Source organism: Xenopus laevis, chromosome 1L (genome assembly GCF_017654675.1).
Source record: "Xenopus laevis strain J_2021 chromosome 1L, Xenopus_laevis_v10.1, whole genome shotgun sequence".
In the NCBI taxonomy this organism is placed as follows: domain Eukaryota; kingdom Metazoa; phylum Chordata; class Amphibia; order Anura; family Pipidae; genus Xenopus; species Xenopus laevis.
Genome location: NC_054371.1, coordinates 18,093,378 through 18,165,466, shown reverse-complemented (window position 1 = coordinate 18,165,466; position 72,089 = coordinate 18,093,378). Strand labels below are relative to the sequence as shown.

Genomic DNA, 72,089 nt, shown 5'->3' with positions numbered 1-72,089 from the left:
TTGATGAAAAAAATAATAATAATAATCTCATGCCTCTATAATAAAGTCTGCGCTACCTACCTTGGAGCTCTAGGGGGAGCCAATGGGAAAGTTTTATTGAAAGCTGCACAAACTGCCAATCTGGTAATAGTTTAGGCTTCAGTGACCTCTGCTGGACAATTATGAAATTACATTGTCTTTAAAAAGTGTTAAAAATCAGTGGAGTATATGTGGTGTATCATGAAAGAAGCATCAACTGGAATATCTGAGATGCTGCTAATCTACCCATAAAGGCGGGGCAATATGTTTAAATACATGTTAATAATGTGACAGAATGTATGTAAGTGTCATGCCATTCATTGTATAGACTGGAAACTCCAATACGTAGTGTCACAGTCTACCGCTCTCTATAACCATATTGAAAAAAGTGCCCAAGTTCAACACAAGTGTTTCCAACTCAGCTTGTTATAAGACTCCATTATTCTCATACTTTCTGGCCCCATCCTCCAGCCGGACAATAAAAACGCTGTCCACCTAGTTTGTTAGCCACCACCCCAGTAATTATAGTCGCTAACCTTAGACCAGGTTAGTTGGTGGGCAACACAAACATTTTTTCATGTTTGTGTTGCTCCCCAACTTTTTTACATTTGAATATGGCTCATAGGTGAAAAAGTGGATTTGGCATTATGTAGAAATTAGAGCTGTGATTGGCTATTTAATAGCCCCTATATGGACTGACAGCCTACAGGGGACTCTGTTTAACAGTACATCTGGTTTTTATACAACTAAAACTTGCCTCCAAGCCTGGAATTCAAAAATAAGCACCTGCTTTGAGGCCACTGGGAGCAACATCCAAGGGGCTGGTGATGGTGATCAACATTTTGCCCACTGGTTGGGGATCACTATCTTGGACTCTGGACCAGCACTTCTGTTCTCTGAAAGACACACATGGCCCATGTACCTTATGTTGTGAGCACCGCACCCCAGACTTTCAATCTCCCAGAAATTAGAAGGACTTTGCATCTCACTAAGATTGGTGCATCTGAATTAGTGGTCTGGGACTGGTGCATGTTCAGAAATTTAAAACAGTTATGGGTTATCCAGAATGCTTGGGACCTGGGGTCTTCCGGATAAGGGATCTTTCTTAATTTGGATCTTCATGCCTTAAGTCTACTAGAAAATCATGTAAACATTAAATAAACCCAATAGGCTGGTTTTGCTTCCAATAAGGATTAATTATATCTTAGTTGGGATCAAGTATAGGGATGTAGCGAACTGTTCGCCGGCGAACTAGTTCGCGCGAACTTCGACTGTTCGCGTCCGCCGAATGTTTGCGAACGTCGCGCGACGTTCGCCAATAGGCGTTCGCGTCAAAAATCGTTCGACCATTCGATTCCTTCAACCGCTAAAATCGAAGGATTTTCGTTCGAATCGAACGATCGAAGCCATTGGATTGAATGAAATCATTCGATCGAATGGCTTCGATCGTTCGATTCGAACGAAAATCCTTCGATCGAACGATTAAAATCCTTCGATCGTTCGAATCGAACGATTTTCGGATGTTCGAAGTTCGCAAACTGTTCGCATTTTTTGCCGGTGTTCGCGAACGGCGTTCGCGAACACATAAACGGCAGTTCGCTACATCCCTAATCAAGTACAAGCTACTGTTTTATTATTACAGAGAAAAGGGAACTCATTTTTAAAAATTTGGATAAAATGGGAGACGGCCTTTCAGAACTTTTTGGATTAAGGGTTTCCAGATAAAGGATTCTATACCTGTACCACAAAAAAGTCCTCAGAGACTGGATTGGTCCTGGAATACTGCAGGGAAGACTGTAATGTGGTGCTCACATAGGAGGCAGCCCAGGTTGGAGTGTTTTTTCAGAGAACAAGAGTGTCAGTTCAGATATTAAGATTAGCAACTACATTTATTGGGTGTTCCCTAACAATTTGAACCCCGACCCCAATTACATTTTCCTTGTTTTTTAAATCAGATAACCATCCAGTATACAGTGACCCCCTCTTCATAATAAACAAGCAAGGGGGAGTCTTCTAAGAGAGTCAAATACAGTCAAAGATGAAAGCAATGGAGAATTCTGGACAAAGAACTTGCTACTAGCCTGTAGTAGGTAGAGGTATAGGATCTATTATCTAGAATGTTTGGGGCCTGGTGTTTTTGGGATAAGGGATGTTTCTGTAATTGAGATTACCTTAAGTCTGCTAAAAATCATTTAAACATTAAAAAGACCCAATAGGATTGTTGCATCACCATTTTGGAATAATGCAGCTCAGCTACCATCAGGTTCAAGATACTGTTTTATTATTGCAGAGAAAAATTCAATTTTTTTTTTAAATTAGAATTATTTGCTTACAACGACTCAATGACAGATGGACTTTCCATAATTTGGGGTTTTCTGGATAACAGGTTTCCGGATAAAGGATGCCATACCTGTACTATTATAGTATGCCAGCATTATGAATATTGAGGCTTAAAGGGGCCATATTCATTTTAAGGGTTTAGTTCTCCTTTAACCCCCCTCTAGCCCCCAACCTCATTCCACCCCTTTCGCCAAGGATCCTCTTCCCTTACACCTGCCCTTCCTTTCCTAGTTCTGCACATCACCTTGTGTTATTGTGTTACAGAATGTCAAACTATTTGAGATGTGCTGCTATTGGATGTACACTTAGTGCTTACCCCCTATTGTGTTACCTTTAAAAATGATAATTGAAAAATAAAACCACAAAACAATATATGATGTCTTTTGTAGTTTCACTGGTAGCTAGGGTACGAGGACCCCTAGCAACTGGAGAGCTACATAGCAAAATGCTCATTAATGTAAAATCACAAAGAATAAAAATACTGCCTGGGGGGGACACAGCAGATAGTTATACTAAATAAAGAATATTAGATACTGAGACGATTGAGAACAAATGGATAATTTTTCTTTGTCCCGACTACTGCACTTTGCGTTGGCTGATACTTTCGATGGTTTGCCGCAATACCTTCTCCCAATCATCCTCTTTGGTCAAGTGATGAGACCGTGTCTTCTTCTTCTCTAAGTCTTTGATCTCTTGGGGGATATCAGGGGTGAGGTTGGCTTTTATAATGACATCCTGGAATTTGGCTGCTGATGCTGGTGCCAAGCAACATCGGGGGCTACAAAAAAAGAACCAAAGCAAAATGGCATCAGTGCCAGCTTTATTGTCAATTGGCCTGTTACTAGCAATAATCATGGAGCCATCTTGCTGAGGGGACTGTAAGACCATGTTCTTTAAAGATTATTCTATATTCTCAGATTCCTGATGACTTGTGCTCAGTTCAGGGGAACTATGACTATGACCAAACCACAAGGGTGGTTCCTGCTGAACTGCACTCAGTACAGAGGCATAATATATAAGAAAGCCTAGGGAGCTTTACCTTCTATAGAAAATGTCCTTGTTCCGACCCCAATTATGTTTGATCCTCATAAACAATAATGGCAAGCTGGGTTGGTTTCTGGAGATTGCAGGTTAAGGTCGGGAGTTGGCAATATTTTCTTCTTTGCCTTTTTACACAACAGTCCTGGATAAGAATCCTTCTTACCTTTTATCATTGCTGTCCATTTGCTGGTAATGGTAATAGACAGCCACTGCAGAATGAGGGCACAGGAGATAATGGTTTTCTTCCCAGCAGCGCCCAATGGTACCAAGTATATTTTCATCTGTTACCACACAAGATGTCATTGCACCTGCAATCTGTATGTAAAAGGCGATTGTTAGCTCTGCCTACATTACCCAGTACAATATATGTAGCTACTGCCCTCACATGTTTATCCCTTGGGAGACAGGACCTTATTGTTAAAGGGATTCTGTCATGATGTAGTTTTTATTTCTAAATGACACTGTTTACACTGCAAATAATTTACTCTACAATATAAAATGTCATTCCTGAACCAGCAAGTGTATTTAGTTGTAATATTGGTGTGTAGGTGCATCTCAGGTCATTTTGCCTGGTCATGTGATTTCAGAAAGAGCCAGCACTTTAGGATGGAACTGCTTTCTGGCAGGCTGTTGTTTCTCCTACTCAATGTGTCTCAGTGGGACCTGAATTTTACTATTAGATCTACCAGGCAACTGTTATCTTGTGGTAGGGAGCTGCTATCTGGTTACCTTCCCATTGTTCTGTTGTTTGGCTGCAGGTGGGGAGGGGGTGATAGAGTCCTGCGCGGAACCAATTTGTTAAACCCAAACCCGACCCGCAACCCGCATACTTATCCGTTTGGACCCACTACCCGACCCGCAAGTACCTTATCCGCAACCCGCTGACCATCTAGAAACAGGAAGTGCCGTCATTGTAAACTGGAAGTGACATCATTAGAAGTAGGCATGATCAGAAAAAAAGGAGTAAAACATACTACTGAAAAGACCCGCGACCCGCAAACCCAGAGAACCGTCGACCCACATCTATAGCCGCTCCTGAAACTTCTATCTGCAACCCGCAGGGTACCGAAGGTTTTTGCGGGTAACCCGCAGGTACCTGACCCGCTGCAGGACTCTAGGGGGTGATATCACTCCAACTTGCAGTACAGCAGTAAAGAGCGACTGATGTTTATCAGAGCACAAGTCACATGACTGGGGGCAGCTGGGAAAATGACAATATGTCTAGTCCCATGTCAGATTTCAAAATGAAATATAAAAAAACCTATTTGCTCTTTTGAGAAACGGATTTCAGTGCAGAATTCTGCTGGAGCACTAATATAATTTTTTCCCGTGACAGTATCCCTTTAACTACGAACTTCTTCATATATAGTATAAAGTAATATCATTCTAAGACTACCTTGTCCACCACCCCTGTGGCAGTCACCCCTGAAAATGTTGAGTTGGCACAAGGTTGATGCCCTTTCCCAAACAAATGCACATTATCTCTCTTTGTTACTACCTGTGCAGGTTCTCCTGTCTCTTTTTGGCTGCAATAGCGCTGGATCTCCAGGGCTGGATACCGAAATAAAAATGTGTATTATTCATTATTACCTTTTTGTGAAGTTGTTCTGGTAACTTCACCCTCTTCTTCTCCTGAAACTCTTTCATCATCTCTTTAATGTGACTTTTTTCAGAACCCGCCAGCAGCCATAGGATTCTCTCCATGTTGTACGGCTCCTAAGTAATATGTGTAGACGGTTACATACATTGGTGAGAAGAATGGGTATGCCAGAAATTATTGAAGACATAACTATAATTCATCTTTCACAGCTTCACCAGCTTGCCTTATATCTAGTTTAACTCTATCTCTTCTTCTATTCCTACACACATCTTCTACACCACAGGGCCCCGCTATGTGGCTATAGGCAAATGCTCCTCATTGGACCCAATTAAAATGGGATCAGATGGGTCACTGAGAATGTGCTTTATTGTCCAAGTAAACAGCTTGGGGAGACACGATCTTTGAGATAACAGGACCAATTAAGTAACATGGGTGCAAAACTGCGCTAGGACAGTTTCTCTTAGATACCAATCAGATCTTTGATTTAAAGGGAAACTATCACAAAAATTAAAATTAAATATAAGCTTCAGCATATTGAAATAAGACGTTTTCTAAATATAATCAATTAAAAACTCTGTATTGTTTCTGAAACAATCAAGTTTATGTTCACTATTCCTCTCTCAGCATCTGTTTCTCTTCATTCACTCTTCATGCGGCAGTTGTATGTCAGATATTCATTGACAGTTAGTCCAGTTAGTTCAATATATCTTATATGGGACTCCTTTTGCCTAGAGGATGTATTAGAGCTCACTCTATTAAAATCACCAGACATCACGTCTCTCTACATGCAGAATTTGTGCAAAAGGCAGTTATTTTGTTAGATTTTGTTTGTACTGGAATCAGTTATTTGAGTGAGCTCTAATTCATCTGCTAGGAAAGGAGCCCCTCTATAAGATATATTGGATCATTCATCTGACACCCAACTGCTGCATGAAGAGAGAATGAAGAGAAACAGATGCTGAGAGAGGGATAGTGAATATAAACTTGATTATTAAAGAAACAATGTAGAATATTTAATTGAATGTGTTTACAAAGTTTCTTATTTCAGTATGAGGAAGTTTATATTAAATTTTCATTTTCGCGACAGTTCCCCTTTAATTTTCTAACTTGTGGTAACTGCTTATTGGCTACTACTGGCAGTTGTTCTGGTGTACTTTAACACCTATATTTGTAAATCGTTTCTGCCCTCTAATTAACCCACATTGAACATATTATCATTTTTAAAGCATTGACATTTGTGCGACACTCTGCAGCCTGTAAGTGCCAAAGAGATACCGACAGATAGGAGCGATCAAAGGTCCTTCCCGAGAAGAAGACAGATTAATGTAAAAGACGAGATATGGGGTCGTGTTCAGACTGTCGTATTACCTGTATATCCATGGCAGAAGCCAGTGTGGCCTTGGTGTCACCCAATGAGAAATCTCCATATTGCACAGTGCGATGAACAATGTCATTTCTGTTCACAACAGCCACAAGGTGGATTGGTAAACCCATTGCTTGTGCTATGCACCCCGCTGAAAACACAAGGGAACTTTATTAGCACTGACATACGCATACAATTCTTACAGAAATCCAGTCACAATCACCAATTTATTTAGCTCAGAAACCCTTACATAGGTCTTATGTTTCCCATTAAATCATAATAATCTTATCATAATAAAGAACAGACAGACAGCGACTCAGGTTTTGTTATAACCCTGCTTTAGGCAAAGTGTGACCAAACTCAATGGCATTGCATTACATTAATTCATTTTAATTCTTAGCATTCATCTGTGGTCCTGATAACTGTGATCGATATAGTTTATTATTCTTCATGTTGGGGTTCCCCTTGCCCTAGCAACAGCCCTGGCCTGAGATGCCCAGATGCCCAGATTAAAGCTCTATCATTCATCCAATCATGGATTGCCATCTGCAAACGGAGATGAGCGACCATGGGGCCAATGTCATGCTCCATGTCTAGTAACCCCTGAAAGCTAATACAACATTTTGCTACTGTATGTTTCCATACCCATCCAAATTCAGGTTCCCTATAATATCAAATTCAAGGCAAATTTGTGTATCAGTAAATGTTTGCAATACATGTGTTTGTTATGTATAACATGATGTTATGTATAATATGATGTCCAAATTAATGATCTGCTCAATGGATCAGTGGCCCAGACTAGCAGATAATTGCAATGTCATTGTGAAGGAGGGCTTACTTGTTGGACAAATAGGTGGTCCAATAATCCAACTGTAAAGGTGGCCGTGCACGATAAGATCCGCTTGTTTGGTGAGGTTGCCAAATGAGTGGATCTTTCCCCGATATGCCCACCAACAGCAGGGTAATATTGGGTTAATCGGAACAATCAGCTAAAACAAAGAGAAAGGCCGTGGACAGGTCATAGGATCCATCAACGAGCCGATGCGGTCCTCGATCAAAGGAAAAATCAAAACTGCTGATCGATATCAGGCTGATTTTTGGCCTGATATCGGAAGCCCCCACACGCATGGGCAGATAAGCTGCAGAATTGGTCTTTAGGACCAATATCGGCAGCTTTAATCTGCCTGTGTAGGGCCACCTTAAAGGCGGACTCCACACAAACATAACTTTAGTTTTATGAAAAATAAACATCATTTCAAGCAACTTTGCAATATACATCAATTAAAAAATATGCAGACTTTTCATGATTTTTAATGGTTTCTGACAGTTCTATAAGCCTAGCCCCCTGCTCTTGTGCTAATCTTTCTGACTACTTTGCTGAGCTGGCTGACTACTGTTACTTTGTATCACCAGCCATCTGTCCTGCATCCTCCAAACCCCACAATTCCCTGCACACGTGATTTCAATAAGGAAAGGAACATCCCAGTGCAATGCATTGTGGGTTATGTAGTTCCTGCATGCTGTCTGTAAGCTGTGGAGTAGTTGTTACAATTTGTAACATCAGTGTTTAGTCCCTCCTTCCCTGCCAGGATTTCAAATGATGCAGAAAGAGAAGAACTGTTAAACAGCTGAATTTCAGCATAGAAAATTGCATTTATTCAGACTTTTTGAAGAAACAGGTAACTGTGATTGGTATATTGGGGGTTTCTGTGTTATGTGGGCCCCATAACAAATTTTGGTTTGGAAGCCGGAGTTCCCCTTTAATGCTCTATATTTGGTATGTATGGACACCTCTAACTGTGTTAAAGCTGGATCATCTATTCTGTTCTTAGAAAAACAAAGGCACATTTAGGCTAAACTACACCAGTGCCATAACATAAGAATGCCAGGGTTGTGCAACAATTATCTGAAAGTAAATTTCTCCATCTGATTCAGATACAAAGTGTGACTGGCACGTGTTCAGAAGGGCGGCTTTAAAGGCACCACTGCAGCATGATCTCAGGGTACAAAGGTTGAGCTTTATCACTTGTAAGGTGCTCTTTAAAGGTTTATCAGAGAGGTTGTTCAATCAGAGCTGCCTTTAATGCTAGTAAAAATAGGGGTTATGGGTCTTTGCTTTATACAATGTGGGCCAGGCCTGGACTGGCAAATAGACAGTCACTATTTAGTGGGCTGACAGGGGGCTGTTTGGGCCTCTTTGTATTTGGAATGCCAGGGCCTAATGACTCCCAGTCCAGACATGATGTGAGCCTCTCTAGGGAAAAGTAGGCAGTTTAGTAACTTCTGCACTTCAGGGCAATGAGACACGGGGCAATTTGTCACCCACATTATAAATTTGCTACCATGGGCAACAAATCTCCCATGAAAATGCCTTGCCATTTACTAACCTTGTAATCACTGCAAGTAAATTCTATTACTCACAGCAATTCAGCTTAAAGGGCATGTAAAGGCAAAAAATAAAAACCCATTTTTACTTTCTTCAATGAAAAATAAACCTATCTCCAATATACTTTATAAAAAAAAATGTGTGCCGTTTTTATAAGAAACCTGACTGTATGCAGTGAAATTCTCCCTTCATTTACTGCTGTGGATAGGAATTGTCAGACAGTCCCTAACTAGTCCCTAACTAGCGTGAAATTCGCGAAACGGCGAAAAATTTGCGAAATTTTTCGACGCCTGCGCCCGTCGACGCCTGCGCCCGTTTTTGACGCCGGCGTCCGTATTTCGAAAAAAATGTTGACGCCGGCGAATTTTTGCCGCGAATTATCGCGGGCGTTTCACGAATTTATTCGCGGGCGTTTTGCAAATTTATTCGCGGGCGTTTTGCGAATTTATTCGCAGGCGGCGAATCGCGCAAATTCGCCGCGAATTCGCGCCTGGCGAATAAATTCGCTCATAACTATCCCTAACTGCTCTGCAGGTAAACAATCATACTTATGAACAGCAGGGGGAGCCCCCGCCTTACTTCCCAGCCGTGCAGAACTCAAGCAGCTTTGTTTGTTTCCCTGTAGAGCAATCGACGACTGTGTAGATATTTGTATTGGATTTTATTTTTGCCTTTATATCCCCTTTACCGTTTCCAACTGCAGCTGCAGGGACCGTTTCCATCCTGTGTGTTGTAGGAAATTCATTGATGGTTTGGGAAGTCTTACTCTCCCTTTATTAAAGTTATCTATTAGTATGTTATAGAATGGCTGATTCTATGCAACTTTTCAATTGCCCTTCATTTTTTCGTTTTTATCGTTTTTTTTAAATCATTTGTCTTCTTCTTTTGACTCTTTCCAGCTTTCAGATGGGGCCAAAAACCCCATCTAGAAAACAAATGGTCTGTAAGGCTACAAGTTCAATGTTATACTTTTCTTTACTTGTCTTCCATCTCCTATTCATATTACAGTCTCTTATTTAAATCAATGCATGGTTGCTAGGGGAATTTGAACCGTAACTACCAGATTGCTAAAAATTGCAAACTGGAGAGCTGCTGAATAAAAAGCGAAATAACTCAAAAACCACAAATAATATAATTTGACATTGTCTCAGAATATCTCGTCATAATAAAAGTTAATTTAAAGATGAACAATCCCTTTTAAATCTGCCTATGGTCTGACAAGTGACCTGGGAAAATTTGAATAAATTCTTATCAATGGGATATATTTTATATTGTAGTGTGTGTGTGTGCACAAAGGTGTTTTATCCGCTGAACAAAATAGGGAAAGAAATGACTGTGCTTTATACTGATAAAAGGGCCTGAGTCATTCTACTGATTATATATTATATATATATATTAGTCTGATTATTAGTCTAACGATACTGATAATAAATGTGTCAGATTGCTAAACACGGCCTGTGTTATCTACCAGTGGTTAATGTGTGTGCGGCTGATACACAAGGGATTTGTGGATATAACAGCTGGAACTACACTTCTGAACCTGTAGGTGGCGCTCTCCTATGGGCTGCCATGTTGCACAACCAACCCTGTCTCCCACATCATTTCTAACTTTCAGTCTCACCTGTGATATTTCCTGCTCCACCCGTTGGAACGATGATTTCCACTGGTGTTAGTTCTGTGAGTGGGGAACACTGCAAGTAGCCGTAGAAGAAATGGGCGATCTGTACCAGGATCCTCGCCCAGTTGACCGAATTAGTGCTCATTATATTGTGTTTCTTCACAAAGTCGCTGTCGGCAAATAGCCTTTTGATTGGATAATCCAGCTCATCCGACGTTCCATCAACTGCCAAAGGGATTCAAAGTTTTATATAAGGGATACGACCGTCACAAATATGGCATTTGCATTTGTGTCTGAGAACACTAACTCCAGGATTCCCCTGCATCTAAACTTCGCTCAATTCAGAACAGGAGACTGGATTCGCTGGGGCAAATTCACTAAAGGGAGAATTTTCGCGTGCAAATGCTTTGTCACACTTTGCGCAACGTTGTCGCTACCACTACACTAATTCACTAAGTTGCTGGCGAAGTTTCACTAGAGTAAATTCGTCTTTCGCATTTCATAGCGAACTTTCGCTAACATTCATTTCTGCCTAGCAAATATAAATGTCATATAAATGTTTTTTTTTAGAAACAACTTTACCCGCTGTTAGCGCTGACTGACATATCCAGGGGAGACGCAGGTGTTAATATCAATGCGGCTTTTATTTGGACATATTTGACAAAACGAACGCGTTTTGTGCCTCTTCTCACGAGTTCCTGAACCCGTTAGTTTTAGCACACCCACTGCTGAATTAATGTCACATATTATGTCCAAATAAACGCTGCATTGATATTAATACCTGCGTCTCCCGTGGATATGTCACTCAGCGCTAACAACGGGAAAAATGTTTCCAAGAATCTGAGTCTTCGGTGGAAGTTGCCGGGAATCCCGTGAGAGCTGCAGCTGACGAGGAGAGACTTGGTTGAGCTCCGCCATTATCGCTTCTCTATATTTGTTTATTATTATTATTACAAATGTCCAAGAAAGCAAAATGAAAACAAAAGAGATATAACAAAAAAAAGTTGCTAAAAATATCGGACCTTTGTTCCATAGAGAAGCGCATATCAGACACATTTTGTTATTGCCCTAGAAACGTATGGCAGGAATTGTCCCTATAAAAGGTCCAACCTGAGAATACATGGACATTGTCTTCAATCACTGTCGTCATCTGCAGCTCCTGGATCTTCGTGCAGCGCCCATGAGGCAACAGAACTATGATGTCCATATTCTCTCTTCTTCGCACACTTTCGATGGCGGAGCTGCCCGTATCCCCCGAGGTGGCTGCAAATTGGGAATAAAAACCAGGGAACGATAGTGGTTAATCGGGTAACAACAAAATCATGGGTGGTGGAACATGAGGTTGAGTGAATAATATATTAATCCAACCAGTATAGCGCTGCTGTATTCAGGGCCTGCCTGATAATAAAAAGACCACTAATGTTTTATGGTTATTAGTTGGACCTGTAATATAAAATAGTTCACACGCGACTTACCAACCAGGATGGTGACATGTTTGTTCTTTCTCTTTAAGAAGTAATCCAGTAACTCTCCCACGCAGGACATGGCAAGATCTTTGAAGGCGTGAGTCACCCCGTGCCACATCTCCATGACGTTTAACCCAGATTTCAGCCTGGTGATAGGAACGATATCCCTGTGCCTAAAGCGAATGAAGGCTCTGTCAATCAGACCTGGGGGTGTAAAATAAAAGAGAAAGATATGTTTTGGTAATAGCCCACCGCTGAGTAACATACATCAAAATGAGAATGTATTGATAACCTAAATAGAAAGTCAGGAGCTAAGCTAGGCCACAATCCCTGCTGCTATTATAGACACCATCTCTCCCTACTATACTTGCTATCCCACAGTCACACTACCTTCCCAGAGACTATTATCCCACTGTTACTATAGACACCATCTCTCCCTACTATACCTGCTATCCCACAGTCACACTCCCTTCCCAGAGACTATTATCCACTGTTACTATAGGCACCATCTCTCCCTACTATACCTGCTATCCCACAGTCACACTCCCTTCCCAGAGACTATTATCCACTGTTACTATAGACACCATCTCTCCCTACTATACCTGCTATCCCACAGTCACACTCCCTTCCCAGAGACTATTATCCCACTGTTACTATAGGCACCATCTCTCCCTACTATACCTGCTATCCCACAGTCACACTCCCTTCCCAGAGACTATTATCCCACTGTTACTATAGGCACCATCTCTCCCTACTATACCTGCTATCCCACAGTCACACTCCCTTCCCAGAGACTATTATCCCACTGTTACTATAGGCACCATCTCTCCCTACTATACCTGCTATCCCACAGTCACACTCCCTCCCCAGAGACTATTATCCCACTGTTACTATAGACACCATCTCTCCCTACTATACCTGCTATCCCACAGTCACACTCCCTTCCCAGAGACTATTATCCACTGTTACTATAGACACCATCTCTCCCTACTATACCTGCTATCCCACAGTCACACTCCCTTCCCAGAGACTATTATCCATTGTTACTATAGGCACCATCTCTCCCTACTATACCTGCTATCCCACAGTCACACTCCCTTCCCAGAGACTATTATCCACTGTTACTATAGGCACCATCTCTCCCTACTATACCTGCTATCCCCACAGTCACACTCCCTTCCCAGAGACTATTATCCACTGTTACTATAGACACCATCTCTCCCTACTATACCTGCTATCCCACAGTCACACTCCCTTCCCAGAGACTATTATCCACTGTTACTATAGGCACCATCTCTCCCTACTATACCTGTTATCCCACAGTCACACTCCCTTCCCAGAGACTATTATCCACTGTTACTATAGGCACTATCTCTCCCTACTATACCTGCTATCCCACAGTCACACTCCCTTCCCAGAGACTATTATCCACTGTTACTATAGACATCATCTCTCCCTACTATACCTGTTATCCCACAGTCACACTCCCTTCCCCTCACAGGTACAATCTAGTAAAAATGTATGGTGATAGGTGAATGAATAAAAGCTCATACTATACCTTCAAGATCTGCCCTTGGTATAGACTCTGGAGAAATGAAAAGTGAACATATTTCTTTCACCAGCTGGATATAGGAATAGGAGCTCCAGGTTTGCAGGATTCTCTTATCCACTTTTGGGATATCCTCTGGCATAAAAAGTCCACCATCTGGGGCAAAACCGGAAAACAACACCCCTTCGAAATCGACTCCAGTGAGCCCACCACGTGTGCTGGTGTATTTCATCTTTTCTCAGTGATCTAGAGAAGTGCAAGTACAAACTGAGTGTAAGTGATCATGCAAAGCTCCAGTACAAATATAAATCCAGTATTTTTGCATTCATTCTTTTTCCTTCTTGAAAAACATTTTATTTGGTCACGTGGTATGATCAGGTCATTCAACTCAATCTTTGAAAGATCTGATTTTTGACCAACAGGCCATGAATTTAGAAGCCAAAACTGTCTCTCAGGCCCAAGGACTGATGACTAAATAAATCTGGACAATGAGATTCTCCGTGTATTACATACAGTTACCATAATAGATACATGTTAAACTCACAATGTATATGGTTGTGCTACATATTGGGATTGACACTGATACAACAATAAATTTCTTGTGGTCAATAAATAAATCTCATAATTAGTAAACACCAACGGTGTTGCTAAAGTCTCTGGGCTAAATGAGCTAAATTCCCACTCATGACATTTCGTATTCTGATTGTGGCTTCTAGATACCACAACTTTCCCATTCTGTGTGCCATATCAATTATTATAAATAGAATGACATATGGCAAGTAGCTGCTATGAAGGTTCCTTACTGCAAAAGATCCACATTTCCTCTTGAACTGCATATGCCTTGTCTGTGCCTTTATAGCGTAATTATATTATTATTCCGTAATTGTCTTAATTCTGTATGCACCCTAATAGCTATGGATCTCAGACACCCAGCTTTACTGTGAGGTCAGATTTTTATTTCTTGTTATCATTTAAAACTTTCTATCTTTGTTCCGACCCGTATCTATTCCTTTTTCATGGTGCCATTAGCAGTGCCAGGTCAAGCCGGCCGGATGCCCTTGGCAACCTCGGAAGAACAGGTACTTGACTGGCACCCAGTGGCGTGACTAGATATTATTGGACCCCACAGCAAACTATTTTTCAGGCCGCCAAAATGTTTAAAGGATAAGTAAACCTTAAAAATAAGTGAATGTAAAATTGATGAGGGGGCTATTCGAAGCACTTTTGCAATGTACATTCGTTATTTATTTCTTTTTTATTCCAATATATTGAAGGATTCATGTACTGTTAATATGAATGAATTTTGTTACAACAGCGCCACCTGCTGGTCATTTTCTGACCACCAAGTAGTCAAGGAAGAAGTTGTCAGGAGAAAGAAAGAGGCTGCTCTGATGTTCTTCTGCTTAGGAAAGATTTGAGAATGGTTTCTAATTTTTTTCCTAAGCAGAAGAACATCAGAGCAGCCTCTTTCTTTCTCCTGACAATTTCTTCCTTGACTACTTGCTGGTCAGAAAATGACCAGCAGGTGGCGCTGATAATATGAAAAAAAATTCATTCATATTAACAGTACAAGTATCCTTTAATATCTTGGAATAAATAATAAATAAATAATGAATGTACATTGCAAAAGTGCTTAGAATAGCCCCCTCATCAGTTTTACATTCATTTATTTTTTTGGGTTTACTTATCCTTTAAAGTTTGACCTATTTTACCAATATTTATTGAAATTGTATATGAATTAGGGCCTCATGGGGCCCCTATATCTCCTGGGCCCCCCTGCCCTGCTGGCCCCCCTGCCCTGCTGGCACCCCTACACCTTTCAGCCTAACCCTAGTTCTGGCCCTGGCCATTTGGATGCTGGACCCTGGTTGCTATGGCCAGCAACTCTAGAGATCAGACAGCATTGTAAATTACAAAATCATGAGATGGGAGAGCAAAAAAGAACAGCAGAAAACAAAACAAAGTTCAACTTAATATTGCATGTCACTGTATATTTCATGCTAAAAGATAATTTTAAGATGAAATGTACCCTTTAAAGATAAAAAAAAATTATGTTTCAATCACCCCGGAAGCCTGTTATCTTCTTAGCCAGTATTTCACAATCTAGTAGTGTCTGTGATACTCACACACTATTTATCCATCTCTGACACAGCTGTATTGCTTTCTCTTGTTCTTTCTCATTGAATAGGGCACGTGCACAATAAAGCACGGCAGCCAATCAGATATAGGTTCTTATTATTTTAATAGCAGCTTACTGGTCAAAGCTTACTGCCGATTGGTCAATATGGATTACTGTTAATCTGTTTTCTGACAGTGTAAAAAGCTGAGTGTGACTGAGTGAGTCCAATGTGTGATGAGTAATGTCTGCATGAAGCAAAGCAAGCGAGACCACAGCATGGCAGAATAATATAAACACAGGTTAAACAGGGGCTATAATCTTAAGTACAGTATAACCATATATAATCTACAGTCTGGTCATTTCCCTATGGGACCAGACTGTAAATTATATCCCTATAAACGGCGCGTTCTGGCGTCAGAACGCGCCGTTTATAAGCTTAAAGTGACAGCACTTGCAGCTGCTGCTCTCTCCCTGCAGCGTTCTCTCCACTCGTAACCCCCTCCTACCTGTCTTCCACACATAACTCTCTTACTTTACAGGCGCGCTGCTTCTGTCTCTCTCAACTATCGTTGCTCTTACTTTACTTTCAGGTCTCTCTCTCTCTCCCAGCTCCTCCGTCTCCGGTTTCCTCTTTAGCTCCGCCCATTCATAATGCCTCTCCTACGGAATGCATTTTAGGTCATGCTGCGCACCCATTGCTACAGCACATTTAAAGCGATCTACGTTCTTTCAAAAGGGCAAATGTAGCTCCGCACCTAAGCAGCGTTACCCGGTATGTATTTCAGCAGAACACTCCAGGGAGCAGCAGGTGTACAGCAGCCCAACACTAGCGCCTGTACGGAACGCATTTTAGGACATGCTGCGCACAAATACCTTTGCTGCATGCGTTGTCCTATGCCTATAGCTCATTCTCCTCCTCACAGTCTCTTGCTCCCCCTCCCACCATGGCAAAATCTCTCTCTCCCTCTCATGTTCAGCTGCCCCTCCCATCCTCCGTGTCCACAGTCTCACTCCTGTTGCTTTTCCTCATGCTCCGTTTAAGGCAGAGCTGATCATCTCACCCAAGGCAGGTAAAACAAAAAAAAAGCTAAACAAAATCAAATGGAATACAAATAAAAGGAACAAACAAGGGAGTACAGGCAAGCACAAAAAAAACAACATTAAATAAGGTGAACACACACGGGAAACAAACAGGGTTAATAGACACAAAACACAGTGTAGCATTTATAGACCATACATGAAAGCCAGGATGTAAGACATGCAAAAACTGTAGATTATAATGCATAATGTACCCCCTACTTAAATTTATAAAGATATCAGAAGTCACCTCGGAGTTATGTGACCTGTATAAAAGCACTCGGCCTGCGGCCTCGTGCTTTTATATGGTCACATAACTCCTCGGTGACTTATAATATCTTTATAAACTACAGTAGGGGGTACATTATCCACTATATTAAAGAAATGGCAATTGGCTTGTAGTCCCCATGGAGAATGCTCCAGGCAGAGGATTGAAGTTGTGACTGTGAGATCAATAATATTTATTTCTATCATGATCTCCTGCTGCACATTCCCAGTCTCCCCACCAGTACCTTGTGTTGCTCAGAGGTTTACGAGAGAGAGAGGGACAGAGTGAGACCGGGATTTAACAACTGTCAGGCAGGAGAGTCAGCTGCACGGGTGCCTTCATGGACAGAGTATTAATGCTGAGCGGCTGGATTTGGTTCCACTGTGATCCCACAGAGACTGCTCCTTCCCCTGCCCTCTGCTCCCAACATGTCACATGACAAGGAGTCTCACTTAAAGGGCCAGAGAGCCCAAAGCTCAGACAGAAAGCAATGCAATAAACTTCTGCTGTGCAGGGGATACTGCAAGTTATTTTGCGACATTGTCTATAAGTCACAACAAGATCAGTTATACAAGGGTTTTTGTGCTTGTTTAATGAATCAACAACCTAAATGTCGGCAGGTTTAAAAAGATGTACAGAAAAGCAAAGTGCAATAAAGAAGTGCAGTCTGCGACGTGTTTGCTCTTTGCACCCTGTGCTGCTCGCTAATTGGTACATTGTTATAAATATAACAAACCTGCATACAGAAGCATACCTTATGGACTGGCAGGTAACTTGCTCCTCACTCACGTAGGATTGCCTTTAAAACCGAACACATATGGATTTAGTTGCATGCTGCAGACTGAACTGGTTTAGGGCCCTTACACACAGGCGTTTTTTGCTGCACTCCCCTGCGTTCCGATTTCTTACGTTCAGCCGCAGGGGATCACAGGATTAAACGCACTCAATTATTATCAAAGGGCTGTACTCACGCAGACACATTTAAGCGCCAAATACAAGTGGGACGCAGCATGTTGCATTCCACCTGCGTTTGGCACTTACATGCATCTGTACAGCCCCCTTAACAATTATTGAGTGTGTTTACTCCTGTGCTCCACTGCAGCTGAACGGAAGAAAGCGGAACAGAGGGATGCGCAGGAAAAAACTACCTGTATAAGAGCCCTTATGTGCAGCCATGCATCATGCATCTAAATGAATTGCTAATTAGCCATATGGGCTGTGTATTCCATATGTAGATGTGGTTGGTTTTAAAGTCGTGAGGTGGCAACCCTATACGTGCAAACAATTGCTCAAAGCAGGCAGCGCTGTATTAACTATGTGAATTTAAGTCTCTGCACTCTGAAATGTAACGCAAGTACCAGCAGCCATTCTACTATCTGCAGGCAGGGAGCAAAGTGCAAAAGAAGTGGCAGATTGCTCTAGTTTTTACACTTTGCACCCTGTCCTGAAGTTATTAAATGACCCCTATATTGATTTCTGGGCAATTAATAGTTTGATGTGTGGGCCACCAAATGTCTTAAAATTGCTCCTAATTCTGCACATAATAAGATGATCACCTTGTAAATATGTGTCAATGCAGCTTCCCTATTACCTGCCATCCCTGCATTGAATTTGCACATTAGACCAACTGAACATATAGGAGAGTATTTAATTCTAGTCTTATCCATCTGATATGGCCACTATCTAATGTCAGCAATTGGCTAGCCTGATACAGGGAGACTTTGAGCATTATTACTCCTTTCTTCTTTACTAAAAAGCAAAGTAAGGGCTCTTACTGACGAGCGGTTGTAGCTGCACTCCCCTGCGTTCCGTTTTTCTGCGTTCAGCCGCAGGGGGGCGCAGGATTAGACGCATTACGTTTTTTCCAATGGGGCTGTACTCACACAGGCGCGTGTAGGCGCTGAACGCAGGTTGAGACACAACATGCTGCATTTTTCCTGCGTTCGTACAGCCCCATTAGAAAAAACGTAATGCGTCTATTCCTGCGCTCCCCTTCGCTCCCCTTCGGCTGAACGCAGAAAAACGGAACACAGAGGAGCGCAGCTACAACTGCTCGTCAGTAAGAGCCCTAAAGAACACATTCAGATCATGTGGAGGTAAATGGTGTTAATGGAAATTGTAGATGGTTTTAGGTTTTAAGGGAGGAACTCCGCGGGCAATTTCGGCGCGATTCAACGCGCTGCGCAAAAACACAGGCGTCAAGTCGGATGCAATGGAAATAAGGTAAGGGAGGAACTCCACAGACGATTTTGGCGCGATCCAACGAGCTGCGCAAATACGCAGGCGTCAAGTTGGATGCAACGGAAATAAGGTAAGAGATGGAAATGTCGGATGAAGTTGCAGCGTTCATCCGACGCGACTGTCGGATGCAGACGCAGTGTCTGCATCCGACAGTTGTGCCGCTTCGGATGAATGCTGCGACACCATCCGATGTTCCTATTGCTTACCTAATTGCCATCGCATCCGACTTGACACCTGCATTATTGTGCAGCGTGTCGTATCGTGCCGAAATCACCCGTGGAGTTCCTCCCTTAGAGATGGAAATGTCGGATGAAGTTGCAGCGTTCATCCGACGCGATATGACTGTCGGATGCAGACACAGCGTGCAGCGTCTGCATCCAACAGTCGTGTCACATTGGATGAATGCTACGACTTCATCCGACATTTCCATCTCTTACCTTATTTCCATTGCATCCGTCTTGACGCCTTCATTATTGCGCAGCGCTTCGGAATGCACAAAACTTGTCTAGCTCTTATCACCTGGTGCTCTTTATACCCACAATCCTCTACTGCTGCCAATAGGCATATAGTAAATAAGGGCTCTCCTATACCCTATGGACCATGCAAGTCCCAAGCCTGCACATCTAAATTAACCCATATTTTACCCACCACCGGACACCTCTGAATGCAGCACAGGCGGAAATGCATTCGTAGCAATGGGGCAAACTGTGGGTCTTTTCTATGCACTTGTTCTCTTAGCAATGCACCAGGTAAAAGTAGGAAAAGTTGGCAAATGAAATATGGCACTAATAACTTGTGCTTCTCTTACATCATATAGCATAAAGGAAATCTGGAGAGTCTTCGAAAGTATGAAAAAATTTTGTTTTTATTACTGCACTACATGTTTCGGACCCAACTGGTCTTTCCTCTGGTGAATGTAGAGGAAGGACCAATTGGGTCCGAAACATGTAGTGCGATAATAAAAACTGCATTTTTTCATACTTTCGAAGACTCTCCAGATTTCCTTTATGCTATATGATACCATTGTGGAGATGGCTACTCCATGGGGCAAATTCACTAAAGGACGAAGCGCCTAACGCTAGCGTTAATTCGCTAGCGTAGCGCATTTTCGTTAATTCGCTGATTCACTAATGGACACTGGCGTAAATTTGCTAGTGTTACTTCGCACCCTTACGCCTGGTGAATATACGCAATGGAAGTAACTGCGCAAATTCACTGACGCGCGCATTTTTCTGAACGTTACCTTTTACGCTAGACTTCCTTCGCAATAGAGTAGATAGGGATTGCTTCAAAAAAAGTTGAAATTTTTTCAAAGTCCCAAAAAACGCTGGCGTTTTTTCTTTTTTTATGGGTGATAGGCTGAAAAAGATCGAATTTTTTTTGGGGGCTCCCCTCCTTCCCCCCTACATTTCCTAACTCATGGCACCTTAACTATACAGTGGGCACATGTGTAGGGCAAAATAAAAATGTTATTTGATGTTTTGAAGGTTTCCCGGGCATTTGTAGTTCTGCTACGTATACTTCCATTGTAACTTCAATTTGGCGCCGTATGCAAATTGAGCATCGCCAGCGTAACTTCGCTTTGCCTGTCGAATTAACGATAGCGCAACTTTGCAACCATTCGTTTCCCCTGAGCGCAACTTCGGATTTTAGTGAATTTGCGTAGCGCTGGCGAAAATTCGCTTGGCGAAGTGCCGCGAAGCAGACGCTGGCGCAACTACGAATCTTAGTGAATTTGCCCCCATGTGTCTGTTGAAGAGTCTGACTAACCAGGTCAATTGGTGGATTACTGAGGAATAATTTCCAGTTTTCATAGTACTTCTTTTACATAAATCTATGGGCGAGGTCACCTGATCGGAGCAGATAAAAAGGCTCCAGCACAGAATAATCTGTGCCAGTATTTTTGGGTTAACATTGATAGGCAAATACATTGAATATGGGTGCATGCCTATTTTTTTTTAACTATTTTAGGACCTTGAACTTTAGTGGCAATAAGGTGAGGAACTAGGCTGGTTACATGCAAGGACTGAACAGCAGTAGGTAAAGCAGCAGGAGGAACCATCAAAGCCTTAAAGGAGAAGGAAACCCTAAAATTTAATATGGCTAAAATGTCATATTTTATATAGTGAACTTATTGCACGAGGCTAAAGTTTCAGCTTGTCAATAGCAGCAATGATCCAGGACTTCAAACTTGTCACAGGGGGTCACCATCTTGGAAAGTGTCTGTGACACTCACATGCTCAGTGGGCTCTGATTGGCTGTTGAGAAGCTAAGCTTAGGGCTCGTCACTAATTATCCAACAGAAAATGAGCTTCCCTGGCTGTAATATAAGCTGATGCTACAGGTTTGCTGATTATTAAATTCTGATGCTAATTGCACTGGTTTCTGTGCTGCCATGTAGTAATTATCTGTATTAATTACTAATCAGCCTTATATTGTGACATTTCTATTCTATGGGTACTGTATATTGTGAGTGGGTCCCTAAGCTCAGTAAGTGACAGCAGCACAGAGCATGTGCAGTGAATCAGCAGAAAAGAAGATGGGGAGCTACTGGGGCATCTTTGGAGACACAGATCTTTACTGCTAAAGGGATGTGGTTGCCTTGGGCTGGTACAGAAGCACAAAACATGATGTACAACATTTCTACCTACTTCTTTAGTTAAGCTTTACTTCTCCTTTAAGTGTCAAGGGCAGAGTCACTTGCCATGTGCCAGTAGTGAGTCCTTGATAAATGACCTTCAGAGTCTTTCATTGAATCTTTATAACAATCGCTGGGCTAATTAGAAATCTCTTCTATTGCCAGTCAGGCTGTAAAGATGATAAGAAATCATGCCAAGCTGCCTTCTAAGATCAAAGTTACACACACGCAAGCAGAACGATGCCCTCTCATTGATATCAGCCCAAGGAATTAAAGTGCATCCAGGCAATTCATACTTTAGGGGCCGGGTAAAAGTCAGAACATCTTAACTGGAGAAAACATAAAGCCATATAGATTGTATATTATTTTCCAGTGTCTGTCCTGTTTCTACAAATCAGTGTAGAGGGATTGATAGCTCTCACATTTCTATCAATATTCCTTTCCACCTTTGGAGCCGGGTCAGGATGGTGGAACACAGTAGCCATCACCATTTATACAGTGTAAATGTAAATACATCAATATGTCGGGTCTGTCTGGGAGATTTTAACTTTACTGGCTGTCTAATCGATGGGTAGAGGCTCATGCACCTTCTCAGCAATTATATGTGTCATCATAAATCTGGAAATAAGAGGGGCTGAGCCAGAGACCTATTTATCTTCTCTACATCCCAGTGACCTTCAGAGTTTAATGAGATCAATGGATCCTCTGAGTGATGAAGATCTGCCCCAAGGTTAGTTAAGAAGGTCATGGACATGAGCCCCAAATGTTGTGGTTTAGATGCAGATATTTGCAGTTGCACATGCACAATCCTACTGCATGCAGGGACAAAAATACACAAGCGCTTTAAAGGGGTAGTTCTTCTTTAAATAAACTTTTAGTATAATGTAGACAGTGATATTCTGAGATAGTTTTACAATTGCTCCTAATTTTTTATGGTTTTTCAGTTGTTGAGCTTTTAGCTTAGCAGCTATCTGTTTGCTTGCGTTTTGTTTTCCCGAGCAACCAGCATAGAAGAGGGACTGAATGGGAAGATAAGCAATAAAAAGTAACAATAACTAAAAATTGTAGCCTTGCAGAATAACAGTTTATTGCTTACGGAGTAGAGGAAGGCAAATAACTCAACTATAAAGATTGATTCTTGAAGATCAAATGCAAAGTTACTAGGAATAGGACATTCTGTAACATACTAAAAGTTAATTTAAAGGTGAATCATCCCTTCTAGGACTCCGACCTTTACACTCCTTCACAGGAGCCTTACTCTTTATTTTGCACATCAGGCAATTTTTTACAGGCGGCAGAGCACAGAATCCTTTCTATCTGCAGTGCAAAGTTAATGTGCAAGTCAGCTTTTTTTTTGGACTTTTTTTTTTTATAATTCTTATACTATACAGCAGTGATCCCCAACCAGTCGCTTGTGAGTAACATGTTGCTCTCCAACCCCTTGGATGTTGCTCCCAGTGACTTTAAAGCAGGAGCTTATTTTTGAATTCCAGGCTTGGAGGCAAGTTTTGGTTGTATAAAAACAGAGCCTCAATGTCGGTTGACAATCCACATAGGGGCTACTAAATGGCCAATCACAGCCCTTATTTGGCACCCCAAGAACATTGTTCATGCTTGTGTTGCTCCCCAACTCCTTTTACTTCTGAACGTTGCTCACGAGTTCTAAAGGTTGGGGATCCCTGATATAGAGGATCTGTTCTTGCACAGTAAAGAGTTGTCCCCTTCCAGCTTTGTTTGTAACTAGTGATGGGCGAATTTATTCGCCAGACGTGAATTTGCACGAATCGCCACCAGCAAAAAAATTCGCTAAAAACCAAAAGTCCAAAAAACGGACGCCTGCATCAAAAACGGATGCTGGCGTCAAAAACGAGACGCTGGCGACGTTTTGCGGATTTTTCGCCGTTGCACGATATTCGCTAATTTTTCGGCGCAAATTCGCCCATCACTATTTGTAACTGTCCCCTGCTAGACATCAGGATTACCTGAAAAAAAATATATTGTTAGACAATATATAACTATAGGTATGGGATCCGTTATCCGTAAACCCATTATCCAGAAAGCTCTGAATTATGGAAAGGTCATCTCCCATAGACTCCATTTTATCCAAATAATCTACAGTCCCTTGTATTTGATCCCAACTAAGATATAATTAATCCTTATTGGAAGCAAAACCAGCCTATTGGGTTTATTTAATGTTTACATGATTTTCTAGTAGACTTAAGGTACGAAGATCCAAAATACAGAAAGATCTATTATCAGGAAAGCCTCAGGTTTTTAGAATACCTGTATAATATATACCAGACCACAAATAGAGTCAATTTAATATAATTTTCAGCATCACCTGTTATTATGGAGGAACACAATGCAGCCAAATGATATGTATTACTGTTGGCAGTTTATTGTACGGTGTATATACAGATATCTATCGGGCAGGATCGAAAATTCTATTGGGTCTCCATGAGCTCCATAAGTGGATCTGCCCGATGCATCTTGCTATTTATGCCCGGTTTAATGGTGCTGCTAATTGGTTGAGATCTCCTCCTGTCAGTAGACTTCAATCACAACAACTAAACCCTTAAAACCCATAGATGCAACCATATAATAGGTCCAGGCATTAGTATGCACTTTTCTTAATGACCACTAAAAGTTGAAAAAGAGGAGAGCACTCATACGCAGATTAACCGCCTTTAATACAGGCAGATAGACAATTTGGCCATCTATTTACTGAGCAGCCTCGTTTTTGTTACAAAAGAGGTCGTAGTCTCAAAGATATACTTTGCCCATCGGACACACGCCAAAAGAAGTCACTTTTCCAAGGCAGGAAAAAGAAAGGTACCTATCCCTGTCTGAGCTGCAATTGTTGCTCGTCTATAATAAAAGGCTCTAAGATTAATCACCCTAGTAAGGGGTATGAAATTAACCTAAACGTGTACGCAACATGTAAATCTACTCACGTGGTTTACTTGTTGAAATGCCCTTGCGGTTTAGGGTATGTAGGCCAAACCTCAAGGGAAGTAAAAATGAGAATTCAAGAGCATAAAAGGAACATTAAAAATTACAAGGAAAACACACAGACAGATACTTCTATTTCCAAACATTTTTTTATTTGCAAACACAATTCGATGCAACTGCGTTGGTGTGTCCTTGATGAAGCAGCTGTAGATAAACGGGGAGACAATAGAATTAACAGATTGTTACAAACTGAAGGGAGATGGATCAAAAAATTAGGTACACTCCACCCAGACGGTTTAAATGATTTTTGGAGTTTAAAACCGTTTTTGTAAATTTGCTTAATGGAATCTTTTACTTTGCAGACCTTGAAACTAGAAAATTTAAAGGGAACAAAATACTACATTAACGGCAGAAGTAGGGTAAGAATCTAATGTTCTAAGTAACTTGTTATAGTCTCAAGTGGTTTTCTATTAGATTTTAAAGTTTTTAAAGGTAATAAATTACAATGGAGAATATTATCAGTTGTTTTGATACTATGTATCTGTATTTCTAACAGGTGTTGTTTTCGTGTGGATTGTATCATATTATGTATTTATTGAATGACATATGCACAATGGACACTTTGAAACTGAATTTTTGCACAGCTGATACTAATTGTATCATTCTTTGGCAACATTGCACAGAACAGCACTTATGAATAAGATTGGACATTAACCCACAAGTAAAAGACATGGAGAAAAGTATCTTTTATAAGTTTTTTATGGAAAATGTTTTTTAGATTTTTACCTTTAATTGTATCTAATTATCCAAGATTGGATGTTGAAGATCACATGGGTGTGAGGGGTGTGTTTATAAGGTTCACTGTGTACCTGTATGTTTACACTTGAGAAAGGGCAACACCTGCCCGAAACATGTCGTGTAAAGCAGCATGAATAATAAATAATAACAAGCGGTTAATCTGCGTATGAGTGCTCTCCTCTTTTTCAACTTTTAGTGGATATCCTGGGATGATTGGTACATCTCTGTGAGAGGATTGATGCATACAACTGAGAAGGAAGTAAGGCAGAGCGCAAATCTACACAGTTTCTACTTTTCTTAATGACATGCAAGTTGGGGGGGAGTAGGAGGCAGGATAGGGGATGCTTCTGGGACATGCCACTCTGCTGAATGCAGACAGTACAGTAATTATTGGCAAAGCCTTGGTCCATGTGTTAAATTCAGGTGCACAGAGACTGGAGCCCAAAAAAAACTAGGGTGCAAAGTGCAAAAAACATGGCATCTTGCACGTGCTTCTTTACACTTTGTACCCTGCCTAGACGATTGTCAGTGACCCCCTATTAGCTTTTTGTTGGTTATATAATCCATGTCAATTATTATCATTCACCATTGGGAAATAAATAAAATGCTTTGCAGGCAACCTTTGCATCATATGCTCTGATCACACCACAGTGTTACCGAAGAGAGATCAGATAATTAAAGCTTAATTGGGCTGATGATTACCGTATTATATGAGTCTTTATGGCAATTGTTGCTCTTAGACGAGTCATTAGAGCAGCTGGAGTCCATAAATCTTTTGCTACATTTCTATTGTTTTTATTGCATTGTTGTAAGTATACTTACATGGCATCCGTCAATACTTGCATGGCATCTAGCAATGAAATAATAAAGTTTTATTTGATGGATGGTTGTTACCTCAACATCATTTGAATACTTATAAATAGAAGTCCACCATATTTACCTTTTGTACAGGTGCCAAGACCCCATGGTATGTGTATATAGACCTAGTAGCCTGTGGGCATGCGCCAACCCAAACTTGTTACTCATCTCATAACTCATCCAGCCTCTTCTGATGAATGTGCATAACTTTGCCTATTGATGCTTCTGTTATTCTGTACCTGGCAGTTCCCACAGGAATAGCTGTGTGTATGGAAGTGATTCAACCCTCACTCTGTAAATGCTAGATGCTCCCAATTTGCTTCAAAACCCAATGCAATTGTTGCCATTTTGACACAATGGATACAACTGCAGCAGACGTAACTCAGAGCAGAGCCACAACTATGCTGGAATTATGTGGAAAAAAATATGGTAAACAAAATCCATCCAATTTAGAAATTGTATTTGTATTTACCCCTTGTAACATGAACTACTTCTCTACAACGTGGGAAATTACATTTACTTTATGGTATAATTTGCTGGCACCAGGGTTGGACTGGTAGGACACAGGGTGAAATGCCAGTGGGCTCCAATGCCTCCGCCTGCTCATTTCCCAGGCCTTGGACAGGGAGACTGGTGGGGTGCTTGGGGGGGGGACGTGAAAAGGGTGGAAGCCCCCTGGCTGGGGTGGTTGGACTTTGGATGATGACCCCTGTCGAGCCCTAAACACCCCAGTGCACACTGGCTAGCATCAATTGGTTTAAGGATACACAGAAAGGGGTGAGGGTTTAAGGAACAGTTACTTGGATATCGTTGTCTCGCTGTGTATGTTTCTTTCTCTGCAGAAGAGATGACAATTAATTGGACTTGACTTCACTTAAGCTTAAAGGGATACTGTCATGGGAAAAAAATGAATCAGTTAATAGTGCTGCCACAGCAGAATTCTGCACTGAAATCCATTTCTCAAAAGAGCAAACAGATTTTTGTATATTCAATTTTAAAATCTGACATGGGGCTAGACATATTGTCAATTTCCCAGCTGCCCCAAGTCATGTGACTTGTGCTCTGATAAACTTCAATCACTCTTTACTGCTGTACTGCAAGTTGGAGTGATATCACCCCCTCCCTTTCCCCCCAGCAGCCAAACAAAAGAACAATGGGAAGGTAACCAGATAACAGCTCCCTAACACAAGATAACAGCTGCCTGGTAGATCTAAGAACAGCACTCAATAGTAAAAACCCATGTCCCACTGAGACACCTTCAGTTACATTGAGAAGGGAAAACAGCAGCCTGCCAGAAAGCATTTCTCTCCTAAAGTGCAGGCACAAGTCACATGACTGGGTCAGCTGGGAAATTGACAAAATGTCTAGCCCCATTTCAGATTTCAAAATCGAATATAAAAAAATCTGTTTGCTCTTATGAGAAATGGATTTCAGTGCAGAATTCTGCTGGAGCAGCACTATTAACTGATTCATTTTGAAAAAAAAATTTTTCCCATGACAGTATCCCTTTAAGGCTAATACCACTCGATTCTCGGTTCTGTTGCTGCACCCAGAGCCACTGCATCAGGACCGGTGGAGACCTACATACTGCAGATGCATACTTGTGTGTTTTACTGCTGAAATCCACTCCATGGTTCAAAAGAGGGCAAAAGAGACCACTAGCGCATTTCGTGCCCTATCGCCAGGTGAATTTTTGCTCAGACAAATGATTGTTACTAAAGTGCGAATTTTACAGAATGTTACCTCTTTCGCCAGAGTTTCCTTCGCCAGCTTAGACCTGGCTAACTGATAAGATGAAGCGACATTCTCCTCAATCTGTGACATCATATCTTGTATGCCGGAAACTCATAAAAATTATAAAGAAACTGAGTTTTTTCATATTTTAAAGTGGGATTGTATCTGTTAAAACATTTTATTATAACTTTTTTTTCACCATTTGAGGGGCATGCCACATTTGTTTCAGGGTGGGCTCATGTCTAGGACATTAGAGGATCTCTTTTGTCTTTATTTTGCTTCCTTGGACATTTGTAATAATAATAAATAGTCACTTCAAGCATTTGCACCAACGTCTCTAATAAAGACATATAAACGACCTGTATGTACCCGCCCTATTCAAATTGACCTAAGCATAAGAGTACTAACCAAAGTTTAGCTAGGAAGAAACGAACGTTAGCGAAAGGTCACGGATGAAATGCTCGCAATGACAAATTAACGCTAGCGAAACTTTGCCAGCAGAGATGCAACTTCGCATTTAGTGAATTAGTGTACGTCGTACCTGATGAAGTGGTGTGGAGTGTGGTGAGGTGAAAATTCAACATTTAGTGAATTTGCCCCTATGTGTCTGCACCTGTGCCAACTCAGTGGCTCTGGAAGGAAATATGAGTGGAGTAATCACTCAGAAATGTCTCTTTCTCAATTACCTGCATGTAAAACACATTCTAATGAATGGGAAGGAGTAAGTATAATTAAAAATGATGTGCTAAACACAAGAAGACCAACAAGAACTCCTAGTGAGCTCTTACCAACTGTGTCCCGTAACGATGTGCCAGGACACGTATAATAATAATAATAATAATAGCTGCTCAATACTGTGCCTTTAAACTAAAACAGCAAATCAATGACTTGTGCAATTATTGATTTATCAGCCAAGGAAACACACCATCAAATGGAGTCATTCTACTCATATCTGCAGCTTGGCCTGGGTCCAGTTGATTAATCCTTAGGTCATGCTGATTCCACTAACCACTGCTCAGTTTGTATGTTAATATTTGAGCAGAGCTGTAAAAAAAGAACTTGCATTACCTCTCCTCCCAGCAGATATAAAGATAAGGGGAACTAGTTAAATTCAGCAGCTGCCGAAATTCAGCTTCACTCTTCTGCTGTCTCTGCCTGCAGGTAACACCTCCGCCATGTCCTTTGCTGGGAAGTACGAGCTGGTCCATCAGGAGAACTTTGAGACTTTTATGAAAGCCATCGGTAAGCTGGGCTGATAAATGCTGGATATTGCTAGTGTGTGGGGCACAAATTAGAATTTCAGAATTCGGTGATTTGTATCAGTGGTTTATCCCATGTACAATGGCCAGCACATTTATTTCCTGAATATATTGATTAAAAGTTTAGGAAATTGATGCTACAATGGCTTTGTAGGTGGATATAGGGAGATATATGAGTCTGGCAACCCAGATTTGGATGGAGGGAAAGTGGAAATTATTTGTTGGAAGAACAACCAGATAAGCGTTGCCATAGTATGGGGGAAGTCATTAGTCAGTGACAAAGGGCCTTCCATGGCTTCTAGTTGGGTAAAAGCACCTCAAACCCTGCTTCATGTAAATGAACCATTTTTATAATAATATACTTTTTTATTAGTATGTGCCATTGGGAAATCGTAAATAGAAAACTAATTTTCTCTTCTGTTGCTCAAGTATTAATTTTGGGGGTATAGTTTCCCTTTAATGCTGTTCAAGTATAGATCACCAGTAGAGCCAAGCCACTTCAGAACTCTGTACTTATGACTTGCTAATACAATTGTGCAAATGTGCATGTGCTTAGTATAATGGACTGGAGAACTACAATCTGTTGATCCCTTCTAAAAGGCAAACGTTGAAATGGATTTTGTTCCCCTTTGAGGTCTCTCTGATGAGCTGATCCAAAAAGGCAAGGACGTTAAGAGTGTCACCGAGATTGAACAGAATGGCAAACACTTCATTGTCACTGTGACCACTGGCTCCAAAGTCTTACGCAATGAGTTCACCATTGGGCAGGAAGCAGAGCTAGAAACACCAACAGGGGAGAAGGTCAAGGTAAGAACTACTTTAAAGGGAAAATATACCCATCTTATAAATGTTCTCTTGCATGTATTCTGCCTTAAAAGGACAAGAAAAGATTAAAACTAAGTAAGCTTTATCAGAAAGGTCTGTATAAATTTACCAGTAAACCCTCAAAATAATGTTGCTCTGAGTCCTCTGTCTAAAGAAACACAGCATTTCTTTCCTTCTATTGTGTACTCATGGGATTCTGTATCAGACTTCCTGTTCATAAACATCTAGGGCTAGGACTTGAGCATGCTCAGTTTGCTCCTCACTCCCTCTCCCCTTCCCCCCTGCTGTAATCTGAGCCCAGAGCTATGAGTGAGCAGGAAGAGACTCAGGCAGGAAGCGATGTCACACCAAGCTAATATGGCAGCTGCTATCATAAACAAACAGAGCGAGCTTTAGAGCTGTTTCCTCGGTATGACAAAGCATTCTACAGAATAAAGATATTGTTATAGCTTGCACTATTGTTGCTAATCTATTGGCAATAGACTTTCTCTGTAGCATTTCTAGACTTTCCCCTAACTAATAAAAACTGGTGATATGAGTGAGTAAGTGAGTGCTGCCATAGATTTAGAACAGCAGTTACTATATGGAACCAGTGGTGGGTTATGTTTTATTATTGTTCTTAAACAAACATTAATATGTAACATGTATCCTTTTCTTTATACCTTGTAGTCCGTCGTTAACATGGAGGGTGACAATAAGCTAGTGGTACAACTGAAGGCGATTACATCCACCACTGAACTCTCCGGAGACACCATCACCCATGTAAGATTTACTTACCTAATCTCTTTTCTTTTAAGTACATTTGCTTGAAAGTGAACAGCCATTAGGGCACTTAATACTGAAACAATTCTGAAGATAAACAATTATGTGGCTTCTGAACCTTGAGTCTGTATTATTTGCTGTGGCCTCCACAAGGGTATAAAATCCTTCACTGAAGATCTGTCTCGATATATAGAGTCAACCTGTAAACCTATGGCTCAGTTGCACAGTCTCATAGAGACCACTGATAGACTCAGAAGCTACATACATCAAGTGACCAACATTTTGGTTCCACAAGGTAATAACTTTCCCAAGGGAAGTAACAGGAGCTACATTAGGATCTTGCTGAGGGGGTCGAGGGTTACAAAAACCTCAATGAAAGTCCTGGCTGATAAACCATTGCAATAATTCTACATTTAAATAAGAACATCTTCAGATTGGTTGGATGAGGGGGAACTAAAACAATTTTGTAGTCATGCCATACAATATGAATGTCTACAATATAGACCTCAACAATTAGACTGACATTGCTACACCGATGGACTGCCCCTTTATTCTTTTTATAATTTGCTATATCTAAATGAGACTCAGCGTCTAACGGTCAGTAATCAAATGTTTACAGGAGAGGGATCCTCTTTTAGAAAAGTTATCGAATCAATGCCTTTGCCCAAAAAAATGCATTATTAAAGTGACCGGATAAATAAAGCTTGGTGTATTCAAATAAACAACACTTTTCTACAACAATTTCTTATTAAAGGGATGGTTTACCTTTAAAGGGATACTGTCATGGGGAAAAAAAAATTTTTCAAAATGAATCGGTTAATAGTGCTGCTCCAGCAGAATTCTGCGCTGAAATCCATTTCTCAAAAGAGCAAACAGATTTTTTTATATTCAATTTTGAAATCTGACATGGGGCTAGACATTTTGTCAATTTCCCAGCTGCCCCAAGTCAGCAACCAATAACATGTTTGCTTTTAAACCAGTAATTTGGTCGCTATGAGTTACTGCTCTTGGGCAAACTTTGTGCCTGTTATTACATAATCCTCATAATAAACAAAAGTTCCACATTTCAGCCTAAATAAAAACCCCCATCTAAATTCTCTCCTTCCCGACCTCAAGATGGAAATTGGAGCAGGTCCTGGACATATAAAGCTGCGGAGTAGTGATAGGAGAAATTGGGGCGTTTGGCGAAAGATTTGCGAAACAGCGCAGGCGTCTCGTGTTTGATGCCGGCATTCGTTTTTTGGCGAAATCGTCCAAAAAAACAGACGCCGGTGTCTTTTTTTTATGCCGGCAAATTTTCGCTGCGGTTTCGCAAATTTATTCACCGCAAATTCCCGCCTGGCGAATAAATTCGCCCATCACTACTGCGGAGGGGTTGGGTGAAGATATACAGTATAACAACAACTCCATGGTTTAAACATTACTTGAATAAATTAGCACAATGCAGGTTAGAGCAAAGTAAAAATAATCTGCTTTAATCTTGCTTTTGTTTTTCATTCTAGGTTTTGACCCTGAAAGACCTTGTCTTTAAAAGAGTCAGCAAGAGAGTCTGAGCCAAACTTTTACTATGTAAAAAGACTCAATGAAAGGCATTTGTACAATATAAAAACACATCTTACTGTGTAAACATGTGAAATAAAATTGTTTATTAAAAAAATGAAGCTTTCTTTCACTTTAATGCGCCTTTGGGCAATAGGTATGGCCTTTTACTGGGAAATGCAAAAATAAGAAGAATTTTAAAGGAACAGTAACACCAAAAAATGAAAGTGTTTTAAAGTAATGAAAATATCATACAGTGTTGCCCTGCACTAGTAAAACTGATGTGTTTGCTTCAGAAACACTACTATAGTTTATATAAACAAACTGCTGTGTAGCAATGGGGGAAATTGAAAAACGGCTGTATGGTACAGGTTAAATAGTGGATAAAAGATAACACCATTAGACAGACAGAGCTTATTTGCTATCTGCTGTGTACCTTGAGTTTATGATCTAAGATCCATATCACATACACACACATACACACGCATGCACACACATTATAGTCAGTTTTATCAGGAGCCAATGAATCTGCCTGCGTGTTTTTGGATTGTAGGAGGAAATCACAGTACAGTCCTTCTTCACACTTTTTAAAATGTTTCACACATTTTAGATCCTTTAATAACTAGGAATTTCAAGAAACTTTAAGCTAAAAGAAGCTACAGATTTCCTCAAATGTTTTGAAACAGTGGGGATGTCAGCAATCTTGGCCCCTGTGCTACCCCAAGCAGTTTTTCCCTATGCCACCACCCTTGTCACCCCCATGCTTAGTGGGTGAGGAGGGGCCACATCACTCTCTCCATTAAATGAGCCAAAAATTCTGATTTAAAATTCATAACACACTTGTAAGGATGTGAAATACAATTTTATTTTATATATATATATATATATATATATATATATATATATATATATATATATATATATATATATATATATATATATATATGTCCTCAGAGTCAGGCCAGAGGGGAGGCTGTAGCTTGTTAGGGCTAGAAGGTGAGTTAGGAGTTTGGTACCAGCTCCTCCTGGAGTGAGTGATAACCAGGTTAGCTAGCAAGGACAGTCTGTTGTCCCAAAGATGGGTGAGTATTTTTGGGGTAGAGCCCCACTTGATTGTGCACCATTTAGGGAATGAAGATTTTAGAAGTAGGCTATTGAGAACCTGCTGGAGCTGTAGTGAGACAGCTTGGGAAAATGTCACACACTGTATGCTGGACCCATGCTGTATGCTGGGGGAAGGCATTATTGGGAGGGCCCCCTCAGTGATTAATGGCACTAGCTAGTTCATTTCCACATATCGGTGGAGGCTTCTGGAGGAGGAATGTGTTTGAGTGAGGGTGTAACAGAATCCTCTTTGTAGTGCTTATTTATATAATTAATATACTCAGAGAATCGACAAACAGTGCTTCAGTCTGTCTCTACTATAGTGGTGGAACTACCAGGGGTGTAGTGGGTGCAGTAGCACCAGGGACCATGTGCCTGCACCCCTGTTGGGGGCCCGCATCCCAGCATAGAAATTGTGTCCGGACCAGATTGCTGGGTTATCCACGGCACGCTGCACGTGACGTTCCCAGCGGCATGCTGCACTCCAAGCACGACCTAGGAAGGAACGAATTTAGTGGGCTTCCCCGTCGCCACTAGACCAATGAGTGAACATTGAATGGTACAAACTGCAGCTTTCCTTTTGCTGTTGCAAGGAGTTGTAGCCTAGGTTAATGTTGGGTGGGTTGGAATAGTATGTGCTGGCTCCGTAACCTCTACAAACCAAATGAACGCCAGGATGAGAGGTTTTGTTTTTCTTTTTTGCAGAAATATACAAATACTTATTGATCTGGTGGTGAAGAAACCCAAGAGCTTTTCTGGGTAATTCAAAATTCAGTTGTAAATTTACGTACCAGGGCCCTTAGGGGTCTAGTTACGCCACTGCTCTACTACACCTGTGAGAACCTGCCCAATAACGTCTGCCTTGATTCATTGTGTTACCTTGTGATGTGCCTACTTCTTACACCAAAGGCCTTCCCAATCCTCTATACACACTGAACCCATTTATTTTTAACAAAATTTCATCTTTTGCCAGGCTCTAATGTCCCATTTTGGGGTTTCTTAAAAAAAAAAACTTCTCTGCCCATATACTTCTATCTGCTAAATTATCTCTGTCAATATTCTTGTGAGGAGCATTCCCAGATCTGCCAACTCCCCCCTCTCATGTCTCCAAAAAACCCCAAACACTTGGACACTACAGATTCACTATCATTGAGTATTCTTCCCACTCACTCCATTTCCACTGCCACTCACTCCATGGGGCATCCACACTCATTCCTCTGTTGGGGAAAAAGTTTCTGTTGCTTGAGACTTGTCACATAAATCTACAGTCTCTGAGGTTACAGCCTGCTAAGCATTCTGGGAAAGAGGACAATTCTTTACTTGCTTATCATATAAAGATTATTGCATTTCCAGGCTCCAGAAGATTCCTTCTGTGCATATTTGTATTGATACCTACAGGTGGGGATGCCACATTGTTTATTTTACACAGTCCAGCATGAAAATATAATTTATTTTGTGCAAAAAGCAGCAATTCCCTGTATATTTACATTTATAACATCCAGAATTCCAGTTGTGTAGCACATGCATCTGTTTCTGCCCAGTGTTACCCTCAGCTGTGTGTGGGTTATACCCCTAACCCCCTTATAATCAGCACATGCCCATCCAGTTATAAGCCTATGACTAAGTGTTTATAACACAAAACGCGTAAGGCTGGGGACACAATGAACTGTTTCACTTTGATTCAACTGCCTGGTGGAAGATTGCCTTTATTTGAGTGCCTACTCCAAAGAATTTTCGGTTGTCCGATCCCCATGCTGAGGGATCAGGGTGGTGAACCTGGGCCTCTTCCCTTATGTGGTGAGTAACCATTTTACTATTCGGAGACCCCTCTTTAATATTTATTATGTTGGAAGGGGCTCTGCTGCCCGCACTGGCAATCTGTGGGTCCTGGCCAGAGAGGCTGCTATAAGATGCCATAGAAAGTCAGTATTTAGTGGGCTGGTGGGGGCTGTTTGGGCCTCTGTGTGGGCTGATTGGGCCTATGTGTACTTGAAATGCCAGGGCCTATTTTAATTCTCAGTCCGGACCTGCATGTATAAATATCAGGACTCCTGGGCACCAGCTCTGTCCCCAAGCTTTCATGCAAGTTACTGTGATTCCTAAACTGTGGGGCTCCCCCAGGGTGGCTTGGAGCAGTAGCAGGGGCAGTAGCGATCCTAGAGGGGGGCGGGCCCTGGTGCGTGACGCGCAGCCGGGCCCCGCCCCCTCCGTACGGCCGCATTTGTCCGCATTTGTCAGTGGCGCACGGACTGCCGGGGGGCCCTGAGGGGGTGCGGGCCCTGTAGTTCCGCCACTGAGCAGGGGGGTTCATACTGAGGGTCAGTTAGGGTGAGATTTAGAGTAAATATATATTTGCTACCCTGGATATTTTAGCACTATGCCCGAATAACTGATACGCCAATATTTTTCTGTACCTAAACCATTTTCATGAGCTGGCCTTCAGGGGGTCTTCAAATAAAAAAGTCTGCAACCACTGATCTTGGACAATAGAAATTTTAGGCTGGCAGATTCAACTGTGACCTTGCTCCTCCTCCTCCACGGAGCTGCTGCCAGGGATATGACACAAAATAAAATATGTGTAATGGCTGGGGCCTCTTATTTTACGCAAATAATATTTTTTTTAATTGTATCCAGTAATACAAATGTATTGAACAAAAAATGGCAGTTTGTATTTACAAAGGAGTTTACTGTAGAATTGAATGATACGCGGTCATGGAGCACACAACATGGCAAAAGGAAAAATCAGCCATGGGCAGAAGTTTGGTCAGTTTGGTCCGGTAAGGTGCAGTCAATGTGAAATTCCACTGCCACTGGATGAGTTAGTGATAGGGTTGGACTGGGGGGCCCGAGGCCCATCGGTACTACTATCTAGGGCCCCCAGCCCCCCAATGACCCCCCGCCCCCCTACCGTGATGCGCCGAGAGGGGTCTGGCCTGGCGGGGACCCATTAAGGGTGGGGGCCCACCGGGTTTTTTCCCGGTATTCCGTCTGGCCAGTCCGACACTGGTTAGTGATGGGCATGGGCATATGTAATAGTTTTGTGCAGCCTATTGCATAGGGTAATCACAGGGTTGCCACCTGTCTGGATTTGACCTGGACAGCCCGGTTTTCAGAACCTGGGTCAAGACAGTTTGCCCGGTTTTCCCAATAAGGAAAATCGGCAGGATCTTCCTTGATTTACATGGCGATCAGCCAATCGCTGATCACCAAAGATTTATAAAGTATCAGAGCCACACCTTAACAATATGCTTCCATACCCGTCTAGAAGGGGTATAAAGGAAAATGTTGAGTGAACACAGTTGTATGGTTACTAAATGGAAATCTCCATGTATACTGCACTGATAACTGCCATGAAGCTAAGCTTAGATATTCCCCTGCATTTAGCATAATTCAGCAGGAACAGCCTTAAACAACCATAAAACCATACTGGCATAGTATAAATAGAGGCACCAGGATGTGGCATAACTAGATGTTACTGGGCCCCACCGGGTGTTGTCCTCTTTTACCAATATATGTTGAAATTGCTCATTATTTAGGGTCTCATGGAGCCCCTTATACCTTTTGCAGCCGCAGGGTCTGCTTCCTCTCTAGTTATGCCCCTGACACCAGGAAATATATTCCAGCAAAGCTTTCTCCTGCATAACCTGTCGGCTCTATATAAATGATGATGATGATGATAATGATTTAGAATAATTCTGCGGAAATAAGACTTTTTTTTTCTCAGAAAGAAGCCTGGGCACATTTACACAGGGACTGTAAACCACAGCAATCAGTCAGTGATTAGCTTTTTCAGCCAACTGCAGGTAAAACAACGAATGCGACAATTTGATTGGTTATTACCCATGAACACATTTTCCCAGTATTGATAAATAACCCCCAGTAATACCCAGAGGCTATTCCAGCACCAATAAATATTTGTTACACTCTGACATCATAAAAGGACAGATATAAGGATATTGGGCGTGCATTTGTGTATTAGAAGAATTTGGATAACAGCTGCAGTACTTTGGAGTTTTATTAAGTTCCCTCTTTCTCATCCATGATCAAAGGGACTCTTAAATGAAATACAGACTCTTAAATAAAATACAAACCTGGAATTTATTGCTCAGTTTTGGGATACAAAGTACACAAAAAAAAAACCATGACAGTCTATTTTATCATATTCTGTTGCCTTTTTGTTATCAAAGGACAGACGTGGTGTAAGATCTCCACATTCTTATATATATTATAAGTGCTCACAGGAGCATCACATGATCTGTGTGTCTATATATCTGGGCAGTTTGTAGGGTAACTCCACAGCATTATGTAAAAATATTCCTCAATTCAATACAAATTTTCATACATTTTAAAACTTACAAAAAAAATAACGTTTAGGGAAAGGGCAAATAACACACAAAAAGAATTAGGGGTTGGCGTGTTTGTAGCTATGGCTTTCTCTTTAATTTCATACATGGTGATGTAGTACAGGTATGGGATCTGTTATCCGGAAACCCATTATCTTGAAAGTTTTCGAATTACAGAAAAGCTGTCTCCCATAGACTTCATTATAATCTCATTTTTCAAATGTACGGTATTTCATTTTTCTCTGTAATAATAAAACAGTAGCTTGTACGTGATCCCAACTAAGATATAATTAATCCTTATTGGAAGCAAAACCAGACTGTTGGGTTTATTTAATGTTTAAATGATTTTCTAGTAGACTTAAGTTATGAAGATCCAAATTACAGAAAGATCAGTTATCTGGAAAACCCCAGGTCCTGAGCATTCTGGATAACAGGTCCTACACCTGTACGTTAAAAGTTGAAATAAAAAGCTTGCCCAGGTCTAGTAACCCATTGCAAGCAATCAGGTACATAGTAAATTCAACCTGCTATAAGTTCCTAGACCAGTAGCAAACGTTGCACCTTTTATGAATGAAAACTCACAGTGATGTCATAGACAGCAAGGTGATGTCATTATCATGTAATCTGGGCTCTGGTGGGGTCTGACATGTTATATCCAGGTTCCCTATGTGATGCTGGAGGTGTTACGGGACAGTTAGGATTTTGCTTCTTGCGGCTTTTTGTGGAATAAGTTTGTGGGGGCTTCAATGTTGGGTTCATCCATGACTTGGAAGGGCTTATTTGATAGAGCTGCTTCCCTCATCTTATAATAAACAAACTCATTCTCCTTGAACATCCGAAGCTCCATTTCTGTCTGCGAGCGCATCACCTATTGGGAGAAGCCATCAAAAGCTCAGTGTAAGAGAGAATATTTATAGTTATACACTCATAAATCATTGGGGAGATGCCATATTGTGTACGGCTATGGAAATAATTGTCATTCCTCATGGGCCATTTATATTTCCTCTTTCCTAGAGCTGGGTCAGTTGGCTAAAAAAAAACAGATCTATCCCTGTCCACCATCTAGCCGATGATCATAGGGTATACAATACCTGTTACACAGCTGTTACTACACTCTTTATCTCAAGTATTGGCATGAGCAATGGCGTGACTAGAGTGTGCCGGGCCCCCCTGCAAAAAAATCTTCAGAGGGGCCCATCACGATACAATCACCATCCTCCTGCCCACTCCCGACTCAGACTCCACCCACTTTCCATCCAGACTATGCCCTGCCTAGATTAAACCCACTCACCTGCCCAGACCACTTCTCCATCCAGGCTCTAACTACTCCCACACCCACCAAGACTCCACCCACTCTCCCACCTAGACTCCATCCACTCCCCTCACAGACCCTGCCCTTGCCCAGACTCCACTCTCTCTCCACCAAGACTCTGCCCCTGCCCAGAATCCACCCATTCTCTGCCCAGAACCCAACCACTCCCCATGCCCAGACCCTACCCACTCCCCTGCCCAGACCACTTCCCCATCCAAGCTCTAACCACTCCTCCACCCACTAAGACTCCACCCACTCTCCCACCCAGACTCCATCCATTCCCCTCACAGACCCAGCCCCTGCCCAGACTCCACCCTCTCCCCACCCAGACTCTGCCCCTGCCCAGACTCCACCCACTCTTTGCCCAGAACCCACCCACTCCCCCAACCAGACTCCACCCACTATCTGCCCCGTGCCAATGTGCTCTGCTTCCGCACCACAGGTAAGACAACGGCTGGGGAATGTTCTTGTTGGCTATAGAGGAAGCAGACACAGCCCCCCCCCCGTTTCCCCAGGTCCCCCTGCAACTGCGGAATCTGCTTCCATAGTAACACCACTGGGCATGGGTAAATAATAACACAATGAACAGAATATCAGGAAACCCTCTCATGTGGAGCATTTGTCCAATTTCTAACAGAACAATATCTTTGCTAAATATGGGATGAAAGGGATCTTTGTGTAAAGTCCTTCTAATTCAGCATTCGGTGAGTAGCCTGATTTTTTTTTGCTACCCCTTCTGCCCCTGGTTTCTGATGCCCCCCCCCCAATTTTCATGACAGAGCAGCATAGACATGGGGGCTGAGGAGAAGGCTTAGTAATCATGATATGAGCTGAACACGGGCAAATAGTAACCAAACATAAATATTAGAGGCAGTTGTATATAACATACATTCCAGCGTATATTTGATACCGACCTCTAAGTCTTTTGTGATAGGATGTGAAGGGCCATGTGTGATAAGAAGAATTGCAAAGGCTTTGCAGATCATCCCGTGACCAACTTCAATCATGCCAGCATGCCATTGGGTCACTCCTGCCCTCATTATAGCCATTCCCAGCTGGGCATTATTTGGATGATAGATTTTCCTGGGGAAAAAAAAATATATCATAGTTTTTTTTTGTTTTTTTTAAGCTATAAAAAGGCACTGCTTAGAGGGTTATTTCTAAGAAAACTCTGGATAAGGATATTTAAAGGAACAGTAACATCAAAAAAATAAAAGTTTTAAAGGAATGAAAATATAGTGTAGTGTTGCCCTTCACTCATAAAACTGGTGTCTTTGCTATAGAAACACAACTATAGTTTATAGAAACAAGCTGCTGTGTAGCCATGGGGGCAGCCATTCAAGCACAGGATACACAGTAGATAACAGATAAGTACTACTATAGTTTATATAAACAAGCTGCTGTGTAGCCATGGGGGCAGCCATTCAAGCACAGGATACACAGTAGATAACAGATAAGTACTACTATAGTTTATATAAACAAGCTGCTGTGTAGCCATGGGGGCAGCCATTCAAGCACAGGATACACAGTAGATAACAGATAAGTACTACTATAGGTTATATAAACAAGCTGCTGTGTAGCCATGGGGGCAGCCATTCAAGCACAGGATACACAGTAGATAACAGATAAGTACTACTATAGTTTATATAAACAAGCTGCTCAGTAGCCATGAGATGCTTATCTCTCTGTGCAGGCTTAGAGCAAATAGGACTGCCATCAGTGGGTACTAAAGTCTTGGGTACCCAAGAAACAAAAATATGCAAATCTCTCTGTATAGTATAGGATGAACAAACAAAACTATTTTTTTCAGCTAATACTGAGCCTGGAGAATTACAAAAGTGGCTATTTCCAGATTATCAGTATTGGCCTTTCCCCACACCTTTCACTAGCAGTTACAGTTTCCATGTAATTGGTACAGTACAGAAGAGTGGATACCCCTGTGTATATGTTATCATACAGAGTTTCATAAACATTGCTAGATTCATTGAATCAGGCCAATATATAGAGAGTCGGTACAACAATCCGCATAGGAAACTCAGAGCACAAACTTACATGTATCCATCAATCATTTTCTTGGCATTTTCTGCGGCATCCTGAAACATTTGGAGATAAGAGAGCACTTCTGAATATATGCTTAGGATCCGTAACATGTAGATGTTGGTATCGGCAAAAATGGGCTCCTGTCTCTTCAGACATTCCCGGCAGAGTTTCACCACCTGATTTGAGACGACAACAACAACAAGAACTTGAATTGTCGGCTTGGGGACAAGGTTATTCTTTTATGAAGTTGCCAACATTTGAAAATAATATCCATTGGTGTTTGTCACAGGCCTTTTGTGTGGTTTGAATCATGCCCAATAAGACTTCGGGGCAAATTCACTAAGCCGCGAAGCGCCGAACGCTAGCGTTAATTCGCTAGCGTTTGGCATTTTCGCTACTGCGCAAATTCACTAACGAACGCTGGCATAGTTTCGCTGGTGTTACTTCGCACCCTTACGCCAGGCGAAGTTTCGCTAGCGACGAAACTACGCAAATTCACTAACTTGCGCAGTGTACTGAACGCTACCTTTTACGCTAGACTTCCTTCGCCACCTCAGACCTGGCGAAGCGCAATAGAGTAGATAGGGATTGTTTAAAAAAAAGTCAATTTTTTTTCTAAGTCCCAAAAAACGCTGGCGTGTTTTCTACATGATGGCTGATAGGCTGAAAAAGATCGAAAATTTTTTGGGGCTCCCCTTCCTCCCCCCTACATTTCCTGACTCATGGCAACTTACCTAGACAGTGGGCACATGTGTAGGGCAAAATAACATTTTTATTTGCTGATTTGAAGGTTTTCTTGGCATTTGTAGTGCAGATACGTATTCCTCCATTGAAATTTGAATTTCGCGCCGTATGCAAATTAGCCTTCGCTAGCGTAACTTCACTTTATATAGCGAATCAACGCTAGCGCAACTCCGCAACCTTACGCTACCCCTACGCAACTTCGGATTTTAGTGAATTTGCGGAGGCCTGGCGAAACTACGCCTGGCGAATTTCGGCGAAATGCGGCGAAGTTGCACCTGGCACAACTTCGCATCTTAGTGAATTTGCCCCTTCCAGTGCACAGCACCCAATATATATGAACTGTAGCTTACAGACTAACAGAATCAGGACAGGAATTCTTTATTGCTGGCTGGTCATAGGAACAATACAATAATAACACACAATAATAATACAGGTATGGGACCTATTATCCAGAATGCTTGGGATCTGGGGTATTCCAGATAACTGATGTTTACATAATTTGGATCTTCATACCTTAAGGCTACTAGAAATTAATGTTAAAATTAAAGGGATACTGCCATTGGGAAAAAAATTTTTTTTTTTCAAAATGTATCACTTAATAATGCCGCTCCAGCAGAATTCTGTATTGAAATCTGTTTCTTAAAAGAGCAAACAAATTTTTTTATATTTAATTTTGAAATTGACATGGAGCTAGACATATTGTCAGTTTCCCAGGAGCCCTCAGTTATGTGACTTGTGCTCTGATAAACTTCAGTCACTCCTTACTGCTGTACTGCAAGTTGGAGTGATATCACCCCCCCCCCCCAGCAGCCTAACAACAGAACAATGGGAAGGTAACCAGATAACAGCTCCCTAACACAAGATAACAGGTGCCTGGTAGATCTAAGAACAACACTCAATAGTAAAAACCCATGTCTCACTGAGACACATTCAGTTACATTGAGTAGGAGAAACAACAGCCTGCCAGAAAGCATTTCTCTCCTAAACTGCTGGCTCTTTCTGAAAGCACATGACCAGGCATGAGATGCACCTACACACCAATATTACAACTAAAAAAATACACTTGATGGTTCAGGAATGAAATTGTATATTGTAGAGTGAATTATTTGCAGTGTAAACAGTGTAATTTAGAAATAAAAAACGACACCATAAAAATCATGACGGAGTCCCTTTAAATAAACCCAATAAGCCGGTTTTGCTTTCAATAAGGATTAATTTTATCTTAGTTGGGATCAAGTACAAAGTAATGTTTTATTAAAACAAACAAAAAGGTGAATTATTTGGATTAAATTGAGTCTATGGAAGACGTCTGTTACGTAATTGTGAGGTTTCTGGATAACAGATCCCATGCCTGTACACAATAATATTTCCTGGCAAAAACACATACAGGTACGGGATCTGTTATCCGCAAACCCGTTATGCAGAAAGCTCAGAATTACAGAAAGCTTGTCTCCCATAGACTTCATTTTAATCAAATAATCCAAATCCTTTTTCTCTGTAATAATAAAACAGTAGCTTGTACTTGATCCCAGCTAAGATATAATTAATCCTTATTGGAAGCAAAACCAGCCTTTTGGGTTTATTTAATGTTTATATGATTTTCCTTGTTTCCTTGTGAGGCACCTTTGGGCGACTTCTGACATCCGAGGCGATTCGTATGCCATCCTGCTAGTGATTTGTATTCTTGCAGACGGGAAGGGATTTTGGGGAGATTAGTCGCCCGTTGTAGTACAGGGGAAATTCTAAGGCTCATGAGCGAACCATACACTGATATGATTCCTGCCCGGCAGCACCACCTTTCAATATAGGCAGCACCTCTTACATTCAAATACTGTAAAAAGCCACTACAGATGTGTAGCAGTGATTTGACTGATTTCATTCCATGTACACATACAAGGGTGCAAAAAACGTTTGCAATGCGCCGTGTTTTTTACACTTAGTCCCCTGCCCTGCGCCTGTGTTCAGCAGTAGTGGAATCACGAGGGGTGACACACTCCCAGATTTGTGGAAAGGTCACCAAGACACATGCAGGATTTTAGGGGACAGCATGCTACCCAACCACACCCACATTGGTTCACAAACACGGGGATGCGCAGGAGATAAAATAGTTTTTTAAATTTCCAGTGTGCCCATTCCCATTGCTCTGGTCCAGATGATGAAAATTTGCGAGAATAAAACAGAGGGGTAAGGGGCAACGAACGCCAGGGGACCTAGGGGCACTTGCTATGTAAATCCAGCCCTACACATGGGCATCCCTGCTCTGCCTTCCCATTCTCCAATCTGCGCATCATTCCGTAACTTAGTAACACAAGTGCTTTTAAAGCACCCAAAGGGGTGGGGAGTGTTTTAAGTTAACATTTAGGGGCAGATTTATCAAGGGTCGAAGTGAATTCGAGGGAATTTTCATAGTAAAAAAATTCGAAATTCAAAGTAATTTTTTGGATAATTCGACCATCGAATAGGATACTACGACTTCGAATTTACTTCGATTTCGATTCGAAGTAAAAATCGTTTGAATATTTGACCATTCGATAATCAAAGTACTGTCTCTTTAAAAAAACTTCGACTTCAATAGTTCGTCAAATTAAACCTGCCGAAGTGCTATGTTAGCCTATGGGGACCTTCTAATGCATTTTTTTCAAAGTTTTTTTGAAGTCGAAGAAAAATCGTTCGATCGATCGCTGAAATCCCTTGATAAATCTGCCCCTTAGTATGTTAGAGAATGGCCAAAGTGAAGCAGGTCTTCATTATTTCTTTTTTATAGTTTTTTAATTATTTGCCTTCTTCTTCTGACACTTTCCAGCTTTCAAATAGGGGTCACTGACCCCATCTAAAAGACAAATGCTCTGTAAGGCTACAAATGTATTACTTTTTTATAGTTTATTAATTTTTTATTTTTTTTGACCCCATCTTAAAAACAAATGCTCTGTAAGGATACGAATGTATTGTTATTGCCACTTTTTATTACTCATCTTTCTATTCAGTCTCTTATTCATATCAATGCATCGTTTGCTAGGGGAATTTGCACCCTAGCAACCACATGGCTGAAACTGCAAACTGGAGAGCTGCTGAATAAAAAGCTAAATAACTCAAAAACCACAAATAATAAATAATGAAAACCAATTGCAAATTGTCTCAGAATATCCCTCTCTACGTCACTCTAAAAGTTAACTCACAGGTGAACTCCATGCTGAGACATGGAGTCTCAGCAAATAACCACATATGGCTAATTAAACTGTAAAACAATCACCTGATGGTACGACCCTTCTGAACGAGCTTTTTCTATCTTCTCCATGGTGTCTTTTGAATATTGGATCACCTCTTTCACAACACGATCTTCTGGCTGTAAGGATTAGAAAACACAGCTTGTAACAACAGCAAGACAACTGTGCATGAATTTGCCCAAACCAGAAGATAATGTACATGTACATGGCAGGGCTAGATCTCAGTGCTAATAAATGGTTTCATCTCCCCTTAGAAACCCAACCAAGCCCCCCTGTATTATTCTTGTTTTCATGCAGAGACCATGCAATAGGAAAATATACAGTAGCGATCGTTGAGGGGGGCGGGCCCTGGTGCGTGACGCGCAGCCGGGCCCCGCCCCCCTCCGTATGGCCGAATTTAGCCGCATTTTCAGCGGCGAACGGACTGCCGGGGGGCCCTGAGGGGGTGCTGGCCCTGGCCCGCTCGCACCCCCTGCTCCCCCGGTAGTTCCGCCACTGAAAATATACTTTATTTAATCAGCGTTCATCTCCTCTGCAGGTTCCATTAAGTAGGAAGTATAAGCACATTGTTTATTACGCATAGTAAACATTCCATCTCTGAAGATTTCCTTTTAAATGTCTATAAGTCTGTGCCATGTTGTTTACTTCAGCATAGGCATTCTCCATTGGCACAGATACAACTGCACCCATGAAGTAATCAGATAATGTGACCATCCGCATTTAAATGGAAAGGCAACACTCTCAGCCTTTAGTATGAGCAATTCTCCTTATAACCAAACTTCAGCTAAATGACCCCCCCCCCATGATAGTTTCATAGAAATCCTGATAGAAGATGAGACAAAACGGGTAAAACATACTTGAACCAAACAGGCAATTGCTAAAGTAATTGGGGCAAATTCACTAAAGGGCAAATTTTCGCCAGCAAAGGCTCCGCCACACTTCCCGCCACTTCGCCAGGCGCAAATTCGCTACCACCACGCTAATACACTAAAATGCAAAGTTGCATCTCTGTAGCCAAATGCTGGAGAAGTATCCGTAGAGTTCATTTCTGATTAGCGAAACTTCGTTAGTACACTTACCCTTAGATCAATTTGAATAGGACTGGTACATACAGGTCATAGATATGTCTTTATTAGAGATTTTGGTGCAAATGATTGAAGTGGTTCAGGTACATTACTCGTATACTACTATTTATAATTACAGATCCCCTTTAAAAACCTTAATGGCATCACCAATATGACAACTTTTCCCAACATGGATCAAAGTGCAATAAGTGATTGGGAGGACAAATCAGAGATTGCTTAGTAAATGGACAAATTAGATAGCTTTATCTTGGAATGATTTAAATTTGAGCTGTTCACTATGGGGGTTATTTATCAAAATCCGAAATTATCTCATTATTTTCTGAAATGTACTCCGACCAAATATGCACGGGTTATTTCCACTTATTTATCAATATATTTTCCCGACAAATTCCAGTTCAGGAAAAAAGTCGGAAAAAACATGAAAATCGTAGGAAATTTCGGATCGTATGAATTTTTTGGATTTTTGCCCGAAAACCAGCGCAAATCAGGATATCTTCGAGACTTCTCACATTGACTTGTATACAACCTCAGCATGTCTGAGATGCCGGATTTTCAAATTCTGACTTTTTCTATCCTCTGGGTATAATAAATCACGAAAAATGTGAGGGTTTTTTTTCACTAAAATTTCGGATAGTAAAAAAAACGTGGATTTTTCAAATTTTTGCCATTAGGACTTTAATAAATAACCCCCTACATCTTCTCACTGCAACCCAAGTTCTCTGGGGCCATTTAATTTTAACAAGTAATTGAATATTAAAAATAATACCCCATATGTAATAAAAGGCACTATGTTTGTCCAGTAGCAGTAACCCATAGCGATGTTTGCTTTTAAACTGGTGACCAGTAGATGCTACCTGCTGATTGATTGCTATGGGCTACTGCTCCTGATCAAACTTAGTGCCTTTTATTACATAACCCCAAATAGGTTTTAGCGGAAGGTAACTATGAGACAACGATATCAGGTTCATGAACGGTAAAATGTTATTTCTTACAGCTTATTTCCGCATGAATCAAGGTTCTACCATCCCTTCTTCTGATGTCCAAGTTGGTACCAATGTTTTGTGTCACTTGTTTCTTATCATCGTACCTTGCTTTCTCCATCGTTCACAGCCAAGAGCAATGCATCCTTGGTTTTGTTGGTGCAATGCTCACACGTGCAGTCAAAGTAATACTGCTTCTTCAGTTGCTCCATTCTATCCTCAGTGAGATTGAGGAAATCCACATAGGACACAGTAAGCTCATCTCCTTTGTTGATCTTCCCGAGAGCTCGAAGCTCAATTCTGTTATAGAACAATTAGGTAAGAGACGAGAAGATCAGTTTGGGATGCAGACGACAGTAACAAGGATTACAGTTACACCCTGAATGTTAGTTGTGAATTGGATTTACATGCACCATGAGTTTGATAGGTCCCTCGTTAATCACTGTTCCATTGTCCAGGTCTCCACATCATTAATTTGGGTTAAAGGGGATTCTGTGCAAATGCAAGGTTAATAAGTTCTAGCCATAATGCATGTTTTGTGTTCTGTACAATCAATTTAATATGGCAGCTTGACAGCATTTATGGAACATGGTACGGTTTATGGTTCTTTCGTGAAAGTATCTGGCATGTGGCATTTTATTGCATTAATATTTTAATTACAGGGAATAATAATTGTTAAAGGGCTCAATATGCCTCTAAGTCTAAGTATAGGGCTGGATAGTGGCATCTTATAGTCAAATCCTACTACAGGTATGGGATCCGTTATCCAGTATGAATTATGGCAAAGGCCATCTCCCATAGACTCCATTCTATCCAAATACACTACATTTTTTTAAATGATTTCCTTTTTCTCTGTAATAATAAAACAGTATATTGTACTTGATACAAACTAATATATAATTAATCCTTATTGGAAGCAAAACCAGCCTATTGGGTTTATTTAATGTTTACATGATTTTCTAGTAGATTTAAGGTGTGAAGAACCAAATAACAGAAGCCCTGGGTCCCAAGCATTCTGGATAACAGGTCCCATACCTGTATCCATCATAATTTCTGCCATTAATGTTTTGCTATTGGTAACCCATGTTTTTGTCTTTCATCATGTTTATTTGCTTTAAATCTCAGTATTTTTCTTTCATTGTATGACATGGAAATTAAAATAACAGTAAAATATGAGTCTCCTGAAGTCTTTATTTCATAATGAAGATGAGTAAATTCAAGTCAAGTATAAAATGATTATTAACTTATCTGCTGGGTTGCAGCAATAACACTCCAGGAGACTCTAATAAGCAGATTTATTAAAGGTCGAATTTCGAATGTACATTAATTTTTCTTACTCTTATAAATTCAAATGTACTCGACTGGGAGGTTATTTATGAAAAAATGTGATCATCTAAAATTCGATTGAATGGGAATGATCTGAAAATTTGATTCGTATTGGAATCTGATTTTCCTCTGAAAAAAACTCGAATGTCAGGAAGCCTGTTAACATCTTCAAATGGGTCAACGGACCTCTGCCATTGGCCTGTAAACGATTTAGTCAGATTTTAGGTGGCGAATATTCGAATTAGAACTGATTCTATGGTCGACGTGTGATGAATTTCACATTCGAATTTGTGGGCAGATTTATCAAGGGTCGAAGTGAAAATTAGAATTTTGAATTTTCGAATTCAAATTTTCAAGTTTTTTTATTTTCAAAACTGTCAAATTTGACTAGGGAATAGTTAAAATTTGATTCGAGTTTTTAAAAAAAAATTCAAATTCAATTTTCAAGATTTATCATACCTTTAAGAACTGGAATTTGATTATTCGCCACATAAAACCTGCCTTCCAGACATTCAAGTTTTTTGCGCAGAAAAAACTTGAATCGAACTTTAAAAACTTGAATCGAATTTGAACTCCCATGAACTCCCATGAACTCGAAATTCGACCCTTGATAAATCTGCCTCTTACATTCGAATTGGAGGATTAAAATTCAAATGTGTGAATTTTGACACCAAAAAAATAAAAATCGAATTTAAATTTACTATTCGATCCTTAATAAATCTGCCCCTAAAAGTGTATATAGACGTAGAGAGAAATTATACATCTTTCCAACAGCAAATGAATCCCTAAAATATCAAACTACATTACAGCATATTTATGGGCAATAATAATAATAATGCACCTATTGTATTTATGTAAGGTAAAAGCAAACTCATAAATAAATGCGCAATCTAGTTTATTAATTACCCAGCTTTCTGTAGGGACATGGTTGCAATTTTATGTTTATTTTGTTTAATTTTTACAGCTTTTAGCACATACCAGCCTGCTGAAGTAGCAAAGAGGAATGGTTCCATGTGCAAGAAATGTTTCTGCTTTATTTTAACTAAATTAAGAGTAGACTGACATTTATATTTATGAAGGTCAAGAATATGCGGAGTACTCAACTACTATAGTTGAAAGAAGATACTCAGCTGATTTGAATCTCCGTGTGTTAGTTATTAAAGGATGAGTAAACTTTAAAAATAATTAGAGTACTATTCTAAGCACTTTTGCAATGTACATTCATTATCGATTTATTTTTAATTCCAAGTTATTAAGGGATACACGTACTGTTAATATGAATGAATTTTGCTACTACAGTGCCACCTGCTGGTTATTTTCCCACCAGTCTGACCACCAAGTAGTCAAGGAAGTTGTCAGGAGAAAGAAAGAAGCTGCTCTGATGTTCTTCTGCTTAGGAAAGATTTGGGAAAAGTTTCTAATTTTTTACATGTATCTCTTAATATCTTGGAATTAAATAATGAATGTACATTGCAAAAGTGCTTAGAATGGCACCCTCATTAATTTTACATCCACTTGTTTTTAAGATTTACTTATCCTTAAAATACTTTTGATTTTTTGAGGTATAATGCTGCTGTGCCCCCTAGAAGCGATGTTATATAGTTACATGTGAGAGGCATTGTTACCAAAAGCAATGGTTATTATAATGAAGGAGATGCCAGTAGGATAGCATTCAGTTTTTTAGAAGGCTACGAAAATACAAAACATTTTCTCCAAAAATGTAGTATAGGGAACCATGCATCTTATCAAAGATTATAAATTAACTACATCCTTTCATGATGCCGATAGTGGTTTCTAGTCAAAGACAAGTTTATATTTCATTTCTTTTCTAGATGATGTATAGAAAGGGAAAATCAATAGATTAACAACTCCCTTTTGGAAATTATATATTCTTAAATATAAATAAATTAAATAAACATAACTAAATCCCTACTTGATTCTTCCTCGCTTTCCATTCGCTTCGTGTTGCCCTTTTCTCAACTTTCCTTTACCTAAACATGTTTAGAACACGCAGCCTTCAATCATTTGACCAAACTCTACCAAATTTCTACCTAACTCCACTTCATACTGGCTTTTCTTCACTGCCTTCAACTGAAACTGCACTTACTGAAGTCCCCAATGACCTTTTTTCTTTCAAATCCAGAGTACGTTTTTTGTGCTAATCCTCTTTGATCTCACTGCCACTTTTGGCACAGTGGACCGTTAGCTTATCTGCGACTTCCTACTCTTTTGGTATAATGGGTACAATTGTGACTTATATCCTACTCATCTCTTTTGTAGATGAAATGTTGTCACAGATGGAACTTTCTGTTGGCATTCTTTAAGGCTCTGTCCTTGAACCACTACTCTATACACTGCACCCCTATCACTATGCACTGCATCTCTTGGTAAACTCATCAACATCTTTGGGTTCCAGTTCCATCTTTATGATAAAAACACTCACATCTATCACATCTATCACGCTTGTCTTGATTTTTCCCCTTGTTAAATATTTTAAGAGTTCAACTACTTTGGACTGCTTTCTAAAACATGCCCTACTCCCACCCTATCAGTCACTGTAAACAATACTGTCATAATTGCAGGACACAGGTTTGCAGCCTTGGAGCTCAGAGCTCGAAGCTCGATGGCCATCTTTACATTACTGCATCTTCTTCCTTATTGGCTTACCTCTTAATCATTTATCCTATGTACGGCTGAATGTTGATACAACAATGACCTATCAAACTTATTCTGTTATAGCTCTTTGTAAATAACTCCTGATCCTGCCTCAATACTCTTCAAATGTGAACTCATGGCTCATATAAAGCCCTGATTTAACAACACCCCACCTTACATCACACATTATCTTACCTTAAAATTGACCCACATTATCTACTAGGGCTGATTGGTTAAATGGAGGAGAAGGAAAGGCTAAAACTAAGTAAGCTTTATCAGAAAAGTCTATATAAATACACCAGTAAACCCTCAAAGTAATGCTGCTCTGAGTCCTCTGTCAAAAGAAACACTGCATTTCTTTCCTTCTATTGTGTACTCATGGGCTTCTGTATCAGACTTCCTGTTTACAGCATAAACCTTCAGGGTTAGGGCTTGAGCATGCTCAGTTTGTGCCTCTCTTCCTCCCCTCTCCCTTTCCCCCCTCCTTGCTGTAATCTGAGCCCAGAGCTATGAGTGAGCAGGGAGAGACTCAGGCAGGAAGTGATGTCATGCAGCTAATATGGCAGCTGCTATCCTAAACAAACAGAGAGAGTTTCTAGAGCTGTTTACATAGGTATGGTAAAGCATTCTGCAGACTAAATATAGTGTTATAGCTTGCACTACACTATCATGGCTAATCTTTTGACAATAAACTGCTTCCATAGCTTTCCTTCTCCTTTGACATAGGTTCTATACCTGCCAATAGCAACTAATGAGCAAGTAGTTTTGATCAGTCTGCTACAAATTAGAAATAAATGCCTGTTTGCCTTTATGTCTGTTGTTAAGCACCGATTAATGGAACACTGGATTGTCTTGGCAATTCATAAATAAATATGATTAATAAGCATTGTATAAAGTCGGTCTGCATTTCACATAAACATCAAATCCTATACATCTGGCATCATAAAGGTAAACATGTCCAGTCACACATATCTTCTAGTAATTTTTAGACTATTCTAAGTGGTTTAGTAGGTTTATCCTTGTTAAGAAATAAACATTAGTATTTCAGAAGCATATTACCAAATAAAATGTATTTTTCTATTTCCCAGACATTGTCGATGGTACATAAGAAGGCTAAATCCATGCTTTGTGGTAGAGGACAAATCAGATCAGTTTGTGACCAATGACATACAGGATGTGCAATATGTAGGAAAGGGGAAGATTAGATTAGATGGTTCCATAACATGAATATTAATATCGTTCTCATCAAGTCTGACAATGTCAAATGGATTTGGGAGTGGAGAAAAGAATGGGAGCTCAGACGCAGGCACTGTGCACAATATAGGTTACGGATTCCATATGGGAGGGAGTGAGAGAGGCTGCACGGTGCACAAATACTTGTGATACCAACCCACCTCATCTGTGTATGAAACATTGATCTAACAGCCTCATGACTGAAAAACAAAACAAGAGTCTGCAATGCACAACTGAACAAGATGGGCCATTAGAATGCATTAAAGGGTCCTGTATTTCTGGGACCAGTAAAGGAATGTCATATATTGATCAGAATCAAGCACTGGGTATTGCATCAGCAGTCTATAGGACAGAAGCCTTAAAGGGACACCAACCATAAAATACAAATTGACGTTAGATATAAGGGCTAAACAGTGGTTCTAGAGTAGAATTATTTATTTATATATATTATTTCATGAACTGTACATATGCATTGTTCCTAAAGTAGTTCAAAATGATGGCCTATTTAATCCTTTTAATAGTTAATGGGTGATCACATATCGCAGTTTCTATAGCAATCTTATTTGCAGCTACTGCCTGTGTTAAATAACCCTATCAATGGCATTTCTTCCTTTCTAAATGATATAGCGATACAATGTCATTCCTACAATCTCTTTGACATAATAATACCAACAGGTTTTATACTGTCCATATTACATCGTGCTAAAAGAATTTTTTTTCCATTTTCCAGGTGACATAACCATACAAATCACATTTCCAAAATCCGTGTAACACTTCGGGCAGATTTATTACGGTTCGAATGGGAAATTCAAATTTTCGAGTTGGCCAAAACTCACAAATTCAAGTTGGGAAAAATCTAAACGTGAATTCGAATTTGGATTTATCATACCTCGAGCCTGGGAACAACTCGAATTCGATAGTACACCACCTAAAAACCTGCTAAGTTCATGTAAAAGTCCATGGCAGAAGTCCGTTGACCCATTTGAAGATGTTAATGGCCTTCCTGACATTCAAGTTTTTTTTCAGAGGAAAACTCGTTTTGAGTTCCATCGAATTCGATTTGAATTCGACTTGAGTTTTCAGGTTGTTCCTATCCGATTAGACGTTCAAGTTTTTTCTTAAATAAGATACCATCCAAGTTTCGAGGTCATTCAAGTTCATTTGAGGTAAAAAAAAACTCTGTCACTCACTCGACCTTTGATAAATATGCCCCTTCAACTCCAATATCAGTTTCATGTAAAATAATTCTACCATCTTCACTGAACATCTGACATACAACTCTTCTAATGGGATTTCCACTATCAAGCTAACACTATAAATTATACCTTCCCTGTTTATATCTAAATTCTAAATCTACAAATAAAATGCCCCATGTGTGACAGTGTCTTTTCCATAGTTCATTTGATTAAACTCAACCAATGGATTTCCAATGTCCATGTGAGCTAAGCCTACTAACATTATTCCCTTTGTCCATGTGACTGGTCCCTGACAATATAATTTCCACTGTACTTATTACATAGTTAATACGAGTTGGAAAAGGACAAAAGTCCATCAAGTCCTACCCCCCCATAACTCCTAGTACATATATCTTCAATAGAAGTTCTGGTATCCATGGGTTTACCCAATCAGTGACATTTACAATAGCCGTATGATGTAACTCTACCAATAAAAATCTCCACAGTCCATTTGACATAATCCTACCAACATAATTTTTACATTACATGTGACATAACTTTATAAATGGCATTCCCAATAGCCATGACCCTACTGATAATAACTTCAATCTCCGTATGATGTAATACTAAAGAAAGGTACGGGGGGAATTATAATACAACACTTATTTCTAAGTATACCATGACACCACAAGATTAAATGACTTGTCACCAGGAGTTGCCAAAGAGAATTGAACCAGGGTCTTTACGATGAGACCTCATATCAAAGACTGCTTAATTCTTCTTTAGGCCATCTCCTCATCCACTTCCAATAACAATTCCATTTTCCATGTGATATAACAAAAAGTATTTCTACTACTAGTACTTGCTATATCCCTACCAAAAGAACTTCCAATCATATTGGTTTGATAGATTGGCAGTTATAGGGGTATATTTATCAAAGAGTGAAGTTAATAGTGAAGTTCCGCCACTAGAGTGAAATTCCGCCACTCTCCATTCATGACTATGGGATTTTTATAGGCGTATTTATCAAAGGGTGAACTTTCACTTTCACCCATTGATAAATACGCCTTTCAAAATCCCATAGAAATGAATTGAGAGCTGCAGAAATTCACTCTAGTGGCGGAACTTCACTCTTTGATAAATTTACCCCATAGTCTTTTTTAGTATTGTTTTGTAATAAAAATGAGGGAAATGTGAGGACTGGGCACAAAATTAAGCAAATCATTTGCTATGTGTTGCCAATAGCAGGTAAAAAAGAGGAGCATTGACCCCTTATTTCACTAGCATTGTTTACAACATTGCCCTGTTGTGGGGTTATGTAGAAACACACGCAGTATAGCCTAAAGGTGGCCATACATGGGCAGATTAAAGCTGCAGATATCGGTCCTTTAGGCCAATTCGGCAGCTTATCTGCCCATGTGTGGGGGCTCCCGACAGGTCTTCCCGATCGATATCAGGCTAAAAATGGATCAGATATCGATTGGTCAAGTTTTTTTACGATCCAGGTCCTGCGGTCCTGCGACCCGTCGGTGCCCATTCGCAGCATTGTAATCCGATCGTTCGGCCCCAGGGCTGAACATTCGGATTCACCCAATATCAACCAGTCGTTAGTGGGCATATTGGGTTAAGATCCTCTCGTTTGGCGACCTTGCCAAACGAGTGGATCTTATAGTTTATGGCCACCTTAAGTCTCACTGTAAGTTAGTAAGATATTAGGTTTCACTATTCGGTCTGCTATAGATAAGTAAAAAGCTAAATGCTGATTTGTTGCTCAGTGGCAAACCTTGCCTGTTCATTTTCCTGGACCAGTTTATTCTTTTCCAGGAGCTAAATGTCTGCAGAATGCTGTCAGCCATTTACCCAGCCAGTAACCAAGTGTCATCTGCTCAGTTAGCTGGGTTGTGCCAAGTGGTGATTAACAAGTAAAATGTCAAATAAATGTCAGAGGATAAAGCCTGAAAGGACATAACTTGTAAAGTGACTTTATCACAGCCTGCTGAATTAACTCACTAACAGCAATGGGCAGATATTTATATATCACAGCTCTCACTGTTCAACTCAGCCAAAAAGGACCGGTCTACTACTGGAAATAATCCAGATCCTAATTTGAAAGAAGTTAAATAAGGAAGTGCTCTATTGAAATGAAGGGGATATTAAAGAAAATTACATTGTTTACACTGCAAATAATTCACTCTACAATATAAAATTTTATTCCTGAACCACCAAGTATATTTTTTTAGTTGTAATATTGGTGCGTAGGTGCATCTCGGGTCATTTTTCATGGTCATGTGCTTTCAGAAAGAACCAGCACTTTAGGATGGAACTGCTTTCTGGCAGGCTGTTGTTTCTTCTACTCAATGTAATTGAAGGAGTCACAGTGAGACCTGGATACCTTCCCATTGTTATGTTGTGAGGCTGCTGGGGGGGAAAGGGAAGGGGTGATATCACTCCAACTTCCAGTACAGCAGTAAAGAGTGACTGAAGTTTATCAGAGCACAAGTCACATGACTTGGGGCAGCTGGGAAACTGACAATATGTCTAGCCCATGTCAGATTGAAAATTATATATAAAAAAAGTGTTTGCTCTTTTGAGAAATGGATTTCAGTGCAGAATTCTGCTGGAGCAGCACTATTAACTGATGCGTTTTGAAAAAAACATGTTTTCCCATTACAGTATCCCTTTAAGCAAGGCTTAACTTCAAGCTTAGCCACAACAATTTCCATGAGGGAAATCAATAGGGGAAAATAAAAAATACAGGCCCTTTAAAAGCAATATGTATTTTTAGCTTAAATGTCCCTTTAGTGCCCCATTAATTACAAACCGGACAGACTTACTCACTGAGAATAATCAGACATTTCTGATACAAAGTCTGCCTAATCCAGTGCATTTCAAGAGGCATTTGCTATGTATAGCTGATACTAGTACAGGTACCCAGTGATTCTAAATAAAAAAAAAATTATGATAAAAGTTAAAGGGACACAGTCACTTTTTTAAGGTTTAGTGCTATTTATTTATTTTGTATCTGTTTATATATTTTTAACCCATGATTAAGCCATCATTTCTAAAAGGTAATATCTGTTAAAGATTTCTGCATTCTCCAGTGAAAAACAAACTAAAATCCTTGGGGAAAAAAAAGTGTATGGCTAAAAGGCTGCAGAGATCGTGGAAATCAGCATTTTTAGATTTTTTTTAGATATATATATATATGTGTGTGTGTGTATGTGTGCGTGTTGTGTATATACATTTTGGATATGTTACATGAAGGCAAAAACTTCAGCATTTAACGATAGAAAAGTGATAATATCCCTTTAACTCAAATACATTTAGGAAACAGACTGCATTAAAATACATATACACAATAGAAAAGAGATATGACACATACTTGCCATTGTTGAATATGACGGTGCAATTTGGCCAACAGTCATGGTTAGTAAGGCAGAGGTTAGGGAAAATCGCAACACCAACAGCTTGGAGACCCCTTTGGTCACTCAGAGTAAAACCATTGCAGCTTATCTAAGAAAACATCAACCAAGAGGTACGTATTGTCAGTAAAATATCTTCAATTTGTTCACGAAATTACATTATTTTAAAGATGGCATTAATATATCCTAGTGGAAACATTTTGGAAACTAGCACAGGGGGCATCTAGTTTCCTTGTACCAAAAACACATGCCCATAAAGCCCAGTATCAGCTACCATTGGCTCCTATGAGAATGTGAAAGCTTTAAAGGGATACTCTCATGGGAAAAAAAAATTAAAAATGAATCAGTTAATAGTGCTGCTCCAGTAGAATTCTGCACTGAAATCCATTTCTCAAAAGAGCACCAGATTTTTTTTAATTCAATTTTGAGATCTGACATGGGGCTAGACATATTGTCTATTTCCCAGCTGCCCCAAGTCATGTGACTTGTGCTCTGATAAACTTCAATCACTCTTTACTGCTGTACTGCAAGTTGGAGTGATATCACCCCCCTCCCTTTCCCCCCCAGCAGCCAAACAAAAGAACAATGGGAAGGTAACCAGATAGCAGCTCCCTAACACAAGATAACAGCTGCCTGGTAGATATAAGAACAATACTCAATAGTAAAAACCCATGTCTCACTGAGACACATTTAGTTACATTGAGAAGGAAAAACAGCAGCCTGCCAGAAAGCATTTCTCTCCTAAAGTGCAGGCACAAGTCACATGACCAGGGGCAGCTGGGAAATTGACAAAATGTCTAGCCCCATGTCAGATTTCAAAATTGAATATAAAAAAATCTGTTTTCTCTTTTGAGAAATGGATTTCAGTGCAGAAGTCTGCTGGAGTAACACTATTAACTGATGTGTTTTGAAAAAAACATGTTTTCTGATGACAGGATCCCTTTAAGTTTTTGCTGTGTGTCAATGTAACAATGACCTACCACGCTAAAGATATGAGAGATGTACTGCATGCCAAACTGTTGGCTCTGACTTGGCCAAAAATCCATAAATTTCTGAACATCTTCCATGAGTGAACTCTTCTCTCCGTCACCAAATTTGTCTAAATGATTCTGTAGATCATCAATGGAGACTAAGCATCCCTCGGTGAGGCCACCTCCTTCCCTCTCTATCCTCCAGAGAATTCGTGCAGCGAGCCTGTTGTTATACAGAGAAACCTTGTTAATTTGTGAGCATGCAAAAACAAAACACAAATACCGTACTAAATATCTTAGGCACACAGTTATGTTTACTTGTCTTAAAGGGCATTACAATCTCTTGTTCAACAAAAATGCAGTGCCTTGTGCTATAAAATATCTATTGTTTAATTAATTTATTCCTATTATTTGCAGGAAAGGGCAAAAAGTTAAATTGATTGAACTTTTCTTTTCCAACTTCCTGGTTCTTCAGGAACAAAGCAGAACAAAGAGAAACCAGCTAATCAATTTGTAGAATCCCATAGGGGTATATTTATCAAAGAGTGAAGCTAGAGATTGCCACAGGCCTCTAGAGTGAAATACTCTCCATTCATTTCTGAGGGATTTTTAAAGGCGTATTTATCAAAGGATGAACTTTCACTTTCACCCATTGATAAATACTCTTTAAAGGGCAGAGATACACGTGGAGATATGGGGAGATTTAGTCGCCCGGCGACAAATCGCCTCTTTGTCAACTAATCTCCCCTAACTGCCTTCACTTCGACTAGAATCTAAATCGCCAGCAGGATGGCAGTTTGGGAGATTAGTTGCATGAAAATTAGGTGATTTGTAACTGGGCGACTAATTTCCCCAAATCTCCACATGTGTCTCTGCCCTTAAAATCCCATAGAAATGGATGGAGAGTGGCGAAATTTCACTCTAGCGGACTGTGGTGATCTCTAACTTCACTCTTTGATAAATATACCCCATAGATAGACTGTAGCTTTTGGAATGGAGGACATTGTTTACACTGAACTCATTATCTCTGTTTAAATAAAATCTCCTGATAATTGGGGATGGGGGGAACTTTCACTGTAATGATAGCCAGTATACATTTAGAACTTGTTGTATTTATGTTTTTCATGCTGAACAAAATTGTACATTGTCTATGATGTCCCTCTAAATGAGGGTAGGATTGCATTTTCTTAGTTGTCTAGGTTTGGAGGGAAGAGTTTCATCTTTCCAGCAGCCAAGCATACAAATAATAAGTACAGGTATGGAAACCTGTTATCCAGAAAGCTCTAAATACAGGAAGGGGACAGGCATTTCCCACAGAATCTATTTTAAGCAAATAAGCAATTTGTTCTGTAATAATAAAATTGCACATTGTAACTAAGCTGCATAAATCCATATTGGGAGCGAAACAATCCTATTGGGTTCATTTAATTTTTAAATTGTTTTTAGCAGACTTAAATGGGCACATTTACTAAACTCGACCATCGAATAGGCTACTTCGACCTTCGACTACGACTTCAACTTCGATCGATGGATTCAAATCCTTCTAATCGTTTGATTCGAAGGATTTAATCGTTCGATTTTTACTTCGATCGATTGATCAAAGTATTTGCGATGAATCCTTCCTAGTCGAAGGATTTTACTTCGATGGTCGAATATCGAGGGTAATTAAACCTCGATATTCGACCCTTAGTAAATGTGCCCCCAGGTATGGTGAGCCACATTATAGAAGAATCCCGGATCTGGAAAACCCTAGGTCCGAAGCATTCTGGAAAGTAGATCCTATACCTGTAAATTAAAAAAGTACTTAGGAGAAAGCATTGTGAATAAATAATGTATGGGTTTATGGGCAATTCAGGGGTTTATGTCCCGTTTCACATATCTACGATGTTTGTACATACCTGATATTTTCATTTGGTGCTTTACCAGCTTTCTTAATGGCCAAACACTCATGTTTGTGGTTAACCCATGACTCCTTTTGACACGTTCGGTCACAGTAGTGAGCAAATTTACACTGTCCACAGCGCAGTAGTTTCTCCTGCCTCTTGAAGCATGAATGGCACACACAGTGGGAGAGACTGAAGAGAAAACATAAATTATACACAAATCAACTTTTTTAAATTTAGACCCTGTGCATAAGAGAAATAAATCAGAATATTCAGCACAGAAGTTGCTGTTTTCCCTATGTGGATAGAAACTCCCATCAAAGGACAGCCTGTATGATGGTCACAGCAGGCTGCAAAGTGCAAAAAATAGAGAAATCTGCCTTTTCTTTAAACTTTGCACCCTGCCTTCCACCTTTGATGAATTGCAATGGGTTGCTATGCTCTGTCTTGGGTCACTGAGACTTCTGACTTCCCCTGTGAATACAGCTCCCTCCTCCTGTCCCTTAAAAGAACAGCAACACCAAAAAATTAAAGGCAATATAATGTACTGTTGCCCTGCACTGGTAAAACTGGTGTGTTTGCTTCAGAAAAACAACTATATTTATTTTATATTTTATTTTACTATATATTTACAAAGCTGCTGTGTAGCCATGGGGGCAGCCGTTCAAACACAAGATACACAGTAGATCGCAGATACTGTGAATTCGAAAGAATCCCATTGTATACTACAGAGCTTATCTGTTATCTGCTGTATATTCTGTGCCTTTTCTCTCTCTTTCAGCTTTGAATGGCTGCCCCCATGGCTACACAGAAGCTTGTTTATATAAACTATAGTAGTAATTATCTGTTATCTACTGTGTATCCTGTGCTTGAATGACTGCCCCCATGGCTACACAGCAGCTTGTTTATATAAACTATAGTAGTACTTATCTGTTATCTACTGTGTATCCTGTGCTTGAATGGCTGCCCCCATGGCTACACAGCAGCTTGTTTATATAAACTATAGTAGTACTTATCTGTTATCTACTGTGTATCCTGTGCTTGAATGACTGCCCCCATGGCTACACAGCAGCTTGTTTATATAAACTATTGTAGTACTTATATGTTATCTACTGTGTAGCCTGTGCTTGAATGGCTGCCCCCATGGCTACACAGCAGCTTGTTTATATAAACTATAGTAGTACTTATCTGTTATCTACTGTGTATCCTGTGCTTGAATGGCTGCCCCCATGGCTACAGAGCAGCTTGTTTATATAAACTATAGTAGTACTTTTCTGTTATCTACTGTCTATCCTGTGCTTGAATGGCTGCCCCCATGGCTACACAGCAGCTTGTTTATATAAACTATTGTAGTACTTATCTGTTATCTACTGTGTATCCTGTGCTTGAATGGCTGCCCCCATGGCTACACAGCAGCTTGTTTATATAAACTATATTAGTAATTATCTGTTATCTACTGTGTATCCTGTGCTTGAATGACTGCCCCCATGGCTACACAGCAGCTTGTTTATATAAACTATAGTAGTACTTATCTGTTATCTACTGTGTATCCTTTGCTTGAATGGCTGCCCCCATGGCAACACAGCAGCTTGTTTATATAAACTATAGTAGTACTTATCTGTTATCTACTGTGTATCCTGTGCTTGAATGACTGCCCCCATGGCTACACAGCAGCTTGTTTATATAAACTATAGTAGTACTTATCTGTTATCTACTGTGTATCCTTTGCTTGAATGGCTGCCCCCATGGCTACACAGCAGCTTGTTTATATAAACTATAGTAGAGTTTCTAAAGCAAACACACCAGTTTTACCAAAGCAGAGCAATAGGACATTGTATTTTAATTATCTTTAAACACTAATTTTTTTGGTGTTACTGATCCTTTAACTTGAGCCGAACGAAATACTCCAGGACACGTTTTCTGCTCAAGGGTTAATACCCGTGTTTAATGTCAAGCCAAATGGTTACAATGCATCAGGGGCGTACCCCTTCGTCTTTTACCCCTTTAACTTACTTGAGCAGTGTTCAGACGCACACATTTGGGAGTGGTAGCGGACAGGGCCCAGTTCCTAATGTCTACCCTGAGCTGCTCTGCAGCCACTGTTGCTACACTAAGGCTATGGCACACTAGGAAATTAGTTGCCCTCGATAAATTTCCTCTTCTGCAGGCAACTGATCTCATGCACATGCTTTCCTGCCAGCAACTAATCTCTTAGGGCGTTATTTATCCAAATCCAAAAATCTCATTATTTTCTGAAAACTACTCCAACCAAATCCGCACTGGTTATTTCCTCTTATTTATCAATACATTTTCCCTAAAATTTCCTGTGCAGGAAAAAACTCGTAAAATGTTGGCATTCGACTTTAAAAAAATATCCCCCCCTAGTGTGCCACCAGCCTTACATCCCATAAACATGTCAGTCGTGGTCATCTTATAACAGTGGTGTGATATCTAGAAGTATTCCAGTTATATCTCAAGAGTCGGTATTCAAAGTGTCAACCTGGTACCTTTTTCAGCCCATTATTTGTAAGGTAAACACCCTGTGCATGCTAGATAATATCATTTTAATTTAAATGGGGGACAGCCACACTGGCTAAAGTAACACTATGCAACCATTGCAGAGCACATTATTATTATTCTTAATATTTTGTAGCAAAGACATATTCCCCAGATCTTTACAGAAGTTATACACCATTTTCATCGGTTCCTGTCTCAGTTGAGACAAGCACCATTTAACTTGCCTCTATAGGGCAAATTCACTAACCTTCAGAAATTCGCCAGAGACGGCTTCGCTCACATTGACACACTTCGCCAGGCGGAAATTCGCCAGGACAATTCTAATTCACTAAAATGCGAAGTTGCGTTCAGGGCGCCAAACGATGGCGAAGTTTCGCTAGCGTTAATTCGGCAAGCAAAGCGAAGTTTCGCCAGCTTTGGCTAATTTGCACATTTGCATACGGCAGCAAATGTTGCAGCAAATGCAGTACATTACACAAGCCCAGGGAACCTTAATAAAATAAAGTTGTTATATTGCCCTACACATGAGCCCAGTGTAAAGTTTATGTGTCATAGGTAAGGAAATGTAGGGGGGAAGCCGATTACCCTAAAAAAATTTACGATCTTCTGCAGCCTATCACCCTGAAAAACTGAAAAGTCGCCAGCGTTTTTTGGGACTTAGAAAAATTTTCAAATTTATTTTGAGGAACTGCTATCTACTCTATTGCACTTCACCTCGTCTGAGGTGGCGAAGGCAAGTCTGACGCAAGAGGTAACGTTCAGTAAAATCCGCATCTTATAAATTTTCGTAGTTACCTCCATTCGCAAGAGCGAAAGTTCGAGTGCGAAGTAGCGCTACAGTCTATCTCCATCACTAGTGAATTTATGCCCATTAGTAAATCGGCAAAGTCACGCCGTGAATTTTCGGCAGAGTTAGTCACTTCGTCCTTTAGTAAACTTGCCTCTATGTGTGCAGACAAACATCTACTGATCTAAAAATAAAGATCTGTTTCATTGCTTATTTCTATAATGTTGATTACATTTATGCAACAAATAGTTAGAGATGCCTTTTGGTTCCGTTTTGATGTAATTAGCATCTACATTCAGATTATTATCATTATTCTTTCCTATTATTAAAAAAAAGACTAGAGGAAAGGAGGAAAGGTTACTCCAAGTTTTGCTGAAGACATTTGCTGAGGCCTCAGACAGCTGTGAGCTAACAGCAAGGCCATATACATTCACATGTCATTGACTGGGGGCAGACTGATGCCAATCTGATGTAATGTGTCAGCTGTCACAGCAAAAGGGCAGACAAGGCAGCCCATAAAAGGCAACTAAAAGTGACAAAGCTCTATTATATATCCTATCACCCACCTGATAAAAACGACTTAAAGTGCAAAAAGTGATGGCAGAATAAAGGCAGAAATAAAACAGAGACACTTGGTGGCAGATATATCAGAATGTGAGATTAGAAAGTTAGAGTTCACCCATTAATAAATACCCTTTAAAAAAAAATCTCATAGGAATGAATAGAAACCGAGTGAATTTTTTGTGGTGAGCTGGGGAGGCACATTTATCAAGGGTCAAATTTTCCAATTCATGTGGGTTTTTAAAACTCCCTTAAATTCGATTGAATTCGAAATTCGAAATGGGGAAATTTATTAATAAAATCGAATTGTATAAACTCGAACGAATTTAAACGACCCGAAAACTGAAATCGAATTTGATTCTAATTCAATGAAACTCTATTTGAATGTCAGGAAGGCTGCAAGCATCACCCAATTGATCCCTGGACCTCTCCCATTGACTTATACAGTTATTTGGCAGGTTTTAGGTGGCGAATAGTCAAATTAGAATTCTTAAAGGGTCAGAGTATGATAAATCTCGAAAATCGAATTTGAATTTAAAAAAAAACCTCAAATCGAGTTTGGATAACTCCCCAATTGAATTTGACAGTTTTGACCATAAAAAATAATGAGAAAATTTGAATTCTAATTTTTAGTTTGATACTTAATAAATCTGTCCCTTAATCTCACATTCTGATAAATCTGCCCCTTGGTTCTGAGCATGGCTCTCTGCCCCAGAACAACACTGCAATATTCTACACCTACAGGATCAGCCAGGGTTAGTGTCGGACTGGCCCACCGGGATACCAAGAAAACTCCCGGTGGGCCCAGGTATCAGTGGGCCTCCTGCTTCTAACCATTATGCCTATTTCATGGTCATTCCCTATTTCTTTATGGGAATAAAGAGGTTGAGTGAGAAGAGGAGGTATAATAGCTTGAAAAGTGGGCCCTCAGTTTAAGATTTTCTATTGGGCCCCTGGCATCCAAGTCAGACACTGGCCTGGGTAATTTACAGCTTTTTTTTTATTCGTTTTTTTTTTACACATGGCTAAATTGCCCCTTTCAGTGTCTTAAATAAATATGGTAAATGTTCCCTTAATGATTGAAAGCTATTTTAATGGATAAAAGTTCCCATAAAAAGTTAATCAATAATGAAAGATGCAAGAAGGTGAGCACATGGAACACTAAATCCCAAGGACTCAAAGAGAATGGTAGTACAGTGACTACAGGTCGCAAAACTCTCGTAGCACTTCCCATTGATGACCTACATGGATGACCTACATTGATGACCTACATTGATGATCAAACCACTGCCTTCTGAACACTGGTTCAAAAGTCTGATGCTCTACAGCCATAAAGAGTTTCTCCTTACTTATAATACCTGTGAGCAGTCAAGGACGTAGAAACTCAATATACAGATATTATTATCCATCCTTATACTTGGAGGTAGCATGAGATAAAATATTGCCATGGGTCAAGAGATGGTTCACATTCCACTACTTCTTTCGCGCACGCTCCAAATATGCATAAATCCACCCAAAACACTGACACTCTACTCATTTCCAGGTTAAATGCACCCAGCCTCAGCCTCACCATTTACAAGGGAGAATTCAGATTTCCAAGTAGAACCAACAGAGGTGCCATGTACTGGATTGGTAACAAAGGAATATTACATTGGGTACATCAGGTACTGCTTATTTAAAGCCGTGAGTGCACGGTTAAAAATATGCCCTATGTATCAGTAGCTCCAGCATGGAGAACCCAAGATAATATTATCGATTATTTATAAAGTACCATTCTGCTCCATAGAGGCTTTCATCTAAATATTATTTAGGTGGGCCCGTGCAGTAATGGTGACCACACAAGCCCCAAGTTTGCCGAGTTTATCCCATGTAGGATACCAAAATGATTCCCTTCCCAACAATTGGGAGACAACTATAAAAGATAAGTTGACAAGCTGTTAAACTGCCAGCATTACACCCACTGGTTTTGTGTTGCAGTGCTGTATGTACAATAAGAAAAAGTGTATTCCTTTTACAGACAAAACCACAACACAAAAAACTGTAATAATTTATTTGGCCATTAAATGTTCTTTCACAGTACCAACTTTCCTTTATGTTCGCCTGTAGGTTAGAAAGATAGCTAGTTTTTTTTTTTGCAGCTGAAATAAATCTATATAGCAACTGTCATCTGATTCATAGAACTGACAGTATCCACTCTTAGGTAAGATTCATGATAATAAATTTTTTTTATTTATACAGAGCTTGTGCATAACAATAAACAATAGGCAAAGATAATGGTGTGCACATAAGGGCAGCAATAACAGAAAGCAATGCAACAGTGAAACAAGGGAGATCAGCTGCTGAATTGCAGGAAACAGAAATGACAAAACTGAGTTAATTATATCTGAATTAGAATACAATCACTGCCATTAAATCATTCTGCCAAGCGAATAATGTGTATCAGAATGTATAGCGTGCTGTTGCTGATCAGAGCATCAGAGCATTTCATCAACAGACTTGAAAGAAACAGTCACCACTAATAATTTATAAGGTAGAAAGAAATGGTAGAAAGGCTGCTGACTGATTCCCAATATCTTATTTCCTGCCTTCTGGCAGCAGAGAGTGAAATGTCAGTTTCGACCCCTTTGCTCTGTGCATTCTGTATGGCAGTTTTCTCTATAAAATAACACATTATTAATAAACAAGACTTACTTGTCAAACACAACTGCAGAATAAGCAGGTTCTGCAAAGATAATATCTCCAGCCCAGGACTCTCTAGTGGCCCTTAGGCCTCGTCCTTTGCCCTCTGAATCGAAAATTTCTACGTTCTCCATGGCTGTTCCGCTTCTACCCCGTGCCTTGACAAAGCCAAACTGCTGAAGGGTATCTGTTTGCTAACTGCACAGTCCCCTTGTCACATCTGCTATTTCAGCACCTTCACATTCCTAAAGAGCAGTCCTATAAAAAGATTCTGCCCCCTCCTTTTCTCCCCTTCTGTTGTCCTGTCCAAAACAGGGCTCAGATCCCCACCCTTCATATTAACATGATACAGTTTATTTTCCATTCACTTATGTCACAGTATATTCAGCTAATTACATTCTACGGTCATTCACTGTAATGGTGGAACCCAGGGGAAAATCCCCTATGTGGGACCTAATATGTTAAAATACAACATGCAACTCTCCAGTATTTATTAAATTAAAATTTCCATCATTCACTGACAGAAGGGTTGTCGGAGGATGCTGGGAGTTGGAGTACAATGACAGCTAGAACAAGCAATAAGGGGGTCCACAGAACACTGATAGTATAAAGTGAAAGGACAGCTCTGAAAATAAATGTAAAGCTGGCCATACACAGAAACATTTGCCTGTTTTAGCTACCCATGCTGGTATCAGGCTAATCTAAGAGTTTGGCTCCTGGGCAATGGTGGGATCCCTTCGAGGACCTATGCTGATCCATTATGGAAGTCAATTTTCAGTTCACCAAATAAAAACCAAGCCCAGATATTGTCAAGGAATGTGTTGTTACGTGCCTACACATGCCACATCACATTGGCATATAGGATCCAACTGAACAATTGCAGGCATTATGGACTTGTGATACCATCTTGCCTATCATCTTAAAGGGATTGTTCACCTTTAAATTAACTTTTAGTATGACGAAGAGAGTGATATTCTGAGGCAATTTACAATTGGTTTTAATTTTTTATTATTTGTGGTTTTTCAGTTATTTAGCTTTTTATCCAGCAGCTCTCCAGTTTGCAGTTTCAGCCATCTGGTTGCTAGGGTTCAAATAACCATGCATTGACTTGAATAAGAGACTGGAATATGAATAGGAGAGGCCTGAATAAAAAGATGAGTAATAAAAAGTAGCGAAACAATAAATTTGTAGCCTTACAGAGCATATGTTTTTAGATGGGGTCAGTGAACCCCATTTGAAAGCTGGAGTCAGAAGAATAATGCAACTTTAAAAAATAAATAATGAAGACCACTTGAAAAGCTGCTCAGAATTCTTAATTCTTCATACTAAAAGGTGAACCACTCCTTTAACTATCTCACAGATACAGCTTCTTCCATTGATACAATGCCTTACTATTAACATTATAAGAAACCCTTGATACCATCTTGCTGTACAATAAGGGTAAGGCCACATGAGGTGATTTGGGGAGATTTTGTCGCCTGGCGACTAATCGCCTCGTCTTTTGAGCGACTATTTCCCCGAACTGCCTCAGTGTTTTTCCCCCATAGGCTACAAAGAAAAGTCGCCTGCGATAATGCACACGCGGTGCTGCATTTTCTATAGTCGCCCGAAGTTGCCTCACTCCCCGAATCTCCTCGTGTGTACTAGCCCTAAAACCCTGCTGAGTGAGGCCCAAGGCATTGCTCCTTGCTTGCAGCCAAATCTTGTTTCTAAATAAATTTACTATAAGTTTTTTTTCTCTCCCTGTGGTTTATTTTTAGTGGCCAGTTGCTGTGCTCTATCAGATAACAACAGCTGAGTGGGTGCTAACAGCCTCGCATTTCTCCCTGGTGTTTGTCTTTCTCTGTCCTCATTCACAGAAATCTAAACAAATGCACCTCCACCAGCAGTTTGGGCACCACACAGTAGCAGCCCCCAACATTGCCACCTCCACAGGGGACTTTGGTCATGCTTAGATAGGGCTTAGAGAATAGCAATAGAGGGTTCTAGAAAACCTGCAGAATGTTCTGTGGAAGCTGATATGTATACGCCTAAAATAGTCTGTAACAAGAAAGGGACACATGTTATATGGGAGAAAGTTGCACGTCAGTCTAGACTGTTCTGTCGCTCTCCCTCCTTACATGTATAAAAGGATAGCACCGGGGGGTTCTTGAGGAACGTCATTTCGTTTCTACTATGTACTTTATTTACTGTATATGGCTGAAATGACAATAAAATCCACTTGACTTGATAAAATCCACTTGACTTGGATTCCTTGCTGTTTAGGAGTGTTCTGGAAGCCCCACCACTACTTGTCCCTTTCTCCTGAAGGATAAGGCACAACTTTATAAAGAGACCAATCTGGCACTACAGTAGAACAGCTGTAAGCTGAACAAAGCAGTTATACAGGCGAACATCCACAGCTGCAATCTAAATTCTGCTCAAGCACAAAAAGTAATTATATAGAGACACACAAGATGCACTGTACATGTTGGCCAGCTTGCCAAAGAAATTATATACAGAGTTGTTTCATCTGATTTGTGTAGTAAAAAAAACACCATAGAGGCATAGAGCGTCTATAATGTACAATGCTTTCCCCCAAAGTGTCTTGGAGGGATGTTAATTGTTAAGTCAATACAACATGTTGCACATATTTCTTAAATGTCTAGGGGGCAGATTTATCAAAGGTCGAATTTCAAAGTGAAATATACTTTGAAATTCGACCATCGAATGGCTATACTTCGACTTCGAATATCGAAGTCAAAGTTTTTTTTACCGAATCTGACTGTTTTGCGGTCAGATTCATTCGATCAAACGATTTCAGCGACTACAAAAAAATTTGAAAAATGCATTAGAAGGTCCCCATAGGCTAACATAGCACTTCGGCAGGTTTAATTTGGCGAACTATTGAAGTCAAAGTTTTTTTTTAAAGAGACAGTACTTCAATTATCGATTATGGTCAAATATTCAAACGATTTTACTTCGAATGGAAGTTGAAGTCGTAGTAGCCTATTCGAAGGTCGAAGTACCCAAAAATTTACTTTGAAATTCGAACTTTTTGAACTTCGAAAATTCACTCAAATTCACTCCGACCCTTGATAAATCTGCCCCTAGGTGTAAGTAGGAAAGATGCAAGCACACTGTACTGGCAGAAGAAGATGTGCCTTCAGATGTGTGTCTTCCCCTGCTCCATGAAAACATCTCCTTAATTACTGTTCCTAAGCCATGATACCTCAGTTAGTTCAGAACTGCATCACTATAGCTTCTGCCAAATCTGCCACTACAACCCCCTCTCTCTCTAAGTCACCAACAGTTCTCAAGCTAGCCACAGGACTATTGGGTCAAACTATTGGGTTGCATGTATTTTTATACTTCACCCAAGTACAATGGAATGGTCAGACATATAGCAATTAAATCCCAGGTTCAGCATGATGTCATTTTAGCAGTTATAGGGAAAAGCACTTAAAGTGAAACTGACACTAAACAAAACTACTTTTTAAAAAATGAATGTACATTAAAAGTTACCTATAGGTCATGTTTATCATTTTCTGCTGAGAGGTTTGGTTATCTAAGTTATTGTTATAGTTTCTAAACCTGACTGTTTTGCCAACCTGACCCATCTGTTGATGCCTCTTCTATAAGTATTCCCTGTCCCATTTCTAATGCTAATGGACTACTGCTGCACAAATATGGCAGCCCCCTTATGCAGGAACATGGGGCATTAGACAGGTAATGTAAAAGCATTGTGCAAATACTTTATGGCAAAGTTATAAGTAGCTTTCAAAGGCAATATTATGATAGATGTAAATAGGAGTTTAATTTGTGGTGTCAGTATCTCCCCAATCTTCTGTCCTAAAACTCCCTCTCCAAGTCAAGGATGTTGAGAAAACACGGGTCTCCTTCTTGGGGTGCAGGGTAATTGATAAAGAAATGGCGTAGGACTGACAGTCATAGAAGGTGTCTACGACAGTATGTAAAGGACCAAAAATATAAGAACACATAAATATTTTTTTTACATTTAAAGTTTATATTTGCTCATTCAGTACCCGCAAATAATCTATTGTGTGGCAACAACTGTCCTCAGTGGTGGAACTACCGGGGGAGCAGGGGGTGCAATTGGGCCAGGGCCCGCACCCCTTCAGGGCTCCCGGCAGCTCGCGCACTGCTGATTTCCGTTAATCTGGGCGGCACGTCCCGCACCAGGGCCCGCCCCCCCTCCAGTTACGTTACTGACTGTCCTAGTTTATTTTTAAAAAGATTTTTATTCTAATGCCCTGTAGTGAGCCATAAATCAGATTTAACGCCTGTTTTCCTCTTGTGTATGAACTGAAACCCATTGTATTGTAAAGAGCTTATCTGATAGGGCTACACTCCACGGGAGATTTTGTAGGATGGTGTCGGATCAACAAATCACATCGTACAAGCCCCATGGGTTAAATATAAGAGGAATAATACAAAAATCTGGTGAGTAAAGTACAGCACTGCTGTCGGATGGGAACGCAAAATCTTCTTCCAACAAGATAAAAACTGATAAGAGTGGGAAAGGCTTTTTTTTTCTCATTGAAATACATCGGATGTAAACGCATTAACAAAGGACGGCATCCAACTTTATATGATCCGACATTACATTTCAGCTGCGGGAAGGGGAAAATATGTGCCCTTTTTTGCCCTATTTAGCTTGAATGGTGCTCTGGCAGTTGAGATGAGCAGACGGTCTGCTGCCACCACGAATACTTATAGAAGAGGCATCAACAGACAAGATATGTTTTTGTCTGGGCAAACCATTCATGTCTTTACATGCTTTGGGAGCGTCACTAATTATCAAGGAGAAAATGATGTTGGTCTGTAATATAAACTGATGCTACAGCTTTTATTAAGGAATATCTTTATTCCTTATCTTTTTTTTTAATAGGGTCATGGAACTGCTCTGTGAGAGCTAACATCCTTAGGGATTTCAGCAGACAACATTATTCTTTATATACATGAGTGAAACCCAGAGTTCCCTGTATATACCATCCGGCCCCACTGAACTCCTCTGTGACATATCCTTATAGTTTACATTATTTCCTGTATTGTATATTGTAGGTGTGATCCACAGCTTTTACATTATATAGAAATATAATTATTTAACATATGACTTTAAAAAAAAAAACGAGTTACCAGAAAACAGACCTATAGTTTTTACCCTTTCCTTGTCAATTAAGCTCTTGGTTATGCAGAACATGGGGCATATTGAAAATGATATCTTTAATAAACCTACATATTTTTATTCAGCAAATAAACATGCTTATTGTCAACCCCTATTTATAGTCGACAGATACTGATAATTTACAGTCTATCTAATATATCTCACCTTTGTCTTGCATCTGTAATCTCATTATTTCAGACTTAATGCCATTTTCCATGTGGTGTTTCTATTATTTTGTCCATCCCATATATCCTCATTGCGTTCAGCGTTCTTCCATGGCAAACTGTGGTGCATTTTTTTATTTGTCTATTCACAGCTATGACCTATGTAGCAAGATAATTAAAGATAATTACTTAAAACCCCAACAGTGTATCTAGTTTGTATATCCCATAGAAGCAGATTTGCAGTTTTTGAAGAAATTGTATTACAA

General features: G+C 40.2%; 3 protein-coding genes across 9 annotated transcripts; 1 reads left to right on the top strand and 2 right to left on the bottom strand.

Annotated features, from left to right (window-relative positions):
• Nucleotides 1-2,735: 2,735 nt before the first annotated feature.
• Nucleotides 2,736-17,274, bottom strand: thnsl2.L (threonine synthase-like 2 L homeolog). 6 transcript variants are annotated; one of them, XM_018248411.2, is made up of 9 exons: nt 17,090-17,274; nt 13,391-13,627; nt 11,842-12,036; nt 11,477-11,629; nt 10,370-10,591; nt 6,368-6,513; nt 4,990-5,115; nt 3,563-3,714; nt 2,736-3,136 (listed from the first exon to the last, which is right to left on the bottom strand). In XM_018248411.2, the coding sequence occupies exons 2-9, from the start codon at nt 13,611-13,613 to the stop codon at nt 2,935-2,937; spliced, it is 1,419 nt and encodes a 472-aa protein (XP_018103900.1). In that variant the 5' UTR covers nt 13,614-13,627; nt 17,090-17,274; the 3' UTR covers nt 2,736-2,934.
• Nucleotides 17,275-29,226: 11,952 nt separating this feature from the next.
• LOC108696295 (fatty acid-binding protein 1, liver) lies at nt 29,227-32,557 on the top strand. Its single transcript, XM_018225549.2, has 4 exons — nt 29,227-29,308; nt 29,960-30,132; nt 30,820-30,912; nt 32,415-32,557. Exons 1-4 carry the CDS (start codon nt 29,242-29,244, stop codon nt 32,463-32,465), a joined length of 384 nt encoding a protein of 127 aa, XP_018081038.1. The 5' UTR covers nt 29,227-29,241; the 3' UTR covers nt 32,466-32,557.
• Nucleotides 32,558-37,634: 5,077 nt separating this feature from the next.
• smyd1.L (SET and MYND domain containing 1 L homeolog) lies at nt 37,635-66,722 on the bottom strand. 2 transcript variants are annotated; one of them, XM_018244992.2, is made up of 10 exons: nt 66,505-66,722; nt 59,964-60,140; nt 58,075-58,288; nt 57,055-57,185; nt 52,659-52,697; nt 47,391-47,583; nt 45,245-45,337; nt 41,263-41,426; nt 40,125-40,293; nt 37,635-38,766 (listed from the first exon to the last, which is right to left on the bottom strand). In XM_018244992.2, the coding sequence occupies exons 1-10, from the start codon at nt 66,624-66,626 to the stop codon at nt 38,593-38,595; spliced, it is 1,476 nt and encodes a 491-aa protein (XP_018100481.1). In that variant the 5' UTR covers nt 66,627-66,722; the 3' UTR covers nt 37,635-38,592.
• Between the last annotated feature and the right edge of the window lie 5,367 nt (nt 66,723-72,089).

Excerpts from the sequence above, each read along its gene's own strand:
- LOC108696295 (XM_018225549.2), top strand. The coding sequence starts at position 29,242 with ATGTCCTTTGCTGGGAAGTACGAGCTGGTCCATCAGGAGAACTTTGAG. Across the intron at positions 30,133-30,819 it reads CAACAGGGGAGAAGGTCAAG|TCCGTCGTTAACATGGAGGG; the intron begins GTAAGAACTACT and ends TATACCTTGTAG. Across the intron at positions 30,913-32,414 it reads CCGGAGACACCATCACCCAT|GTTTTGACCCTGAAAGACCT; the intron begins GTAAGATTTACT and ends TTTTCATTCTAG.
- smyd1.L (XM_018244992.2), bottom strand. The coding sequence starts at position 66,626 with ATGGAGAACGTAGAAATTTTCGATTCAGAGGGCAAAGGACGAGGCCTA. Across the intron at positions 40,294-41,262 it reads AAAATGATTGATGGATACAT|GAAAATCTATCATCCAAATA; the intron begins GTAAGTTTGTGC and ends TTTTTTCCCCAG. Across the intron at positions 38,767-40,124 it reads CTATCACAAAAGACTTAGAG|GTGATGCGCTCGCAGACAGA; the intron begins GTCGGTATCAAA and ends TTCTCCCAATAG.
- thnsl2.L (XM_018248411.2), bottom strand. The coding sequence starts at position 13,613 with ATGAAATACACCAGCACACGTGGTGGGCTCACTGGAGTCGATTTCGAA. Across the intron at positions 6,514-10,369 it reads TGGAGCAGGAAATATCACAG|CGGGGTGCATAGCACAAGCA; the intron begins GTGAGACTGAAA and ends TTGTGTTTTCAG. Across the intron at positions 3,715-4,989 it reads CAGAACAACTTCACAAAAAG|ATTGCAGGTGCAATGACATC; the intron begins GTAATAATGAAT and ends TTTTACATACAG.